The sequence below is a fragment of the Apium graveolens genome, chromosome 7 (assembly GCF_009905375.1).
Source record: "Apium graveolens cultivar Ventura chromosome 7, ASM990537v1, whole genome shotgun sequence".
NCBI lineage: Eukaryota > Viridiplantae > Streptophyta > Magnoliopsida > Apiales > Apiaceae > Apium > Apium graveolens.
In genome coordinates, this window is record NC_133653.1 from 10,607,213 (window position 1) to 10,679,301 (window position 72,089).

The 72,089-nt window shown below is 34.0% G+C and overlaps 3 protein-coding genes across 5 annotated transcripts; 1 reads left to right on the forward strand and 2 right to left on the reverse strand.

Moving 5' to 3' along the window:
* The first annotated feature begins 31,020 nt into the window (after positions 1 to 31,020).
* Positions 31,021 to 37,781, forward strand: LOC141672584 (ATP-dependent 6-phosphofructokinase 3-like). The gene is made up of 13 exons (XM_074479222.1): positions 31,021 to 31,398; positions 31,882 to 31,928; positions 32,036 to 32,075; positions 32,638 to 32,700; positions 32,778 to 32,915; positions 33,419 to 33,577; positions 33,700 to 33,753; positions 34,452 to 34,520; positions 34,813 to 34,942; positions 35,692 to 35,957; positions 36,864 to 36,909; positions 37,006 to 37,160; positions 37,408 to 37,781. The coding sequence occupies exons 1-13, from the start codon at positions 31,279 to 31,281 to the stop codon at positions 37,600 to 37,602; spliced, it is 1,482 nt and encodes a 493-aa protein (XP_074335323.1). The 5' UTR covers positions 31,021 to 31,278; the 3' UTR covers positions 37,603 to 37,781.
* Positions 37,782 to 37,839: 58 nt separating this feature from the next.
* Positions 37,840 to 41,763, reverse strand: LOC141672583 (RNA polymerase sigma factor sigC). The gene is made up of 7 exons (XM_074479219.1): positions 41,526 to 41,763; positions 40,611 to 40,765; positions 39,942 to 40,505; positions 39,631 to 39,861; positions 38,871 to 39,011; positions 38,585 to 38,785; positions 37,840 to 38,291 (listed from the first exon to the last, which is right to left on the reverse strand). Exons 1-7 carry the CDS (start codon positions 41,620 to 41,622, stop codon positions 38,001 to 38,003), a joined length of 1,680 nt encoding a protein of 559 aa, XP_074335320.1. The 5' UTR covers positions 41,623 to 41,763; the 3' UTR covers positions 37,840 to 38,000.
* A 455-nt stretch (positions 41,764 to 42,218) lies between these two features.
* On the reverse strand, positions 42,219 to 57,997 carry LOC141671753 (phospholipid-transporting ATPase 2-like). Of its 3 annotated transcripts, XM_074478087.1 has the most exons (25): positions 57,846 to 57,996; positions 57,186 to 57,408; positions 56,408 to 56,621; positions 55,514 to 55,630; positions 54,039 to 54,131; positions 53,784 to 53,958; positions 53,264 to 53,430; positions 52,677 to 52,781; positions 51,426 to 51,523; positions 51,194 to 51,336; positions 49,775 to 49,871; positions 49,541 to 49,650; positions 49,165 to 49,329; positions 48,495 to 48,649; positions 48,259 to 48,339; positions 48,009 to 48,129; positions 47,514 to 47,620; positions 46,578 to 46,709; positions 45,700 to 45,853; positions 44,765 to 44,882; positions 44,488 to 44,661; positions 44,285 to 44,336; positions 43,647 to 43,774; positions 43,137 to 43,287; positions 42,219 to 42,803 (listed from the first exon to the last, which is right to left on the reverse strand). In XM_074478087.1, exons 2-25 carry the CDS (start codon positions 57,311 to 57,313, stop codon positions 42,471 to 42,473), a joined length of 3,318 nt encoding a protein of 1,105 aa, XP_074334188.1. In that variant the 5' UTR covers positions 57,314 to 57,408; positions 57,846 to 57,996; the 3' UTR covers positions 42,219 to 42,470. The 3 variants fall into 3 exon arrangements, with proteins under 3 accessions (XP_074334188.1, XP_074334190.1, XP_074334191.1); XM_074478089.1 differs by lacking the exon at positions 57,846 to 57,996 and having other exon boundaries at positions 57,186 to 57,786; XM_074478090.1 differs by lacking the exon at positions 42,219 to 42,803 and having other exon boundaries at positions 43,195 to 43,333; positions 57,846 to 57,997.
* Positions 57,998 to 72,089: the final 14,092 nt, after the last annotated feature.

A 72,089-nucleotide genomic window follows, 5' to 3' on the forward strand; every position in this document is an offset into this window, starting at 1 on the left:
TTCTTCTCCCAGAATCAGAACTTGTTCCTTGACTTGTAATTCTAGCTTTACTTGATGAAAGTCCTTTGCCTTGACCTTGACCTCTACCCTTATTAGAGTTTCCCTGGTCATCATTTCCATCATCCTTTCCTTTCAGTGTCTGAATAGATTTACATTTGGACTTAATCACTTTCTCCCTCTTTTTGGCATCAGCAGGTAATAGAAGAGAGACAAGCAATTCCACTGAGGATTAGATCTCATTGAGTTGACTTTGGTGAGAAGCTTGATTCTTCAGAATTTCTTCAATTTGAGCTTGTTGTTTCTCCTGAGTTTTCTCAATGTAGGCAATTCTGTCAAAGGCTGGCTTGAAAAATCTGTTCTTTTCAAGTTTCACATTCATATCTTGATGGATTAGGGCTTCCTGAATTTTGTTCACCTTGTCATGAGTTATAGTGTGTTGACCTTGAAGGTGCCTTGTACTCAATGCAGTAACTCTCAGTTGTGCCTTGAAATTATCATTTATCGGCATTTCATCAGCTTTTGCAAAATGCTCAGCAAGAATCTTTTCAGAAGGAACAAAACTAACTGAGTTCCATTCTTTAGTCCACTCCTTTCCTCTAGGAGTTTCACTCCAAGGTACTGGTGCTTCCCCTGTAACAAACTTCTTGACTAAATCAGCTTTATGAACAGTTTGTTGAGGTGCATGTCCTGATGGACCAGCTGCATCAACATCTAAATTATCAGCAGCTTCACCAGTAGTTTCTTCATTAGCAACATCAGAACTTGTAGATCCTGCAGTATCAGCATCTTCTGATAAAATAGCAGTATGTGAGGCTATAGAGGATTCAATATTTTCCTCTAAATTCTGATCGGCAGCCAGGTTCTGATCAACATTCAAAAGTGATGTTTTTGGTGAAATGAGTTGAATTGGTGGAGCTTCCAAGTACGAAACCTCAGGCACAATCAGGTTATGAATATCAATTTCAGCACTTGTACCTGGTTCTTAAGTATGTACTCTATAGGTGACATAGGAGGTGTAGGTATTTTAGCTTGAGCAGTTTCATGTTGTACAGAAGGATGTAATTCAATAACAACTGGTTTTGTTGAGATCAGAGATTCCTGATCCCCTTCCTTAGCTGCTTCCACTACATCTTCTGAATCTGACTCAACTATGTCCCTATGAGCTCTCTGTTTCTTTAATTTTCTCAAAGGTGGAGACACTGTAGGAGCGTTATCACCAGAATTTAATTTTCTAAGCCTTTTGAGGGGCCTAGAACTCCCAGTTACAGTATCTTTCTGAGAAGAAACCTTCTCAGCTTCTACAATAACAGGTTCTGATATTGGAACCTGTTCCTCAGTTGTTTTCTCAAATCAACAGAATTTAATCAAAACATTCATCACAAAATAAAATTAAAAGTCGATGAAGTAAAGATTAATAAATTGCAATTCAACATGCACAGTCACATAATTTGAGAAACAAAGAACAAATCTTGTAATTTAAAGAAAATTTCATTGATATATCAGATGATTACATTCGATGAAATTTATCAATTACATGCAAAAATTACAAGATAGTCCTATTCTACGATTCCTAACATCAACAGCCTTAGTCCTAAGTTAAGAAGCCTGACAAAGCTGATGGTGAAGAGAAACGGATGAATAACAATTAATTCTTCTTCCTGCTTTCAACAAAGAGAACAGCGAGACGAATGATTTGCTCTTGATGTTTAAGAATACGAAGATGAGCTTCTCTTTGAAAAGACAACAGATCATTTTTAATGTTCTCTGGAAGTTGAATCCAGATGACAAATGGAATGTTTTTGATAGGATATGGAGTCAGAATTCCATTTCGAAAAATGGTCACAGTTTTTGTGCCATAAGAGTAAAACCAACTGAAATGTGCCATTGTTTGAGAGAAATGAATAGATGTGGTTTTACTGATGAATGATCAGTCATTTATATAGGCAATGGAATACTAAGGGACGTGAGGACTGGTTAAACTTGACAAGTAACAAATAATGATCCCTCAACTCCCTAGACTAATGTGTAATAATAACAGTCAGTAAAAGATCTAAAGCCAGAGTTAATGGGCGCGGGATATAATAATAATTACTGTGCGCATGCAGTTTTTCAAGACATACACGTTAACCACTAACCCACAATGATTATGACTGTTTTATCTCACATTAACCAATATTCTGTAAAAATATTATCGTTCAAGTAATGACCAAAAATAAACCAATTAAATAAATACTGTCACGTCAGCATCAAAACTTGATTATTATCAAGATTCAAAAGTCATCAGAATATGGCTCCTTAACTCGAAAAGTGAATGTGTATTCCTATAATTCTTCACACAAATACTGATATGGTTTCATCAGAACTTAATCATCAGAACTTGTCCTCAGAATTTATGCAATTCGACACATAAACTGTTCTTCTAAAATAACATTGATCACCGCAGTAATTTTCATCATTCATATGGAGTGTATGTGTGTGCATTAAGCTAAATATCATATAAGGAGTAAAGTCTGATTCACTTCAGTACATCTTAGAAATAAGGCATAACTAAGAACTTTACTTAAAATCTGTCATTATTCTGAAGTCTACTTTAGAATGAGTTCATGCATGAGTCCACCTCAACTATTTTGTGCTCATTTTATGCATCTTTTGAAATTCTATTTTACAGTGGATTCTCAGTGTAAGTGAGTCACGACTGCTTATCAGAATTTATGTTGTTATCAGAGTATTTCTCCAGTAATCACAGAGTATGAAAAGTCACCAAGAAAATTTTATTTTGCTTTTCTAATGCATATTACTTAATACCAGCAATACACTTGGGTCTTCCCTTCCACATTTTTACTTTAGATCTCAAAGGAGTACCTGATTTTTATTTCTTTTCTTTTTCTTTTGATTAGTGAGGCTTATCAGCACTTAGTACATTCACCAAATTTACTAACATCAGAACTTAACAGATAAGAAGCATTATTCTAGTTTTTGACTTAGTTATAAGATACACAAAGTAAACTTAACTAAGCTCAATATCAGAATTTGCTTGTGTTAAAAGATTTCTACATAGATAATTACTTCAAACATGGGATCTTTAGTATATTAAAGATTACTAGGTCAGCATCTAGCACAGTTATCCTCATTGGATTGAATAATCACAGAAATATTCATATCACTATCAGAGTTTAGAAATTCACATCAGACAACAATCAGCACTTAAGTAATTTTCAATTTAAGCACAGAATACACAAAGATAGTAATATCTGTAAATACTGATCATAAAGTCTGATGTATCAGAACATAAACTAAGCAGATTTAGAGAAAGAACCTGAAACCATTCCAAGTTCATTTACCAATCTTGTAAAAGTAGCTTCACACAGTGGTTTTGTGAAGATATCTGCTAGTTGTTGATCTGTGGGAACAAAATGCAATTTCACTGTACCTTCATCCACATGTTCCCTTGTGAAGTGGTACCTAATGCTGATGTGCTTTGTCACTTTGATTATCACAGTAAATAGGGATTTTAGAAAATTCTAACCCATAATCTAGTAACTGATTCTTCATCCAAAGAATCTGTGCACAACAGCTTCCTGCAGCAATGTATTCAGGTTCTGCAGTTGATGTGGAAATTGACTTATGTTTCTTGCTAAACCAAGAAACCAATCTGCCTCCAAGAAATTGGCAGCTTCCACTAGTGTTTTTCCTGTCAATTTTGCATCCTGCAAAATCTGCATCTGAATAACCTATTAGCTTAAAGTCTGATTCCCTAGGATACCACAATCCCAGATCAGCTGTACCCTTAAGGTACTTGAAAATTCTTTTCACAGCTGTTAAGTGAGGTTCTCTTGGATCTGCTTGAAATCTTGCACAAAGACAGGTAGCATACATGATATCAGGTCTACTTGCAGTTAGATAGAGTAGAGAGCCAATCATACCTCTGTAATCAGTAATATCTACTGATTTACCAGTATCCTTATCCAACTTAGTTGCAGTGGCCATAGGAGTGGATGCACTTGAACAATCCTGCATTCCAAATTTCTTCAATAAATTTCTGGTGTACTTAGATTGACAAATAAAAGTTCCTTCTTCATTCTGCTTGACTTGAAGGCCCAGAAAATAGTTAAATTCTCCCATCATACTCATTTGATATCTTGACTGCATCAGTTTGGCAAACTTCTTACAAAGTCTGTCATTTGTAGAACCAAAAATGATATCATCAACATATATTTGCACCAAAAGTAAGTCATTTCCATGGTTGAGGTAGAACAGTGTTTTGTCAATAGTTCCTCCGTTAAATCCACTTTCCAGAAGAAACTGAGCTAATGTTTCATACCATGCTCTTGGAGCTTGCTTAAGGCCATAAAGTACTTTATCAAGCCTGTAGACATGATTGGGAAATTTGGGATCTACAAAGCCTGGAGGTTGTTCAACATATACTTCCTCTCCCAATTCTTCATTAAGAAAAGTACTTTTCACATCCATTTGAAAGACTTTAAACTTCTTGTGAGCAGCATAAGCCAAAAATATTCTTATGGCTTCCAATCTAGCAACTGGTGCAAATGTTTCATCATAATCAATTCCCTCCTGTTAAGAGTATCCTTTTGCAACCAGCCTTACTTTGTTCCTTGTAGTTATGCCATCACTGTCAGTTTTGTTTTTGAACACCCATTTTGTACCAACAACTGATCTATTCCTTGGTCTTGGCACTAGGGTCCAGACTTTATTTCTTTCAAATTCAATTAACTCTTCTTGCATTGCTTGCACCCAATCAGCATCTTGAAGAGCTTCTTCCACTTTCTTTGGTTCAGTCTGAGAAAGAAAAGAATGATAAAGACATTCATTTGATGTAGCTGTTCTAGTTCTGTCACCTGCATCAGGATTTCCAATAATTAAGTCAGGTGTATGTGCTTTAGTCCACTTCCTTGCAGATGGAAGGTTTTCTCTAGAACTGGATGCTCCCTCATGACCATGCTGTCTCCATTAATATTTTCTGATGCTCCCCCTGAAATTATGCTCTCTGAGTTGGATCCTTCATTATTTGAGTTTCCAGAAATATCAGAACATGAGTTTCCAGAATTATCAGAACTTGGCCCATCAAAACTTGAAGAGCCTGTTGTAGGTTCTAATGCTTCTTGAGATGTGGTTGGATCTTCAGTATGCTCCCCCTGCATAGGTGCATTTTCCTTAGGCATAGTCACCACTGTTTCAATAACATCAGAGTTTAATCCATCAGAGTTTGCAGTATCAGGATTTATAGAATTAGAGTTTCAAACTTCATTCTCGAATCTCAGCTGATCATGATCATTGAAATTTTCAAGTCTAGTAATCTTCTTATCATCAAAAGAGACATTGATAGATTCCATAACAACCCTTGTTCTTAAATTATAGACTCTGGAGGCTTTTGTAGAAAGTGGATATCCAACAAAAATTCTTTCATCAGCTTTTAGATCAAATTTGGATAGCTGTTCGGGATGAGTCTTAAGAACAAAACACTTGCATCTAAATACATGAAAATACTTCAGATTTGGCTTCTTTTTCTTCACCATCTCATATGGTGTTTTTCCATGCTTGTTAATGAGTGTTGCATTCTGAGTAAAACAAGCAATCTGCACAGCTTCAGCCAAAAAGTAGGTTGGCAACTTTGCTTCATCAAGCATAGTTCGTGCACCTTCAATAAGAGTTCTATTCTTTCTTTCAACAACTCCATTTTGTTGTGGAGTTCCAGGAGCAAAAAATTCCTGCTTTATTCCATGGTCTTTGCAGAACTCTTCCATGATCAAATTCTTGAACTCAGTGCCATTATCACTTCTTATGATCTTCACAGAATCTTTGACCAATTTATCCAGTTGTTTGACATGATCAATCAAGATAGATGCATTTTCACTTTTTGTGTGCAAGAAATACACCCATATATATCTGGTGAACTCACCCACTATGACCATAGCATATTTCTTCTTTGCAATAGACATGACATTAGCTGGACCAAATAGATCAACATGTAGTAGATGATAAGGCTCAAGAATTGATGATTCAGTCTTGCTATTGAATGAAGATTTTCTTTGTTTTGCCTTCTGACATGAATCACAAAGGCCATCAGGAGCAAATACTGATTTTGGCAATCCTCTCACAAGATCTTTCTTGACTAGTTCATTTATATTGTTGAAATTTAAATGAGAGAGTTTCTTGTGCCAATCCCAGCTTTCTTCAATTGATGCTCTACTCAACAGACAGATTGTAGAACCATCAGTACTTGTTAAAAACTTGGCTTTATAAATGTTACCATGCCTGTATCCTTTCTGAACAACTTTGCATGTAGATTTGCTTACAACTTCACAGTGTTCTTCAAAGAAATCCACATGATAACCTCTGTCACAGATTTGACTCACACTCAGCATATTGTGTTTAAGTCATGAGACCAGAGCTACTTTTTCAATGATGACATTCCCAAGATTGATATTGCTATATCCCAGAGTTTTTCCAATGTTGCCATCTCCATAAGAAACACCTGGGCCAGCTTTCTCCACAAAGTCTGATAGCAGGGCTTTATTTCCAGTCATATGTCCTGAACATCCACTGTCCAGAACTAGGATGTTCTTCCTGTTGCCCTGCAATCACAAAGACCACTAATGATTAGTTTTAAGGACCCAGACTTTCTTGGATCCTTTGGCCTTTTTAAGTTTGTTAACATTTGCAGCGGATTTAGCATCAGAGTTTATGTTAACAGTTTTCTTATCAGAATTTGCAATATCAGACTTTGCATCAGAACTTATACTAGAAGGAATAATGCTAACTTTCTTTACAGAAGGTTTTATTTGATAATAATCATAGTACAAACTATGATATTCCTTACAAGTATAAATGGAATGCCATAAACTACCACAATGAAAACAAGGATTTTTTGGCTTATATCTAACAGACTGACTCTTAACTCCTGATTTTGAAGGTAAGGAGTTTATATTCTTATTCTTCCTGCAAAAAGAAGCCAGATGGTTAGAATTTCCACAGTTATGACATGTTTTTCTAGGAGCATTAGGAACAGGCTTATAATTATTACTTTTTTTCACACCTTCCTTTCCATTCATATTTTTCCTAGGTGGCTTTACCTTGTTACATTCTTAACATCTTTCAGCTTATGCTTAAGCTGCTTCTTTGTCATTAAGCATATGTTAACTTCAGTTGGCTTATCTTGTTTAGGTTTGTCAGAAGTTACTTTCTTCTTAACTTCTGATTTATCAATATCAGACTTTACAGTAAAAAACTTAACAGGATTTACCTTTGATTTTTGTTTAACAACTATAGGCTCAGTTTCTACAGTTCCCTTACTGTTCTTACCATCTCCATAACCTAAGCCCTCTTTCCAGTTTCCACTACTAAGAATATCCTGAGTTGCTTTACCAGAGTTAGTCCAAGTCCTAATAATCTCTCTTTCCTTTTCTAACTCAGCTTTTAGAGATTCATTCATTTTTAACACTTCATCTCTAACATAAAATGCATCATCTCTATCTTTCTGAGTTTGATGGAACATGACTAACTCTTTTTCTAAATAATCATTTCTCTTTTTATAAGCAAGATTTTCAGAAGTTAATCTTTCACATGTTAAAGTTTGATCTTTATAACTAATGAACATAGTTTTAAGATATCTTCTCAACTCAGTAATATCATCAATATGAAAGGCATAAGTAGTTTGAGGTACCTTTAAGTCAGCAGTATCAGACCTGCTATCAGCATTTGCCATCAAGGCATAGTTTTCCTCATTCTCAGAATCTGAAGCATCTGACCAGCTTTTCTTCTTTGTGACAAGAGCCTTGCCTTTGTTACTTTTCCCTTTTCTGCAATATGGAGATATGTGGCCTTTCTCACCACAGTTGTAGCATTTAACATTTGAGTAATCTCCTATGTCAGACTTTCCTCCTTTGCCTTCAGATTTCCTGAAACCTTTCTTTTCAGAACTTGCACCTTTCCTGGAAAACTTCTTTCCTCTTCTGAATTTCCTGTATGCAATCTTTGTGATTCCTTTCACCATAAGAGCACATAGCTTCATCATCTCCTCATCATGGTCCATCTCAGGTATACTTTCAGTTTCTGAGTCATCATCACTATCAGAACTTGATGACTCAGTATCAGACTTTGTGATGAGAGCTTTTTCCTTGCCTTTTCTTGAGGCAGCTACTTTGGAACTTTCCTCCTCAGTCACAAAGGCAACTGTTCTTGACTTTCTTCCATTCCTCTTGCTTCTTTGTTACATTTCAAGTTCATGAGTCTTGAGCATCCCATAAATTTTATCAATAGTTGTTTCATCAAGATTATAGTTCTCTCTTATTATTGTGGCCTTCAAATCCCATCTTTCAGGAAGAGCTAACAGGAACTTAAGATTTGAATCTTCAATATCATACTCTTTGTCAACTAGTGACAAATCATTCAAGAGTTTGACAAATCTGTCATATAAATCAGTTAATGACTCATCAGGATTTGAGTCAAAGTGCTCATACTCTTGAGTGAGTATTGTCTTCCTGTTCTTCTTGATTGAATCAGTTCCCTGACACCTTATTTCCAAAGCATCCCATATCTCTTTTGCAGTCTTGCAGTTAATTACCCTGTTTGACATGACATTATCAATGGCACTATGCACAAGTGTCTTACCTTTGCATCCTTTGCAATCGATGAGATATCTTCAGCAGTGTAATCACTTTTCTCTTTTGGTACAGACTTTACTGGCTGACCTGCAACTTCCACAGAGAGTTTGTTTGGCATATGTGGTCCTTCATAAATCCTGTCGAGATATTCTGGATCTGTAGCTTCCAGAAACATAGCCATCTTTACTTTCCATATGGAATACTCAGAAGGTTTCAATATGGGAACTCTTATAGTCTCATATCGACTATGAGTTACAGTTTTTGGAGGTTCTTCAGTTTTGGTGGGCTTGGTTGGAGTTTCTTCTTCATACATGATTGATTTTGGATCTTAAACTGTTTGTGTGTTAATAGAAGGCTCTGATACCACTTGTTAGGTCACATACACTGTAGAAGGGGGTTGAATACAGTGTTTAGCACAATCAAATCGAATATAAGAACTTAAGTAACAGAAAACAGATTTTATTCAACACAATAAACTCTATTACAATATAGAATTGTCCTCTCTCAGTGATGAACAAATTATCACGAGATCTTCTAGAGTTACAAAGAATAATAACTTCGATAATCGTAACACTTATAGTGTAAACTCTATGCCTGTATTTATATACTACACAGTTACAAGATAATCTTCTAATTGATATGGAATATAATTCTGCTTCCTAAAATATATCAACTAGTTATCTTTTCTTCCAAGTATTCTATTCTTCATAGAATTCCTTCTTCATGCACAATTCAATCTGTCTTAGTCTCGATCTTCTTTCCTTTCAATCAGCCGTCTGCCTTATCTGAAAGTCATCTTAAGTCCTGATATTATCTCCTGATAAATATCTTCTGAACCTTAAGTTTTGATAACTTAAGTTCTGATATCTTAAGTTTTTTCTTCAGTATAAGTGATGATTTCCAGTTAAGTACTGATTTTCCTGTTAGGTAAGATCTGAAAACTAAACACAAATCATATTACACGTGACATTATCAAATATATCTAACATCATTTCCCAGTATACCTACTATGCATGTGAATGTTATGCCTGCACATAATTTGAATGCACAGTTTGCTAATATGCCATTTGCATAAAATCCTTACTATGCTGCATTTAGTATGCCACAATACCATTTAGCATGCCATACTGGAATAACATGTTTGCACAGAATATGTCTTTCCATGTTAACCAGCCTGTGCATGATAATTCTGCAATGATGAATGGTTTTAAGGGTTCTACTCAATTGATTAAGGATGAATTTCAAATGCCTAACCAAATGAGGACAAGCCTAAGAAACCTAAGAAAAAGGCTAACAAAACAGGACCCAAGGAAACTTGGGTACCAAAATCAACTTGATTTGATTTTTTTGTGCAGGGAAACAGAAAGAATCTTTAGTATTTGGATAGTGGGTGCTCAAGGCACATGACTGGAGATTTTACCTTGCTCACTGAGTTCAAGGAGAGAGTTGGCCCAAATATTACTTTTAGAGATAACAACAAGGGTTATACTGTGGGATATGGCTTGATTTCAAAAGATAATGTCATCATTGAGGAAGTTGCCCTGATGGATGGACTCAAGCACAATTTGTTGAGTATCAGTCAGCTTTGTGATAAGGGCGACTCAGTAACATTTAATTTTGAAGCATGTGTTGTGACCAACAAGAAAAACAACAAAGTGGTTCTCACTGGAGTGAGAAAAGGGAATGTGTATTTAGCTGACTTCAACTCATTAAATGCAGAATATGTTACTTGTCTATTTAGCAAGGCAAGTCAAAATGAAAGTTGGCTATGGCACAAGAAGTTGTCCCGCCTTAACTTCAAGACTATGAATGAGTTAGCCAGGAAAGATTTGGTAAAAGGTATTCCTCAAGTGGAATTCTGAAAGGATGGACTGTGTGATGCTTGTCAGAAAGGAAAGCAGGTCAAAACATCATTCAAAAAGAAGCTTGATTCAAGAATTAAAGAACCTTTGCAACTACTACAAATGGATTTATTTGGACCAGTCAATGTTGTCTATCTCAAGGAAAATGTACTGCCTAGTAATTGTGGATGATTTCTCAAAGTTCTCTAGGACATATTTTTCTCAAATCCAAAGATGAAGCTAGTGAAATTATCATCAATCACATAAGGCAAGTCAACAATCATCCTGATTTCAAAGTTAGAAGAATCATGAGTGATAATAGAACTGAGTTCAAGAATTCTGTGATGAGATCATTTTTTGAAGAGAATGGGATCATGCATGAGTTTTCAGCAGTAATAAACCCGTAACAAAATGAAATGGTGGAAAGGAAGAACATATCTCTCATTGAAACTGTAAGAACAATGTTAGAAGAATTAAAGTTACCTACATACTTCTGGGCTGAAGCTGTAAACACTGCATGCTACACTCAAAATATTTCTTTGGTTAATCAAACAAAGTGCATGACTCCCTACCAATTGTTCAAGAACAGGAAGCCAACATTAAACTTTCTTCATGTCTTTGGCTGCAAATGTTATATCTTAAGGAATCAAACTAATCAGAATGGAAAGTTTGATGCCAAAGCAGATGAAGGCATTTTTGTTGGATATGCAGTTGGAAAAGCATACAAAGTCTACAATCTCAGAACCAACATTGTTATGGAATCTGTACATGTTGTGTTTGATGATAAAAAGATTGAAGGACTGCAAGATGGAGATTTCCATGAAAGCCTCAAATTTGACAATGTTGAGATGATTTGTGATGATAATTATGACGAAAGTGATCAAGAACCAATGTCTAAGGACAATGTAAAAAAGTCTACAACTAATGAAGCACATAATTCAACATTTGTCGAAAGACCAAGTGCATCATCCATTGAAAGACAATCTGCATCATCCGTCGAAAGGCAAAGAACAACATATGTTGATCCATCAATAGGAGTTGAAAGCCAAGGTCATAATCAAAAAAACCCCAACTTCAAGTCAAAGATCCACAAACTCAGGGGGAGTTTCTTCTAATCAAACTTAGTCACACATCAAGACAACTATGAGGCATCTTCATCTAGAGCTAATCTACCTCAACAGAGAAAATGGACTAGAGATTACCCCTTTGAACTAATTATTGGTGATGTATCTTCAAGAGTGCAAACAAGGAAAGCAACTCAAGAGGAATGTCTATATAGCAACTTTCTATCACAGGAAGAACCTAAAAAGATAGAGGAAGCTCTGTTGGATCCTGATTGGATTTTAGCAATGCAGGAGTAGCTAAACCAATTTGAAAGGAATAAAGTATGGAAGCTGGTACCCAAGCCTAAAAGAAAGAATCATATTGATACCAAGTGGGTATTCAGAAATAAGATGGATGAAAATGGCATAGTGGTCAGGAACAAAGCTAGATTTGTTGTTAAGGGCTACTATCAACAAGAAGGAATAGATTTTGATGAAACTTTTGCTCCTGTTGCAAGACTTGAAGCCATCAGAATTTTTTTAGCCTATGCAGCCCATGCCAATTTCAAGGTCTATCAAATGGATGTCAAAAGTACCTTTCTGAACGGAGATTTGGAGGAGGAAGTCTATATCAGTCAACCTCCTGGTTTTGAAGACCCAAATTTTCCAGAATATATCTACTATCTTTTGAAAGCACTTTATGGATTGAAGCAAGCACCTAGACCCTGGTATGATACTTTGTCAAAGTTTCTCTTAGAAAATCACTTCACAAGAGGTACTATTGACAAAACTTTATTCTTTAGAAATGTTAATGGCTCTAGTATACTTGTTCAAATTTATGTATATGATATTATATTTGGCTCTACAGATGAAAAACTTTGCAAAAAGTTTTTCAAATTGATGCAAAGTAAATATGAAATGAACATGATGGGAGAACTAACATACTTTCTTGGTTTACAAGTTAAGCAAGTTAGTGATGGAATATTCATTAGTCAAACCAAATATATTTACGATCTGTTAAAGAAGTTTGACTTAATGGATTGCACATCTACAAAAACTCCCATGGCCACTGCAACTAAGCTTGAATTAAACACTACTGAAATGTCTGTGGACATTTCAAGTTATAGAGGCATGGTTGGCTAACTTTTATATTTAACAGCCAGTAGGCCAGATATAATGTTTGCTACTTGTCTCTATGTTAGATTTCAGGCTGATCCTAGAGAATCTCATTTAGTAGCTATTAAGAGAATTTTCAGAAATCTCAAGGGAACACCAAAGCTTGGCATTTGGTATCCTAGAGATTCTAGTTTTGATCTAACAGGTTATTCAGATGCAGATTATGCAGGTTTTAAAATTGATAGAAAAAGTACAACAGGAACCCGTCAATTTCTAGGAAATAAGCTAGTGTCCTAGTTCAGTAAAAATTAAAATTTAGTCTCTACTTCTACAGATGAAGCTGAATATATTGCTGCTGGTAGTTGTTGTGCACATATTTATGGATGAAAAATCAACTGTTGGACTATGGTCTACAGGTGAATAAGATTCCTATTTTCTGTGATAACACAAGTGTCATTGCAATCACTGAAAATCCAGTACAGCATTCAAGGACCAAGCACATTGATATCAAGTACCATTTTATTAGAGAGCATGTTATGAATGGTACTGTAGAACTTCATTTTGTTCCAAGTGAAATACAACTTGCAGACATCTTTACTAAGCCACGTGATGAATCCACCTTCACTAGGTTGGTAAGTGAGTTAGGTATGCTTAATTATTCTTAATTCATTTTGATGTCTAAGCAAATTGATATGCAGCCAGAGTAAAAGTTGATGTTTCCTGTCAAAGATAAAATTTTGGCTAAGTCAAAATTTATATCTCGACGAATGTTCATTATCCGTTGAAAATGAATATCCGTTGAATTTTATCATCCATCTAAGTATCAATTATTATTCTGGGTACTTTTATCATTATCCGTCGAATTGCATTCAATCTTAGCCGTTAATTTTAAGCATTATCCGTCGAATTTACTTACAACCTGTATGTATATTTCAACAGATAATCTTAGAATTTTGACAGTTTTCTTTGTTTTTAAACGGCTACTTTTGGCCTAATTTGATTGGTTACTTTATTTTACTTTTTAATTTTTGACAGTTTATTTCTGAGAAAGTATAAAAGCTAATTTCATTTATGTTCTTTACTTTTATCTTTCTCAAAGCAATTTCTCTAACTCTCTTCTTATCCAAAAGTAAAAACTCTCTTTCTGCAACTAATTCCAATCACAACTATGGCACCAATAGTCAAAATCATGTCCTCAACTGGGTACGTTTATGCGAAGGAAAATTTTGTGGCTCTGGTAAATAAGCAAATTTCGGCATCTAAAGAATATCACAAAATGATGGACTTCATCCTAAACTGCAAACTGAGTTATGCCATGCTTGAGTCTCCAACCATCTACTGTGAAGTTGTTGAGGAAATTTGGACTACAAAGGTGTTCAATTCAAAGGACAAAACCATTGTCTTCACTCTCAAAGGTAAATAACATTGTATTAACTGTGATACAATTGAAAAATGCTTCAAATTGCCTGAGAATAACATACTTGCTCCATACACAGACACATATGTGAGTAACATGCTAACTTCTATGGGATATGCTCTTGATGCCCCTAAATTAGGTGATGTTAGGAGAATAGGTCTTAGAAAATAATGGAGCTTTTTATGTGATTCTTTTATTAAGGTGTTCTTTGGCAAAATCAGTAATTTTGATGTTGTTACTTACTCACTAGTTAACATGCTTTATATGCTTCTTAGTGATAAGTACTTTAATTTCAGTATATCAGCCATGTATGAATTAGGGAGTAAACTAGGAGATATTAAGAAGAGGTCCAAAAACATATATTATGCTAGATTTCTCATGTTAATAGCTAATTTTGTGTCTGAGGATCTCTCAATCTTGAACCCAACAAACAAGTTAGATTGTTGGGTCCAAGAGATAAGATTTATTGCTGACCTGAACAGGGCAAATCACTACAAGGATGTTCCCCATGTTTACATGCCAATCATGGAACAGCCTCAGGTAAGTGAGGTAAATATTTATGTCCCTACTACTTCTCAACCACTTATTTCTTTGCAATAAACTGTGGCAATGGCACCTGTGACAGTGACCAAACAGGTGCCCATCCAAACCACAAGACCAAAAATCTCAAAATCCAAGTCAAGGAAAGCCCCCTCTAGTTTCTCTCAAAAAAAGCTAGTTGTAAAATCCACTAAAAACCAAGAGGGGAGTGTGAAGGGAAGTGAGTCTGGTGAGGGACAGGGTGAACATCAAAGAATCCCTCAGAATAAGGATGGAGAGGTGTGTGTAACCAAACCTAGCCACACTCCAGTTTACCAACAAACTGTAGTGATTAATAAGGATATAAGCTCATTACTAGTTTCATCCTCTCAAAAGGATGTTACTATTGAAACAAACTCCCAACCAAAATCACATACCAAGAGGGTTAGGGACACAAGCTCACCCCAGACTTATGCTAGAAAGAAGAAATCTAAAACTCTTGGGGATACACAGGGTGCACACACTGTGCAAACTATAGTCAAAGACTCAGTTAAAGCACCTTCTCAAAGTCAGATTGATGTGGCTCCTGTAAATGTAAAGTCACAGCCAAAATCTTTAGTAATAGAAGCACCTAACACACCAAACTCACTCATAAATTCTCTGGATGTGGATATGATTCACACATCAATTCCTGATTCTCCATCTCTAACTCTCATGGAGAAGCCAAAATCTACAGCAAGTGAGCATCATCTTTTAGATGATTTGTTGGCTCACTTGCCATTTCTTTCTGATTCTACTGAGAATACTGTGCAAAATCTCCAATCAATCACCACAGTTTTTACAGTAGTTTCTACTCCAAACTCTGTCATTTCTACTGTCTCGTCGTATATTGTTCATCCGTTGACTAGTAATTGTATCTCGATGGATGTGCTTAACAGCAATCATCCGTTGACACTTTCAACTACTACTTCGACGGATGTTACTCATCCGTTGAATATCACTACACCACTTTAAATTTCAACTAGTGTTACAAGTGCAGATGATTTAGTGGTTGTACAATCACTCTTAGAATTGAGGGAAGGGAGTGTACAGAGTGAGAGGATGAGTTGCTCTCAGGCAAAAGCAGAGAAAAAAATGAAAATATGCAAGCTATTTCTTCCATCTTGGAAAAAGTGAGTGAGTGGAGTCCCACCTTAGTTGGTGAAGGTGAGGGTGTGAGGGTGGGAATCTAAGGGGAGCCCTTGATACAAGAAAAGAATTGCTAAGATCTACAGGAATGGCAAACTAATCTGTGTGGTGGCTGGATATCCATAATTTGTAGAGGCTAAGAAAGAAGAAAAGGTGAGGCTTAAACAACAACAAAAGCAAGCTGATTTAATATCCAAGAACCTAGCCAAGAAGCCTGAAACCACAGAAGTTACATTGCCTACTATGACAACTGAGAATCTGAATGAAGGAAAGCAAGAAAAACCAAAGCAGACTAAGAAAATAAGGTATAAACTCCCAGCAAAGAGGAAGCTAGATTTCAAAGAAGATAAGGAAGACTACATGACAACCCAATCTACAACTTCAAGTCAACCAGCCATACCTATAGTGAAGGAGGCTGAATTTAAGGTTGATCCCAACATAACCTTTCATGGTGAACCTGTAATTCCTAAGGATGCAGAAACATAAATAATAAAAGATTAGACGTTGGGGTAATAGATTGGGACAGCCTGCCTCATCCTGATCTAAACATTTCAATCTATGCCAATCCAAGAAAGACAAAGAAAAGAGCAGTCAAAATGGTCAAGCCTGTCAGACTTCAGTCTAAAGCATCAACCAAACCCAAGCCAACTGTCAACAAGGGAGATCAAATCTTTATTTGTGACATCAAAGAATTCACATACATAAATCTTTATCTGGAAGAAATAGATGAAGTTGGAGTTATTGATGCTTACATACATCTTCCAGAAAGATTAGTCTTCAGGTACAAGGGTGGAAGAGAGATGACATGGCCCATTCACAGAATTCTCAATGAAGGCTATTCTACTTTAGTAAATGTCTTCTCCTCAATCAATAAGAACTTTGGATTCAATATAGTTGCCAAAAAAATGGTACTAAATAATATTGAGGAGATAAGAAATAGCTGGAGAGGACCAAATACACTCCCAAGAGTATTGACAATTTATTTTACTGGAGATAGGGTGCATTTGAGACCATACTGGATAATGGGGTTCAAAGATGAAAAATGCATCAGAAGATTATTCAGATTGGAAGATCAGCTAAAGATTTCAAGCAATGAAACTTTCATGGTGATGCAAAAGAAGCTGGATCAGACAATTGGAGATGAACTTGAGTTCTACAAGCAACTCCAATATCAAATTGAGGAAAATTATGTAAAGCTGGGAAAGAAGTCAAGACAATCAAAAAAGTAATCTAAATTTGCTCAGTCTAGAGAAGCACCTTAAAAATGATCTGTAAGATTCTCTACAAATCTTCCTCTGTAAGAATTTTCAATAAATTGCAGCACTAGTAAATTTTATCTACTTTATTTCATTCTGTATTCATAGAATATTTTGTTATCATCAAGTTTCTCTTAATTTATGGCTACAATTCCAGTACACATAAATTGAGGGACATTGTTAGGAATATATTGTTTACTTGATGATAACTTGAACAAAACACTTAGTAGATTTTATTTAACTGAATTTGTAGCTTTCAACGGATGATCATTTCAACATCCGTTGAAAGAGTAGCTTATGTAATAATGAGTCTAGTAGCACATTCATGCATATTATAAAGCCTTAGTGAACTAGATGTTGCAGAATGTTTAAGTCAGGTTGACGACTACTTTGATATGCAAGATAGGTTGGTTAATTGTCAATATTAGATGTCTTGTAATCTTCTATAAATGAAAAGGAGTTAACTGCCAAGAAAATAGTCTCAACGGATGATTCAAAAAGCTTCAAAGGATGATCAACTAAAGCTTCAACGGATAATTCACATAGTCTCAACGGATGATCATCCAAAGTTTCAACGGATGATCAACCACAGTTTCAACGGATGACTCAATGAAGCTTCAACGGATATTCAAATTCAAAGAGCAGTTGATAGTGACTTGACTCAATGAAGCTTCAACGGATATTCAAATTCAAAGAGCAGTTGATAGTGACTTGACAGTCACATTTGTTGATTATATGCATATGGAATGTGACAGCCTAATTGCAGGGTTTAGAGAACAAGGAAGTATTTTCATTTCCATAGTAAACTGAAGATATTCAAAGATACTGGATAGAGAAATAAAGGAGCATGAAATTAGACTAGAAACATTTTTGTCTTATTTGTTTGTCTTTTTATCATGTAACTTGGTGATATATAAACCAAGTGTAGCAAGTAGAACCTTAAGATTTTTAAGAATTCAAGAAAGCAAAAACCAGAGAAATAGATAAGGCAAAATCCGTAAAGAATTTCTCTATTCTTGTAGTTCAACTTGTAAGCAGTTGTGTACAACATTGTAACACAGAGTTCTCTACTTAATATATATATATATGTGGTGGAAAAGTTCAATCCACCAGAAAGTTTTTAAATACTTGTATTTGATTACTTTGTGATTTGATTTCTTTACTACTTTAATTCCGCACCATTGCTAAATCAAACACATTTATATATTTATAGTAGAACTGTTCTTAAAATTGAAAAAGAAGTAAGAATTACATTCAACCCCCCCCCCCCCCCTCTATAATTCTTGTTTAGATTATTTGGGAATAACAAAAATAGGGGGTGATACCATAAAATAAATTATAGAGATTTTGTTAAATAAAAAAAAGTAAGAACATATAGTTAAACCTCGATAAATTAATACTCGATAAATTAATAACCTCGTTAAATTAATAATTTCTTGTAACCCCCGAGCCGGGCCCTTAATGCTAAATTAATAATTCGCTAAATTTATAAGATAATATTTTTTTATTAATACATATCAGTCTCATATAATATATAAATTAATAATTATATATTACATCAAAATTATAGATTTCTAAGATGCACTTTTATAGTAAGCCTCAATTGTAACCTGCTTCTTTTTAAAATTGATATCGCCTTCTACTTCGTCTTGAATCTTTCTTAATGCATTATGGAGCTCCGGAGTACTATAGTCATGTTACAAGAGAAAATTACGTAATGTAATTGTTGCTTTAAGGACATCTTTTCGTGAGATTGGCTCCAACTGTGTACTTAGTTAAATAAAGTCTCTTTTATTGTTGTGGTAAATAGGACCAATGATGGTCTAGAAAAGATAGGGTTCTCGCTTGAACCATTTTGAGAACTTCAGGATATTATGTAATCTAATTAAATAAGTAAATCCTTTCAATTTACTTAAATTCATAAATATTTCTTAATGTTATTTTAAGTATTCAATAGATGAAAATAAATTATTATTCTGAGAATTGTATACATTATATAATTTTAAATAATATATCTCGATAAATTAATAAATTATTAATATATCGATAAATTAATAAATTATTAATTTATCGATATATTAATATTTCAATTAATTAATAATTTTTCATGGTCCCAAAAGTATTAATTTATCGAGGTTTTATTGTACTTGTTGTTTAATCCATACAAACATGTAACTAAACGTCCCATCATCTGTTGTCATATTAAAATAAAATATCATATTTGTAACAACTTGAAATAATAATATATTATTATTTTGAAAATATAGTCAATCATTATAGTCAACTACATTGAAGGAAAACCCATTACAGGTTCAATAAATTTTAGATAAATATTATTTTACACTATTTATCCAATCATTTTTTTATCGTAGGGAACCCGCACCCGCTATCTTTTGAATGCGTACTGGGTAAATTCTACAGACTCACGCAATAGCATGCAAACCAGGTGAACCGAGATAATCTGCATTTAAACGACAAACTCTAATCATTTTTTTTATCATAGTTTAGACAACAAGTACCGGAGATGTTCTAAGAGTTATTTGGCTATAATTTTAACATTGTTTTTTATAATTTAAGTTTAAAGCTCTTTTGAAAATTTTGTTGAAAATGCTCTAATCAATTTTCGTTGCATGTTAAATAGGTTGCACGGGTTAAATTAGAACACACCTTAAATAAAATCACAAATAATTTTAGTTGTTTTCAAGAAAACTAAAAAAAGTCGTGTTTGGTCTCGAACCGTCATTTTACAAATAAATTCAGAAAATAGTGAAATAGTAAGAATGGTATTTTTATTATAATTTCTCATTTTATATTAAATAAATTGAATCTTTTAAACATGAAATTAATGTTGGTAACTACCCTAATTTAAAAAAAATATTTGATCCTCTAGAAGCAAACACAATAAATTTTAGATGTTCAAAGATATATATAAAAAACACACAACCTTTGTATAATATTAAAATATTACATAAAAATATTAAAAAACATAATATTCTACCAATATGATTATATTATTAAAAATCTTATATATATTATGCATTAAAAAAATGTATTATTATATAAATATGTTCAATTTGCAGAATATATGAAACACCCAATACTACTTCAACAAGATTTGAGACTTCTATTCAATGTATAAGGCAATGAGAAAAGTAGTTTAAAACTTGTTAGACAATGGCTTGTAATAAAGAGAGTTTATGAGACTTTAAATTTGGTTTGTAATAATGTTAGATGGTGGTTCTTGTTTTCATACTTCAACCTAAAAAGATCCTGGTTAGTGTTAAAGGGGTTATATATATATTTGCTTAATTATCGTATAGGTTGTACAGGTATAGAGATTAGCTAGTAAACCCCAGACTTATACCCTGGGTCTGGAGGGAGTTACAGATATCTTCAATTTGGCTTGTCGATATCTCTGAGTTATTTAGTAGCTTTCCTGACTTCTCTATAAGTCATTCTGGAGTTCTCGAATGACTTCTCTATAACATTAAATCTATCTTCTTCCAGATAGAATTTTTAGACTTGATACTGTTTACAGAAAAAGACTTCAGTCTGCTCTTTGACATTTTTACAGACTTTAAATGTTACAATACAAAATGCAAACTAAGATTACAATACAACTTACTTAGGATTGTCAATTTGACTTAGTTTTGTTATAGTACAGGCATGTCTTGCACAACAGTAACTACCCTAATTTAAAAAAATATATGATCCTCTAGAAGCAAACGAAATAGATTTTAGATGTTCAAAGATATATATCAAAAATACACAACCTTTGTGGAATATTAAAATATTAAATAAAAAATATTACAAAACATAATATTCTACCAATATGATTATATTATTAAAAATCTTATATATATTATGCATTACAAAAACGTATTATTATATAAATATGTTCAATTTGCAGAATATATGAAACACCCGGTACTACTTCAACAAGATTTGAGACTTCTATTCAATCTATAAGGCATAGGCAAACTACTATTACTCATTTACATTATGTTGAGAAACTCACTAACAAGTATAGCAACATAGAGGCAAGTGTATAAAGAATTTAACAAGTTTAGGCCAAGACCACAGTTAACAAAACAAAACATGCAGGTAAACAAAATCAGTAACTGAAATAACGTAGAGAGAAAGAAAGATGTACCCGAAACCATAGCTTTCAACAGTGACTGAAATAAAGGTTTACAGATACAAAACGCCAAGAAAATGATTACAGCTGAGTCACCAGGCCTTGCTCGAAGTCCTGGCTGCTCTTGAAGAGATTATTGCCCCCTACCTGCTGCGTTTGGGATGTGCGCAATATCTCCACCAGGATAAAACAGCTCGGAGTTTATGTTAACAGCAGCAACAAAACCTCCACTTCGACCAGCACCTCAGTCGCCGGAAAATATCAGCACTTCAGTTCTTGTGGGAGAGAAATGCAGAGAGGTTGAAGAGAAGAGATGAAAATATAGTGTGTTGTATATTTATTCATTCAGTTTAGCCTCTATTTATAGGAGAGGAAAAATGAAACTGTCAACACACTTAATGTCTGAATTAAACTGCTTCATTAATAAAAAAATAAAAACTGATCAGATTTTGAATTCATTAATGAAAAAATCAAAACTGATCAGCTTTTGAATTTAAATTATTTGTAACAGCTTTTCACATTAACACCCACATTATTATCAGAACTTAAGTTAAGTTCTGATTTAACTCATCAGTACTTAAGTTCTGATTCGACTCATCAGTACTTAAGTTCTGATTCTGATATCAGAACTTGTTAAGTTCTGATTTTATTCATCAGTTCTTAAGTTCTGATTCTAATATCAGAACTTGTTACAGATCAGATTATTTGCAGGTTCAATATATTTAGACTACTTAGCCTATTTCAGAACCCAGCCCAATAATCCAATCACCGATAAATAAATTCGAATTAAAATAATTCTCAAATAAATAAAATCCTCGCCCAGTTCGCCTCGCGTACGCGAGACGCCGAGACATTCGCCCAAATCGCCCTTCGACCCGACCCGGTCCGGTCCGGTGCGGTGCGTGGCAGGGCGCGCGCGCGCGTGGGTGTGTGTGTGTGCGCGTGAAGCACACAACAACACAATGGACCATCACACACCTTAGTAGTTGTATACTACTCATGTGGGTAATACCATATAAAGCACACAACCCCCTTTATTTATTTCAATGTGGGACAAACATTCTCAAATTTTCCAAGCTTTTCCAAGCTACTTTCAACTCTCATTTCATATGGATTTCATTAAGAAAATTCTTAAAACCATACATGAAAATTTAAGTTCAAATATCATTGAACAATTTCCAATCATTAGATTTTAGGATTAACATCAAGGACATAATTAAATTAAGCTCTAAAATCCTAATTTTCTAACAATCCCCCACAAATCCATACAGAAATGTGATCAATTTCCCATCATGACTTGTTTTTCAGAGTCGGTACCCTTCCGGGTTTGAACCCTCCTAATTCCTCTACTTCAATGGCTATCGGACTCAGATGGAATGTTTCACCTTGAATCTTAATCCGTTTAGTATAACCATATTCCATAGACGACGACAAGTCAAAGGTTATGGTGCCAATCTACGGCTTTGAGACATTAATGGTCATGTCTCGATCCTGTTCGTCGAATGCTTCAAGGATTAACCCTATCCTCTAATTGCGACCACACAATTACATTCGCTTAGCTGGGCATCTCCAGAGATATACAGCCTCTATCTCGTCAAATGACTTAATCCCATTCAGAGTTTTAACACTCTTGCTTTTCTGGCAGTGTCAGTACCTTCTAGGTTTACAGGGGATAGACTCAGATACTATAGTATCATCTATGAAGCAAAGGTACTACCAACTCATCCTTACAGCTTGTTATTACCCATTGAATACACTTCGAGGGATCTCCTCTCATGTGTATTGGGTTCCTACTGTTGATGAATTATGATGGGTTGACAATCCCATCCCCAACCTTGACTTAAGGACCACTGCAGGTTCCAGTCCTTTAGTAAGAGGATCAGCTATATTATTCTGAGTTCCTATGAACTCTATAGCTATGATCCTATCAGTCACTAAACCCCTTATAGACTTGAGTCTAACTTGGATGTGTCTCTTAGTTTTAGCATTATGCTTTTTACTGCTAATCTTGTCGATAGTTGTTTGACTATCACAGTGAATAGCAATAGCAGGGAGCGGTCTGCTTACTACAGGTATTGCAGACATAAGTCCGTGTAACCATTCAGCCTCCGTCCCTGTGGCATCAAGTGCACACAACTCAGCCTCAAAAGTAGACCGAGTAATAATAGTCTGTCTGCTTGACTTCCAGGATATTGCTCCACCAGCCAAGGTGAACATGTATCCAGTCACTCCATTGGAACCAGACTTCTTAGCTATCCAACTTGCATCACTGTACCCTTCAAGCACACCAGGAAATCTCCTGTAGTGTAAACTAAGGTACATTGTGCCTTTTAGATATCTAAGTACTCTATCAAGAGCATCCCAATGAGTTCTGTTTGGACAGCTTGTATATCTCGCCAATTTAGACACAGAATATGAAATATCTAGTCTAGTACAGTTAGCAAGATACTGCAAGCTCCCAATAATCTGAGAATACCTTAACTGAGACACAGGCACTCCTGAAGTATTCTTGACAAGGGCAACTTTCGAATCATAAGGTGTACTAGCGATTCTACACTGTGAATAACCATATTTCTCAAGTATAGATTTCTCTATATAATAAGATTGAGTCAAGGTTATTCCTTCAGTGGACTGAATCAATTTGATTCCAAGAATCACACTTGCCTCACCCATATCCTTCATTTCAAAATGCCTTTTCAAGAATTCTTTAGTCTCGTTAATAATCTCAATATTGGTTCCAAACAATAAAATATCATCCACATATAGGCACAAGATAACACACTCATTACCTTTAACTTTAGTGTAGACACACTTATCACTTTCATTAATCTTATAACTGAAAGGCAATATAGTTTCATCAAACTTTTTATGCCAATCTCTGGGAGCTTGTTTCAAGCCATAGATGGACTTGATCAACTTACATACTTTCCTTTCATTGCCTGATGCAACAAATCCATCAGGCTGATCCATATAAATCTCTTCCTCAAGTTCACCATGAAGAAAAGCCGTCTTTACATCCATCTGATGAATGATAAGACCATGGACTGAAGCCAATGCTATAAGCATTCGGATTGTTACCATTCTTGCAACCGGAGAGTATGTATCAAAATAATCAATTCCTTCCTTTTGCTTAAAACCCTTAGCTACCAGTCTAGCTTTGTACTTATCTATTGAGCCGTCAGGGTTCAACTTCCTTTTAAAGACCCATTTGCACCCAATAGTAGAACACCCAGGAGGGAGATCAACCAACTCCCATGTTCCATTGGAAACAATAGAGTCAATTTCACTCTTGACAGCGCCCTTCCAGTGCCTTGACTCAGAAGAATCCATAGCTTGCCGGAAAGTTAAAGGTTCGTCCTCGATATTGTAAGTGATGAAATCACCTCCAAAATCCTTGACTATTTTTGCACGCTTACTTCTCCTTGGTTCCTCTAATTCCTTAGGAATAGAGCTACTACTAGGTTCCGCCCCCACATTTGTCATCTTTTCCACATGATCAGGAATAGAACTTGATGTGTGAGTAGGATCTTCCTCAGAAGTCGTTTCAGGTATTCCAGTCTTCATAGGGTAGACATCCTCAAAGAATGTCGCATCTCGAAATTCAACTATCGTGTTTGCCACTATACCATCTATGTCAGATTTTAACACTAAAAATCTCATAGCTGTAGTGGTTTCAAGATAGCCCAGAAAGATACAGTCAACAGTCTTTGGACCTAGTTTCTTTCTCTTGTGTTCAGGAACAAGCACCTTAGCAAGGCACCCCCACACACGAAGATACTTAAGACTAGTCATCCTGCCTTTCCATAACTCCAAGGGTGTTTTATCCATGTGTTTCAGAGGGACTCTATTCAAAATATGGCAAGCCGTATTTAGAGCCTCTCCCCACATGTATTTAGGCAACCCAGAGTTAATAAGCATACTATTAATCATATCTTTAAATGTTCTGTTCTTTCGCTCAGCAACCCCATTAGACTCAGGTGTGTATGGTGGAGTAACTTCATGAACTATACCATTGTTTGCACAAAATTCATTAAAAGCATTACTCGTATACTCACCACCTCTATCAGATCTCAATCTTTTAAGTAACTTACTAGTTTGTTTTTCTACTTCAGTTTTATATATAATGAATTTACTAAGTGCTTCATCCTTATGTCTAAGTAAATAAACATAACAATATCTACTACTATCATCTATAAAAGTAATGAAGTATCTAAACTGGTCCTTGGTCAACACACCACCAAATTCACAAATATCAGTGTGTACTAAATCTAACAAGTCTGAATCCCTAACAACGTTATGAAAAGGTTTCCTTATCTGTTTAGCAGACACACATACTTGACATTTAGAATTCTTTTCTATGGTATATTTTGGAATCAACTCTAAGTTCATCATGTTCTTAAGAGCACCAAAGTTTAAATGACCTAGTCTAGCATGCCATATATTTGAGGATTCAATACAATTAACAGTAGGAATAACATTATTATTCAAACTTCCCAAAACGGGATCCGCATTAATAACAAATAAACCATTTGACAAGTAACCCTTACCAAAGAATGTACTAGTGTGAATAAGAACTACTTTATTACACTTGAACGAAATTTCAAAACCACTAGAAACTAAACAGCTTCCACTTATTATATTTCTACGCATGTCGGAAACATGATGCACTCTCGTCAGAGATAGAATACGTCCTGAAGGGAACTTCAGATCCACGTTTCCAACTCCATGTACTTGAGCAGCACTAGCATTCCCCATCTTCACAGTCAGGCTATGACTCTGTTGATAAGATACAAATAAACTAATATCAGCACAAATATGTACATTAGCTCCAGTATCTATCAACCATTCATTTGACAGATAGGTAGAAAATATCACAGGGTTGTAGGATACATACCGGTCAACGTTGGTTTCAGAAGCCGTAGCCTCACCAACAACCATGTTCACTACAGGCCCACTTGCGGTTCCAAGCACAACATTTGCTTGTGCTACCTCGGTTTTCTTCGCTTTCTTCGTAGGGCAGTCCTTACTCCAGTGCCCAACCTGCCCACAAGACCAGCATGGTTTGTTTGCCTTGGGTTTCTTGGCCTTGTCCTTGTCACTCTTAGGTTTATTACTATTAGCTTTCTTAGCAAAAGCCTTCCTCTTTTGTCCTACAGTTGCTATGTTTACCTTCGAGGTACCGTGTTCAGTTGGCATCACATGTCCCTGTTTGGACTTGTGTTGTTCTTGTACCGAGATGTCCAGCATAAGGTTGGTCCAGGTGATCTCTCATTTCTGTCTTTTCAGGGAGAGAGAGAACTCTTCCCAAGACTTCGGGAGTTTTTCAATCACACTCATCACCTTGAACTTCTCCGGGAGATTCATTTCAGACTCCTTCAAAGCATGCACTATCATCTCGAACTCATGCACCTGCTCAGTCATGGACTTATTGTCCACCAGCTTGAACTCGAGGAACCTTGCCACAGAATACTTTTCTAGACCTTGTGAGTCAGTATTATGTGTCTGGTCCAGCTTCTCCCATAATAGTTTTGCAGAGTAGGCATCAGAAGAATAGACATCAAACAAAGTGTTTGTTAGTGCCGAAAGAATGGCCGCTCTAGCCACTCCATCCTTCTCAGCCCACTTCGCAAAAGCCTTAACTGTGTCAGCCTTCTCTTGATCCACTAATGGTTTCTCATATTCCACAACCGGTCACAGACCCTTTATAGTCAACCACAGCTTCATCCTTTTCTGCCAGCGAGAAAAGCCAATGCCACCGTTGAATTTCTCCGGTAAACCGGTTAGTTCAACAGCCTGTGGGAAACTATAGGTGGTCCAATCAATGGCCCCAGCAGTTACACCCGAACTGCTACCACCACCAACGATAACCTCACTTTCGTTAACCATTATGCTAAATTCTAAATAACTAATAATCTCTTCAAGAATGTTGAGAAACTCACTAACAAGTATAGCAACATAGAGGCAAGTGTATAAAGAATTTAACAAGTTTAGGCCAAGACCACAGTTAACAAAACAAAACATGCAGGTAAACAAAATCAGTAACTGAAATAACGTAGAGAGAAAGAAAGATGTACCCGAAACCATAGCTTTCAACAGTGACTGAAATAAAGGTTTACAGATACAAAACGCCAAGAAAATGATTACAGCTGAGTCACCAGGCCTTGCTCGAAGTCCTGGCTGCTCTTGAAGAGATTATTGCCCCCTACCTGCTGCGTTTGGGATGTGCGCAATATCTCCACCAGGATAAAACAGCTCGGAGTTTATGTTAACAGCAGCAACAAAACCTCCACTTCGACCAGCACCTCAGTCGCCAGAAAATATCAGCACTTCAGTTCTTGTGGAAGAGAAATGCAGAGAGGTTGAAGAGAAGAGATGAGAATGTAGTGTGTTGTATATTTATTCATTCAGTTTAGCCTCTATTTATAGGAGAGGAAAAATGAAACTGTCAACACACTTAATGTCTGAATTAAACTGCTTCATTAATAAAAAAATAAAAACTGATCAGATTTTGAATTCATTAATGAAAAAATCAAAACTGATCAGCTTTTGAATTTAAATTATTTGTAACAGCTTTTCACATTAACACCCACATTATTATCAGAACTTGTTACAGATCAGATTATTTGCAGGTTCAATATATTTAGACTACTTAGCCTATTTCAGAACCCAGCCCAATAATCCAATCACCGATAAATAAATTCTTATTAAAATAATTCTCAAATAAATAAAATCCTCGCCCAGGTCACCTCGCGTACACGAGACGCCGAGACATTCGCCCAAATCGCCCTTCGACCCGGTCCGGTGCGTGGCGGGGCGGGCGCGCGCGTGTGTGTGTGCGCGCGCGTGAAGCACACAATAACACAATGGACCATCACACACCTTAGTAGTTGTATACTACTCATGTGGGTAATACCATATAAAGCACACAACCCCCTTTATTTATTTCAATGTGGGACAAACATTCTCAAATTTTCCAAGCTTTTCCAAGCTACTTTCAACTCTCATTTCATATGGATTTCATTAAGAAAATTCTTAAAACCATACATGAAAATTTAAGTTCAAATATCATTGAACAATTTCCAATCATTAGATTTTATGATTAACATCAAGGACATAATTAAATTAAACTCTAAAATCCTAATTTTCTAACACATTATTATACTAAAACAAAGTACATCTTACATCATTAAATCTTATGTGTCAAACTCTCATTTAAGAACTTACATCATCAAATCCATGTGTCAAACTCTCATCAATTTTGCTAATGTCATCTTTCACTAACAATTCCCTCCTCATTTAATTTACTTTCAACCTTTATCTTTAATTTATTACATCCACTAATTTTTTCTCTCATCCAATCTCATTTCTCTTTTACCTATTTCTCATTCTCTTTTTTCCTCATTTTTATATTCTTAAATTAATAATTTATAATAGTTTTATTTTCTTTACTAATTTTATCTTATTCAAAATTAATTTTATTTACACCAATATTCATTAATATATTTTAATATTTAATAAAAAGTTGATAATCAATATTTGTAGTTTGGATAATATTATTTTTTGAGTTTCCATATGTATAATTTTATTCTACTCTCATTATTATGTATTAAAAATATAATATTATTATATATAATTCAAATTAAGCTATTTCAAAATAATTTTTTAAAAAATAATTATAATATAACCGAGTATCGGACCGGGAACTAATCTAGTTGTACTAACAAATTATGATCTTTTGGGTGTTTGTGCTGAATTTGTAGATTACCCAAGTTGGTTGCATTTGGACTAGTAAAATTCGACTTATTTCGGATTCAAAATCGAGATTTGACCTAAATTTCGGAAATTGTAGTATGTGTAGAATTTTCATTTTTATTTTTTAAAGAAAATGTGATCATATTTTTAAAAATCCATATTGACTACATTTTTTCTTACATTAAAATTTTGGACTGTCTGTTGCTAACAGTTAAAGAAGACTTTTTCGTAAACTAGCATCATCATCCTAAGACGATGAGGTATGGTGGGGGGTGTGCGTGACTGAATAAGTTGACGGATACTTGGGGACTTTACGGTGGCTATGCTATGCCCATGGCCCATGGGCTCTGTTCCTAGAACCTTTCATTTCATAATTCACACTCATGTTCAATTACAACATAAAATAAATAAATATTCGTGTAGTATTTAGTTTAACGATATTTTTTATTACGTATTCATGTACACATGATAAATATGAAAATTTATATTTTATAATTTTAATATATTTTGATTGAATTATTTATTATAACAATGATAGACAAGGGCGTAGGCAATATATAGCCTGTAGGGGCGATTTACCCCACCGAACTTATAAATTTTTTAAAATATATGTATAAAAAATATTTCCGTAAAAAAATATAGGGTAAATTTTATTTTTGACCCCACTCAAAAATAAAAATTGTAATAGTGTATTTAATTTTGACCCCAGTGACCAAAACTCCTGACTACGCTCCGATGATATATCCAGGTATTCACATAAACTATATCAATAAATTGACCTAAATTATAAGTTTTCGCGGTTATTACGCACACGTATAATAAAGAAAACCTTTAGTTTAATTAGTCTGATACCAAACCCAGGTTGTGGTTTGGGTTCGAAGAAACGAGGTCCAATTATATTGGCAGCTGTTTTCATTGTCTCGTAAAACAAGTGGCGTTGTCCGTACCATCCCTTTTTTTCTTTGTTTCACGGTTTCAACTTCTGTGAACAATTTTTTCTTCTTCTAGACCTTTTCTTTTTGGTTGTCAAAGTTTGATCTTCCAATCAACAGTCGAGAACTTTTCAATTTTTCGTTATTTTTAATCTTTCACTTTTTAATGGTGAAAGTACATTGTTTTGTAGCAATGATTAATTTTGTATTCCTTATCCAATTTCTGGGAATTCTAGAGTATTGCACATTCATTTTAACATGGAGGCATATTATGTGTGGTCTTCATTATATTTTTATAATATATACTTATAATTTTTGAATAGATATTAGGGAGATGATTTTTTTTTTGAAACTAATATTAGGGAGATGATTAAAATTGATTTAGTTCGGTTCACATATTTAAATATTCATTCGAATGAATTTAATAACATTCATATTATACTTGTAACTGCATATTGAGGAGAATTGTACGGAAACACAACATGACTATGTGTAGTGATGTTAAAAATTGTTGTACTGTTAGAAAAGTGAAAAATGTGTTTTTGTAAAAATTGCAGAACTGTTTGATAATTTTTTTGATATGCATATTTTTTGATAAAAAAAATAAAAATAATAATATTTTTGTTAATATTTGATGTTGAAATCAGATTCTAGTTCCGCAAAAACTGAAAATTAGTTTTTCCCAAAATCATGAATGGCTTACTTTCTCTAGCAGCTTTTAGGGTAAAAACATTTTTCGGAAAAACAATTTTTAAATTTTATCAAATAATCTTTTAACTATTTTTCAACGAAAAATTGTTATTGCGATCTGCCATAGCAATACCACACATAATTTATTTCATAATTTTATCAAAACACACAAATCATGCATTTATATGAAAATAACTATCCGTATTTGTGTAAGTAATTTTTGATATTTCAATTAAATTTGGTGAATACGGACTTAGTAACTTTTTTTCACACAAACTTAATAATTTTAAGTGTTTTTTTAAAATATTTGGACTCTTACGGTGTGAACGATAATCGAACCAAACAAGCTATAAGTTCTTAATAACCTTAAATGCTTAATTTACTTGAATCACCAAAAATGAGACCAGATACAAGTCAAAATACGAAAAAAAGGAGACGTCGGCGAGCGTACATGTTTGTGAATTGTAAGCTTATAAATTCTTTCAGCAATAAGAGAAAGCGGTTATATACACGCCCTGTTTTACAATATTTTACTCACATTATTTCCTCCTTCCGGTTTTCATTTCTGTGTCTTAAATAATCATACACACAACAGAGTTTTATATTATATATATACTTGTTTAAGTTGACAGCAGATTCTCGCATGTTCCTTGACATCTTTTGGTGGAGAATTTTATTCATCTTTCTTACCCCCTCAAACTATTATTGCTTACTACTATATTAGTGATTTATTAGGAGACCTCTCAGAGAGAGAGAGAGAGAGAGATGGGCAGTGAACAAAACAATAGAGGTGTTGATAGTCAAATGATGAAGGTGGAAACTGGTGATTATGGTTATGTTCTTGAAGATGTTCCTCACTTGACTGATTACATAGATCATCTCCCTGTAAGCTCCTCCCCCCATCTTTTCACCATTTGTGTGTGTGTGAAGAGAGAGAGAGAGAGAGAGAGAGAGAGAGAGAGAGTTTTTAACTGGATTTGTGTAAGTTATCACTTGTGTTATTGATTTTAATCATTGAATTTGAAAGCTGATCTGGGTTACTATTAATCTTTCAAGATAATGATCTTTTGCTATAAAGATCATACCTTTATTTTTTTTTACATAGCAAAGAAAATAAAATTTTGTATTTTTTATATGAATTTAGCTAGTTCATGTGATCCAGTCACTCTGCTTACATGTAACACAGATATTGAATCAATTCAGATTCCTCTTTCTTTGGACACAGTTTAAAGAAAGTGAAGTTACTATGATGTTAGAATCTGGTTCTTTTCGGATTATAGCTGATAGTTACTTTTGTGGTGTGAAACTTCTCTATAATCATGTCTTCTATGATCTACTCGTTCTTAATTGTTGTATTTCTATGTGCAGACATATCCCAATCCGTTGCGATCTAATCCAGCATATTCAGTTGTAAAGTTAGTAAAAAATGCTTTTTTCTTGCCTCATTTTTATATTTTATTACATGAATTGCTTAATTTTGAGTTATCAGAATCTAAGCTGTTCGGGTGTCTTTGAATTTCAGGCAGTACTTTGTGAACGTCGATGATACTGTACCTCAAAAGGTTAATTTGCTTTTGACTCGCTCAATTATTTGAATACCATGCAATAAGCTTTAGAAATTAACAGTAGAATTATTTTCCATCTCCAGCTAGTTTTTATAATTTGGTGATATTTTTTTGCCTTGGTTCTCTTAGAATACTGGTTCCGCCCCCGGCTATAAGGCCAAAACACCCAATCACTCTCAAGTTCTCTCTATTTGCTTGTTTGGGAACAAACATTAGCAATATAATTTGTGACTTAACCAAAGACTCGGTAAAAAAAACTTAGGTATGCCACGAATTTGTGCGCACATGTTTTTTTTTTGTGCGGATGAGGACGATAAGTCCTTATGGCTTGTAATTTCAGGTTTTTCTTTTAAAATTTCGGAGTTTTATGTTACTAGGTAGGATGGCCATCTGGCATGCTGTCTTTAGTTCTCTGCATAAAACTTTAAATACTTTAGGTAACTTTGTTGCATCATCGGAGCCATCCTACTTCGTCATGGGAAAATCAATGATCATAGTTGCTTGACATGTATAGCATGGACCATTATTTTTTCCTAACCGTTAGAATCATTTACTGTAGGTTGTGGTTCACAAAGATAGTCCAAGGGGAACACATTTTCGACGTGCTGGACCTCGTCAGAGGGTATGTGATTTTCCAGTCCTACTAGATGTAATCCTCAGTACATATATTTTTGCTAACACAGTCCTTCAACGCGACAGGTGTATTTTAGCCCAGATGAGGTGCATGCTTGTATTGTAACATGTGGTGGGTTGTGCCCTGGGCTTAATACAGTGATCAGAGAAATTGTGTGTGCTCTCTTTCACATGTATGGCGTCACCAGAGTCTCTGGAATAGAGGTTCGTCGGGTGGAATTCTTGGAATGTTTTCAGCACACTTTATATTTGTAGGAATTAATATATTTAAGTTTTATTTCCGAACCTTTTGCTTTTTGTTTTCTCATCACATAATTCAAGCTGCTTTAGTTAACCTTCAACTTTCTTAGCAACACGGGGCCAAGTTTTAGGCCTATGTCTAAAATGTTTTGTGACAGAATAAGCTACTGCCTGTATAGATGCAAAATGTTGCAACATTTTTGACCATTTTCTAGGCAGGGCAGTTGATATATTTGTATGAAGCTAAGTTATCTTTGGCTCAGGGCTTATATTTGCTTGTTGTTAATGAGTCAAAAGACATGTATGTTTGTTGTCTGACTGCTTGCTGCTTTCGTCATGTTTATTGCTATAAAATGTCATTTAGTTGTTTTGGTTTTGGATCTTCGCAATCATTCCTGTAGGTTTGGTTGATACACAATTGGCTTTACTTTATTCATATCCCGACTTCTAATAATCGTACCAAACAGGGAGGATATAGGGGTTTTTATTCAAGAAATACCATTCCGTTGACACCAAAGATTGTAAATGATATTCACAAACGTGGTGGCACACTCCTTGGAACATCTCGTGGGGGGCATGATACCATGAAGATTGTTGACAGCATTCAAGATAGAGGAATTAATCAGGTAGTGGGAATACAGAATATTTACAATCATTCTGAACTTTGTCAAGGTTCAATATTGCACCCTTTTGTTACTTCTTTGCTTCACAAAAAAGGTTTTATAGCTGATATGCTATTCTGACTCAGGTTTATATTATTGGAGGGGATGGGACTCAGAAAGGGGCCGCTGTCATATTTGAGGTAATTTTCTTATAGAGAAAATTGACCAGCTTTCTTATATAATGTAGCATACATAAAAGGAGTGTGAAAGAAACTAGCTTATGTGGTATTTTGAAAAGCGATGCTTTGTAATTTGCTAACAGCCATCTATATAACTCTGTACGTCTATCTTGAGTACCACATCGTTCTGTTTCTAGCCTCTTCAATATCCTTGTCTTACTTTACATTGCTGCAAACTTATATAGAATATACTTTTCTAGTCAATTATCTTGTAATTTGTATCCTCAGGATCGAATATAACCAACATGCAGCAACATTTGAAACTAACCCATAGTTGACTATAGGAACACTTATTTGACTGTTGTTTTCAGCCTGATCAATACCGAATAAACAGTCTTCCTAATTTGGGTAAATCGCATTCAGATATCTTCATGTGCTAATCACCTCTGTGAAGTGACACAATTGTCGCAGTAGGACATTCCATGTTTTTCGTATAAGTATCATTAAGATTATTTAAACTACTCCAGCATATAGGCAAGGGGATCGTATATGAGATTTGAACTCGTTGTTGACTGTTCTTTAAGAATGGGCTCCTGGATCAATTTTGTCTGCCACCTTATCCTATTTCAAATTTGGCTACTACATGATTTGATATCTTTCTAGAATCTTACATGTATAAATATTCTACCTTTCTTCTGAAAGTGTGATACTCATTGCAGGAAGTTAGACGGCGTGGTCTGAAGGTTGCAATTGCAGGAATCCCGAAAACTATTGATAATGACATTCCGGTATTGTCATTCTCTAATTGCTATCAAATAATTTGCTTTGAGTTAGTTTAACATTCGCTTTTTTAACTGCAAGTCGAGGCATTTGTATCATTCACTCATTTATCCAGTATTACTGACACTTTGATATGGTTAAACTCACACATCATGCTCAAACGTTTTTCATATAAGATAGCTGTGGCTGATTTGATTTTATGTCCTCTTTCAAATCATCTTTTTAAGTTGACCCTGCTCCCATAAATATGTCTGGAAACAACCATATTTACTAACTATAATGGACCATGTTTTTGCTCAGGTCATTGATAAGTCATTTGGTTTTGATACTGCTGTTGAGGAGGCTCAACGCGCTATCAATGCTGCACATGTTGAAGCTGAAAGTGCCGAGAACGGTGTTGGGGTAGTGAAGCTCATGGGCCGTTACAGTGGTAAGTTAGCTTTGTATGACTGGGGATAATTTTGGCCAAGATTTTTGCTGGGTACTAGTATATATATACTTTTTTATCTTTTTATGCTAGAAATCATATTAATGACTATAAAGGGAAAGTGTAAAGACAATTTACAGCTATAAGTGTCATAATCAACTTTTTCTTTTCTCTAAAGCCATCTTAGGATCTGCAGACCTGATAACATGTAGAATCCCCTTTGAGTATGCCTCACTGTCACCCTCTACTAAGAAAGTACGGCATTCTATTTTTCGCCTTTTCATTGTCAGGGGTTTTACATTTAAAGCTGTTCATTTTGTGTATTGATGTGAAATTTTTCACATTCTACATTTTGAGAGTTTCGGGTATAAATTTTTTCATGCTGAAATCACACTTTAGTATACATTGAATTAGAAAGGGGTATACAAGCATAAAAAGTAAATAAAAGAAAGCTTACAAACCACTTAGGTATTTTATATGTAAGAACCTAGTATTATACTACTCTTTTGCTTATCTACCCTTGTATCAAAGTCGCATATGCTGAAAGCTTCATCTACTTGAACAATAGATTTAAAGCAGTAGACAGTAGAGCTATAGCTAACTGAGAAAGAATGGAGAACTTGGTAAGTGTTAAGCTCACAATATTGCCATTCTTTGACACCATAAGTATACATGCTCATCAAATAGTTTCATGTTGTATTTTTCCAACATCAGTATTTCTGTCATTCTAACTTACATGAATGTTATTGTAGGTTTTATTGCTATGTATGCTACTCTTGCCAGCCGAGATGTAGATCTGTGCTTGATTCCAGAGTCACCGTTCTATCTTGAAGGAGAAGGAGGACTTTTTGAATATGCGGAAAGACGACTTAAAGAAGATGGACACATGGTTATTGTTATAGCTGAAGGAGCGGGTCAGGATCTTCTTGATAAAGATATAAACCTAGGAAATGCGAAAGATGCTTCAGGGAACAAGCTACTCGCAGATAATGGATTGTGGATCTCTCAAAAGATTAAGGTATTTAAGTTAATCTTTTATAAAGTTTCTCTCAAAATTCTTTTGCACCAAATAATATATACTGTTCTGTTTTAACACATTTTTTTAATTTACTTTATCTTCTGCCGTAACTACTTTATGTTAGATGAAATAATTTATAAACAAATAAAGTAAATTATTGGCCAAAAATTTTTCAATCATAATGAACCAAGATCAACTTAACTTTTTCAAACCTATTATCCCTCATGAACTCTCTCCCTAATAATTTTATGTGTCAAATCTTTTCCCTCCCCTTTATTGCATACAAAATAGTTTCTCCCTGATCAAGGTAGTTTAAGAAAGTAAATAATAAGGGCAAATGAATTCATGGTTTTAGGTTTCTGTTCCCAAATTATTTCAAGCTTATATAATTGTTTAAATCGAAATGATTGTTGTGCATGATAAAACTTAAATCAGAAATAGGAAAGATATTTTATGACAGTATGAATGGAAGAAAAGGATGTTTAAGATGGGTCAGAGTGACATTCATTATCATTCTCTAAGCTTGGAGTGCTGCATTACATTTTTCCAACGTGTCAATGAGTTATTTTTTTGCATCACATTGATTTATTCAGTTTCTCAGTGCCATAAAGCCTGTTGAGCCTGCAGTGTTAATTATATTTTATTTTCGTAATATAAAATTATATTATGAATAGTGGTTTTGGAATAAAGAATGCCAGCCAACACCTCTGTATAGGCAATTTCTGTGTCAGCTACATTGCTCTATCTTATTGCTATATGTGAAAGATATGTTATTGCTGAGACTAGTGCATGATATTTGGTGTACTACACAAGAGTCTTCCACAACCAGAGATGCGATTTCTTCAGTAACCTTTTACTGTGTTTGATTCTGTTGACCTATGGATTTACTCTTTCCCTTTGTTGTAGGATCATTTTGCAAGGAATAAGTTGCCACTCACTCTCAAATATATAGGTCAGTAACTTCGTATTTACCTTTACCTAGTATCTACCACTACATGAACATCAGAGTTTGCAATAAACTTGGAGCTGAACCTTTTTATCTCGGCAGATCCTACCTACATGATCCGTGCTATTCCAAGTAATGCATCTGACAATGTGTATTGCACACTCCTTGCACAAAGTTGTGTTCATGGAGCAATGGCAGGCTACACAGGCTACACAAGCGGGCTTGTTAATGGGAGACAAACATATATCCCTTTCAATGTAAGTACCGGGTTGCATGTACGCCCATGACAGTACATCCTTACTTTTGATTTCAATTGATAGTAGATGCAATAATAGACCTTAGGTATCATCTAATCTTACAATTCATAAAGCATCTTATCTGTAAGGCTACCTATCAGAACCTATCCTCTTGCACAGAAGGTAGCAGGGTAATTAAATAAATAGGCCAAACTCATTTTTCCTTGGTAATGTAGTCAGACAGTTAACTGGATAATTTTTTGTGCAGCGCATAAATGAACAGAGGAACCACGTTGTGATTACTGATAGAATGTGGGCAAGGCTTCTTTCTTCAACTAATCAGCCCAGCTTCTTATGCAGAATTGCAATAGCCAAAGCAAAAGAAGAGGAACATCCTCCTACTCAATTGTTGGATGGAGAGAACTGTAATGATGAGAAGATAAGTAATGACGATAACAAATGAAAATTGAAAATTTGCTATCATATTTGTATTAGCATGTAAAAATGAATTGCCTAAGCTGCGATGAATTTGATTATTATTATCATTCTATCAAACATTTGATTGAGATGTATTTCTCTTCTAGACCGAGTTTTTGTTATGTAATATTGTCAATATGGTAATAAAGGTATGTTTTTGTGTTATGCAATTTTATGCCCATAACTTCAGCAACATCCTTTTCATTGTAACATTATCTGCAAATTGCAAGAATCAACTCTTTGTGGTACTAAATATGTGTGTAAAATCATTCAAAATCTCATGAAATAATACATCTTGTAGTTTCTACCAATGTGTCTGGATATACATAGAGGATTATCTACATTTCTACAAGTAAAAGGTGTCTAAAACTAACAATATAAGGCTTACTGATTTATATTATACAGATAATGGTTTAGACTATGAAGAGTTTCCTGGTCTCGTAGTTTTTTAAAAGCTGTTCTCTCTATCTTTCTTATCCATTCCTTGCTAACAGAGTAGAGCCTTCCTATCTCTTGAAGTGACATGCAGTGATGGTCCTCGAGCCCGAGTCTTAGTAGCAGAACTTGTCTTTCTCTTGGATTTAACTCGTCTAAAAGATCGTACATGTCTTTTGACAAGTGCTGCCTCGTGATAGTTTCTTCAGGACCCTTTATTGAGGTATCGGGCATAAGTTCCTGCGGAAAGAATACCAAGCCAGTGCAATATGCTCAATGAAATGCATCTCATACAATATACTTGGGCTGGTAATGAAAGAAATCTGCAGATTATATATGATGTGTCCATTTGGTTCAATTAGACCTCCATAAATAGCTTACTTAAAGTTACCTACTGTCTCTGGGAACTAGTTTGAGGTTTAGTGGACTTCAACATTTCAACAATCTTTTATGGTACTTGCATGTATAAGAGTAACAGAAGTTACAATGCACAAAATTGTCAACAAAGCAAAGTGCAGAAGGATAATTCATACCAAATATTTCACACTGGTGAAATCCCCAACTGTCTGATCAAGAGAACCGACGACTCTGAGGCAATTACTAGCTGATGTGATTTTAGACAAAGACAGGCCTGTAGACTTTGCTATTTCATAATCGTCTGGATATGTCCCAAGGCTGTTTGACAGGGTCTTTCTAGCTTTCTGTATCTTTTTCATCGTTTTGCTTAATGCGTACTACATGTAGCCCATGCAGAGTATTAGCTTCACAAGGGAGATAATTCTTCAAGCAATTACATTAAAGAAGAGATAACTTGCTTACAGGAATCCGGACTCCTCTACAGTTCCGCTCAACGAGCATTAATATTGACTTCCTTATCCAATACTGGATGTATGTAGAAAATCTACACCCCCTGGCGTGGTCAAATCTTTCTGCACCTTGCAAGACACCAATGCTTCCTGCCTGCAAGATTGAAAATTGCAATCGAATTAAAATCTAGATAGCTGTTGCTTGAATGTAATATGAATCACACTCGGTCATCTCCGTAACTGCAGGAACCTTTTTATTCATTAGAAAGAAATGTGGCAGGGAAGGAGAGATTTGGTGTAAGCCTGAACAAAATGCGGTGTTGTCAAAATTTAGCTGAAGATATTTGGTGACTGAAAATAGCAAATTTGGTCATTATGACCCTTTTCAACTGATTACCATGCCAGGAACAATGCTACACTGCAATATGAGCTTCAGTTCTACAATGCATCGCCTAAGGGAGCAACCAAATTATAACGCATGACCATGCTAATAATTATGCTAGAATAGGAAATGATATTTAAAAAACAATAATTAATTTCGGGCATTTCAATTTGGAACAGAAACTATATGGATTTTAATCCCACAAAATTAAGCTCATTCAAGAAAGTTCACTGTAGTCCTACTCGGTTCAGAAATCTGTAACCCTAGCAATGCACTTGTTTGTTAGCAGTAATGTCAGTGACACTAAATTGCGAATTTAGATGATGATTATATATATTTAAATTTGCGATTCATATTATTGCAGTGAAATATTCAAGATTCAGTGTCCGACCTGAATTAAATCTTCAAACGCTACTCCAAGGCCCCTATAATTTCTTGCAATGTAAACAATTAAAGACCTTGTGCTTCTCAGGAGCTCAGCCTTGCAATAACAACCAAAGTGCAGATTCTGCTGCAAGGTCTTCTTGTCAACTTGAGCAGCTTCCGCCCAGCTACCCAAGCCAGCTGTTTCCCCTGTTTCTTTTTCCAACAGCGTTTTGATCTTTTCCAAATCTGCAAGTAACTGTCAATATATTGCAAGTAAAAGTAAGAGTCCATGAGATAGTCATTAAGCAAGCAAGACAGTAACAGATGCGAACATACCTTCACGCCTGCTGTCAATTCAGCCTCGCTCCTTGTGATTTTAGGCCTTGAACCACTATATTTAGATGATTTTCTTGTAAAAGACACGTTTTGATTTTGACGATGTACATGCTTAGTTCTAGAAGGCGAAGGCAGTAGATGAACATCGTGTTCTTTCTCCGATGCTTTAACTCTTTTTGCTTTTCTTTTTTCCTTCTTTCCTGAGCGAACAACAATCTTAGCCAATTTATCATTCACAAGGCTTTCCGTCTGATGCTCTTGAATGTACTCAGTCATTGACGAGTTAATAGGTGGTGATCCCGTCCTTGAGAGGCAAGTGTGGAACAACTTGAGAGCTCCAAGCCTATCCAATTGTGATAATATATCGTTTTCCAGCCTCAGCATGTCAGAATCAGCAAATGTCTTCTCCAACATATTAAGAGTATTCATTAATACTCCAAAATGTGATACTTTGCTAGACTGTACGCTTGTTGTAGAAGTAAATTCACCGGCTTCAGCAGGTCTGTGGAAACTACTATTTATAATGCAACTTATGTCGCTGCAAGAACTCTTTCTGATATTTATCTGGTTGATCAAAAACATACAGTCATTACCGAATGAAAAACCATATAAAATGAAACAAAAATGTGTATTCAAGAGCATATTCAGTGTACACATGAGGGACTTTACATGTTCTGTTTCTAAGTAATCATTCGATAAGGTGTGTGCAGCAGGCGGACAACTGTGTGCTCTCAGATGATCATTGTGCATAGTTTCAGTCTCTCCCAAAACAACATACGGAAAGGATACCCTTGCTGTGTCATAGGAAGTCTCCATTCCTCTAACTGCATCATGATCAATCAGGTAAATAATACAACTGTATAGCTTAGTTAATACACATAACATTAAAGAAACAAGAACAAGTCAAAAATCAGAAGTAATGAACCACAAAAGGTGTGCAAATTTGAGCACTTATTTATAGTACTTTGATTTCGTAGCTACTGCGTAGAACTTAATATTGCAAATTATACTAGACAATGAGGTTGCAGCTATATTTGTTTTGCGGATTATAATCTATGGACTACAGCTTACTAAAATTTTGAAGAACTGCCAAGTAGAAAGTAAATCATAAATAGAAGAGGGACTGTAGTCCTTGCATACAAACATAGCCTTGATGTGTTAAAACAGGGTTTAATATGAATTTCATGCTTGTGTCTATACACCCTAGGCCTCCTCAGTTGCAATGAACAGCCTCCGATAACATGTTAAATTAACAAAATCTCCCAAACCCTAAAGGTGTTATATAATAAATGAATATGAATATGATGCCATGCTTGTGTGTTAATGGATACTTTGTCTAAGTTTTGCAACACCAAGCCTTTAAATTTAATAGATCAATCCAACTATATGAACCATGTCACCCAACACATTCATTTACGAGATGTCGAGAGATCAAACATTATGAAAGACAAGTTGGGTGTGCAAGTGCGTGCAACTAGCAAAAAAAAATGAAACAGGTACTAAACAACGCCTTAATGTCATGATCAAAAACAAGAAGCATGCATGTTAGTGAGGGTGAAAATATACAACAATGAGTTGACATACATGAATAAGATGAAGGCCAAGATGAAGAGTTGGTGGAATAGTAAGGATATTTAAGTGAAGAAGCCCATCTGAAATTGAGCCTAAAACCAATGCCCATTGTTGAGATGGAAGCAAAGAAAGCATAAAAGAGGTGCCCATCAATAAGAAACAAGAAAAAGAGGTGAGAAAGAAAAACAAGTTAGAATTTGAGAGTGTTTTGAAGCCATCACCTCCCAACCACTGGTTCCCCATCTCTACTTGTAGACCACAATACAAGATCAACAAAATATCTAACTGCATGTAAGCCTTTTAAGTTTTGACTTGTGTGCAAGCAACCCATTGGTCCCTCTTTTCTTCATACTAAATGAATATTCTATAAATTCATAACTTCAAATCTTGTATAATCTAATAATAAAAAGAAAATTCCTTGAGTGTTGTTTCAGTAGGGTACATAAATTACAATAAATAGTTTGTCAGAATGATTTGACGTAATTTTTTTCTTAAATAAAAAAGGTAAAAAAAAATAGAAATTCACACTGATAGGATGACCTGATTCAAGACTCTCAACAAAGTAAAATCCTTGAATTTTATATTAATACATATGATGTGGCAAAACTGAATAAAACTACAGCATTAATATTCTGAGACTTTCTTGAAAATCAAAACAAAAATGAACCACCCAAAACTCAAAAGAACAGCTATTTACGGCATACATTTAGAAAATAGAAATGGAAGATCTTTAATTAATGAGCTATATTATATTCCAAGTAGAAAATTAGCTGTATGAAATTACATTGCATAACATAATACACAAACTCTCAAAACTTTGCTGCTCAATCCCTAGTATATACTTAACTATTATACTCAGCTAGAGAAAAATGATTCCACTATAACAGAGGAAAATTTGCAGAGTCTAATTGTATGCTACTGTTGTGTGTTGATTAATGTCAGGTAGCTTTAAAAATTTCAGTTGTCCTTGTAATTTCTTGTACGAAAATCTGTGCCCCCGAATGATCTTCTTGTGGCATTTGGGGAATCTAACTGAGTTGATCGTCTTGTGGCATTTGGGGAATCCGAGAGAAGGGGATCATGTACTGGACTTCTGCTCTTTGGTTGAGATGTTAATAATGCAGAAACTTCTTTCTCTAGAGATTTTTGTTGATTCTCTATACTACCCAATGACAAGATAGGCCCTCCCACACGTTCCGCTTGTTGAAGTATGTTAATTTTACTTGATCTGTATGTATACCTGAAGTACTTTAGTGCTAGAACTGGACCCATCCCTGCGACAATGATAAGCTGCAAAAACATAACAGTCATTCATCAGCATACATATAAAAACAATTAGGGTTCAGCTCTTTTTGGATGACTTCCAGAAAATCATTCCATAAAATGTTTTCAAGATAGAAAGATTATTAAACCCACAGATTAGTCACGTACTGGCAGACATTATGATAGATGCTATCACAAATTATACTTGGAAAAATATAGAGGTAAAAGGAAGCATCACTGCCGAAAGAAATCAGTGTAAATGAAACTTTTCAGATTTAGTAGGTCCTGAAAAGATACTCCTTGAGAGTTTGCTACTTGAAAGAAAAATGCAAGAAATTTGTTTACAGTAGGAATACTTACAAACATAGTAATCCAGTAAGATGGCTGACCACATAGGCGGAACATAATCGTGTACATCCCTGCTGATGGCACGGCACTAATGATCCAGTTGATAATATAGAATCCAAGCAAGTTTCCCCATATAGCAAGATGTTGCAATACAGTGAAGGAACTATTTGCATCAGACAGAAAACTCGTGGTAAGAGGAGAAGTAATTTCTGATTCACATATGAAAACAATAATTATAATTATTAATCAGAAACAACTTTCATTTCAATGCATACAAGTCAAAGATTCGACAATCAACAGGAAGTCATTATAATCAGAACTTTGTGTATGATCATCATCTGAATAATTTCATACAACCTTCAAGTGTGGTCAAGAATATTGGGTAAATTTCAATTTTGACTTCTCCTAGTTTGTGAATTTAAACTTATATACAGGTAAATACACTTGCTACTAGGAACTAAGAGAAAGAAAGATCAGACATTCGGACTTAAAGCCACAATGCAAACGACGAGGGTAACTTACTTGGTCTCTATTGTGACAACAAAAGCCTGCAACCAAATACATCCAGAGAGTGCCACCATGGAGACTTCCTCGATCTCACTTTTCTCGTTAGCATATGCATGGATAGTGATTAAAAATACAACAATTGCCTGGAATTCCTCGAGTATTAGTACTTGAACTTTAAAGCAAAGAGAAAATATATCAAATCCAAAGCAACATGTAACAGGACAGGAAGTAAAATGTTGGATTTACACAAATGTTTTCCACAAAATAAAGGGGCTATGAAGCAACTTGTAATCTAGAAAAATTTATTTTGGCATTTAAAATATAGCATTGAGAGATCTTGCAAAACTGAGTGACAACGGTATACACAAAATTTGATGCATGTGTACATATGAGGGAGCAACACTAGTGTATGTGCATCATTAAACTTTTTTTAACTTTGAAGGTTAAATCTCTTTAATGGCCCTAGCAAACTAGCATACAACAAAAACTTGACCTTTATCTTCAACATGATTAAAATTTTAGAATCTTGTAATTGTAATAGTTGATATCATAAAATTCTATCTGCTCTCAATTATCTAAATAGTGTTCTTAGCTTATAAGATCTCGGCAATAAGACCTCAGCAGTAGTAAAAGATATACCGTAGAGTACTCACATGAAAGAGTGACCGACCAAACCATCCAGCAAAAGTACTAGGATTCAAAAGCCTGTTTCACAAAATTTTCATATAGTTATACAACTAGTTGGAAACAAACAGGCTACAACAGTAAATGATCCATTCCCTTAAACATTGTAACAATATCTTAAATTCAATCAAAGAAAAAAAATGGTGACTGATAATAACATGGTAAAACAAACCTTCCCGCTTGGCAATAAAATAATATTTGAGGATGTTGCATCACAGTTTTTTCACTAAGATCTTTGTCAAGCACACTAACTAGAACAGGAATGCTTGTATAAAAAACATTATAAGCCATTAAACTGACAGAATTGAACAGGCTACTCCCAGATACACCTGAAACAAAAGAGAAACTGAACGCCCCATGTTAGCATATTTATATAAAAAAAATTATTGCCAAACGAACAAAAACAGATAAAATTAAAAAAATCATAGAAATAATCCATAAGAACTCACAAGATCTGAATAAAGCATATCAGTAGAGATTTGTAGAAGCAATACTGGGACAGGAAAGCTGTACGATTATAAGAGTATCGTCCATGGACAAGTATTAATCTTTTAAGAAACCTGAACCCTGCAACAGGCAAAATCATTCATCTTACAGTGTGAACATAAGTTTAAGGCCACAAACTCGATAAGAATAAAATGGTGCATGCAAATAAGCATATGAAAACAAGTACACCAGACCATAATGCTAAAGCAGTGAGGCAACAACACATCAATAAATGTGATCATGCAGGTCAAGTAGAGGTGTAACCTAGAAACTTTAATTCTATATATACACAACAAAAGTACCAGCAATCATTCTGAATCGGAAGCATTATAAGAATCCTAAACAACAATGATAAGAGATTCTAAGAAGTCGGTGTTTGTACGAGCAAGTTACCTATGAGGCACCATTAATTTTTGGAATCACATCCTAGAATTTCAAAACACAAGCCAATATAATTAACATACAATATCAAAACACAAGCCAATATAATTAACATACCATGAGGTGGCAAGTTCAACCATATGCAGTGCAAGTCCAGTACCAACAAAGACCTTGTACAAAAATACTTATGCATCCTTTTATTGAAAAATATGATGGAACAAGACAAGAAACGAAACTTCAAACTTGTAACGACATTTATGCACTGATTTCATTCATTCCACACTCATATCCATGATATATATTGCGCACTCCTTTTCTGCACTCTCAAGTCTACTTATCCTTACCACCTCTAGCTATCATCATATCTTTCATTTCAATGCCCAAATCCATTACACCAGACTAGATGTACAGATAAAGTTTATTGCTTATAACATTAGACATATAAAAAGGAAGAGAAGGCGCATATATACATGGAATACACATATACATAATAAATATTAAATTTTGGAGAACTTACTTCCAATGCTATAATCAGCTGCCCTTGCTGCTTGCAATCCCTCTCTTCCACTTATGCCAACCCCAATATCAGCTTGTTGTATCATCCTTACATCATTTCCACCATCTCCGATAGCAAGTGTTCTGTAGTCGCATGATTTTAGGAGCCCAACGAGCTGAATACAAAACGTAATATCAGCATTGCGACCAAGGGAAGTTTAAAAGGCAAGCATATACAAATGTTCTGGGAAAACAAAACAATATTGCAGAGCGGTACAGAGAATGAGCTTATCACCACTGTTGTCACTACTAGAACAATAATTTTTTTTGAACAAATTAGAATTCTTTAAACTAAATATTATAATCTAATAAGGAATGTTATCATAATTAAATAAAATAAAGGAAGTTGGGTGGCATGCATTGTGTGCAGGCCTGCGTTTCAATGAGTAATTTTAACAATAAGATCATTATATTTTATGGTAATTAGTATTTTAATACTAAATCTATGTAATGTGCCACGATTATTTGTTTTTTTATGCCCAATCAGTAACTACACTAGGGAAACACATAAACAGGTGAACTGCACGAGGCTTTTCCAGATAAAGTTTCCTAACTAATTTATGATTCCCGAATGAAGATCAAACAATAACAAGAAATATATCCACTATTTTGGTGGCATATTGAAACCGAGTATCATTCTGTATGCGGATATTGCTACAGAAAACAGAGTACCTTACCTAGAGGATATTTTTACATGGAAATTGCAACACAGAGAACGAATATTTTAAAAAGTAAAATTTAACATAACATCATGGAAACCCTGGTGTATCGTAGGTCAATATGCACGTATACAATATTTTTTTTGAACCAATAAATCAGTGACTTCTTATAATTGCGCACCTGTGCCTTCTGAGATGGTGTAACGCGACAGCATATAGCAGTCTTTGACAATATTGACAATTCCGTGAATTCGTTCCGATGATACTTTAGTGCAATTTCAAGAGCCCAGCCATCGATAACAAAAGCCACATCCTGTTATAAAAAATAGAATTTAAGTACACAAAAGAAAGAAAGCAATTTAACAGCAAATATAGTTGCCATCAAGCACCATAATCTTAGTAGAATGTATTTTTAAAAATACAATAGGAGATCAAAATCACCATAACCAAGATTTTATCAAACATGTCAAGGATATTGCAAACTAAATGTAGCAGAGCCCTCAGTCATTTCCTCCCATGGCAAACATGCAGTTGGTGAAAGTTTTTCATCTTCACTAATTTCGCGTCCATTGAAAGCTTGATAAGACATTTCATGCAGTTCATGTTTTATTTGTTTACTGTGAAGCTGTGCCCATTTGTGGTCTCTTCTAAGGGTAATTATGTAATGCTGAGGGTACATCCATAAGAGCATTTAAAGGACACTGGTAAAAATTAACTTGGGCTGAGAATATTAAAAAAATGTCTTGAATTAGAGTCCAGACAACCATGGAGTTTTTACTGGCCCACCCTGCTAATAAAGGAGATATGACCTATTCGGGGAAACATTCCAGAGGGGCTATGAAGACAATCAACAAAGCATCAAAAGACCAAAGACTATTAAAATAGGACTAATTCCTAACGATTTAAATGAAAAAATCAATGAAGAAAAACTTTCCACTATTCCAAGTTAACGCATCTATTTAGCAGAATGAAACGGCTGATAGCATTTTTGTCCAGAAATTTGATCATTCACTTCACTAAACAGTTCAACCTAAATTAAACATCGCTGTTTTTCTAGTGTAACAAGCGATCAGCTACAGCTTTGGCAGAAACCTGAACGCTAGTGCTAAACTCTCACCTTAGGTTCTGAATTTGTTATTCGCATTGTTAGGAGAACTCTCTCTAGATTTCTACACACTTCATCTTCTGTTTTTCCATTGATAAGCAGGAGCTGGCCTTTGGGTTCTGTCAACAAGTATGCAAAATTATCAATTACTAAGTATGAATTTCAACATACAACAGGATAGCTTCAAGATATTCAGTACATTACAATTTTAGAAGTCACGGTCCACATGTACTAACAGTTGGTTTACACTCAATATACAACTAAAAAGAAACAAACCAGAAGTCAAATGTCAAACATAGTTTATGCTTTTATCCAATAAAACTTTTAGCGCTGTATTAAATTTTATGAACTATGTCTTTCACTACCATTGCAAGTCCGCAACAAGATTAAGCGCAAAAACAGGATGAAGAAAATTTCATATAACTATACAACTCTCTGCATTAAATGGATCAAATCACAGAAGAAAATACAAGATTAATAAAGGTTGAAAAATGTATTTCTATCTACCAGGAGAAACAAAATTGCATGATAGAGCAATTTGTATGGCTGTATTCTGCTTGTCTCCCGTTAGCATCCAAAAGTTTATCCCTGCTTTTCGAAGTGTTTCAATGGTCTCAGGCACACCATCCTGTATAATTGTACAAAGACAGAAAGAAAGTCTCAAGTTTCTATAAACAGATAAAAAATGAAATAAGTATATACAAGCATTGTCGCTGATTCAAATTCAAAAACATGAAAAATAAATAGAAAAACTTACCTGAAGACGATCCTCTATAGCAGCAACCCCAAGAATTTCCAGGTCAACCTCTAATCTCTGGCAAACCTCGGACACTTTCCACTATAAACATAGTAATAAAAGGGAGAGGCCAAGATCAGATAAACTTACATGCTCATACAGGTAGTATCATACCCATTCCAGTCACACCCAAAATCCGATTAATAGAAAGAGAGTGAAGATAGTTACTAAAAAAATATTACAGTACTATATTTTACCTCTCTATCAACCAATGTGCTATTAGCCTCTTTAAATACCAATGACCACTCCTGATATTTATCCTCCGGTAATTCACGCCAAGCCAGGCATAATGTCCTCAAACCCAATTGAGCATATTGTTCTACAGCTTCAGAGAAGGTTCTGATTTGTTCTCCTGAAAATTTTCAGGACCAATGTCAAGATGTAGGTGTTAAAATGTTGACTTTAGAAAATCATCATTCGAACTTGGGAACAGAAAACAGTTTTAAGCAAGCATCAAGCAATCAGCATTTTAAAGAAAGATAGAACTAAGTAGGTTGCTTAATTCCAGTCTCCCACAAAGCCCATTTAACAAAACCATCTCTAGTGGCATCTGAATCCTGAAGCTTGTACTATTCTAGGACATAATACTCAACTCAATTACAGGACTTTCTGAACTACCAACTTAAACTTGCAGCCTGCCATTTTATTACATCTAATATCTTCCACAAAGTTGTTCGTAGCAAGTAGTTGGCCTCGAAAGCTTACATCCATTCCCAAAAAAGACAATAATAGAACGACTACTTTGCTGAAAAAATAACTTAAAAATAGATTATTGGTTGTACCTAATTGATCGGGCAAGAAACAAAAAACAAATTTCTATTAGAAGGGAACTTTACAAGATAATAATTACTTTAAACTGTGAATTACCGGTGCATGCACAAGGAAGAATAGCTTCATCTGCTCCTTTGGACAAAAGGAAAATTTTCCCACTTTGACGGTCTCTAACCACTATAGACATCTTTTTCCTATCAGAAGTAAATTCCAGGGTGTCCAACAATTCATATTGTAGTAAGGAAGCATTGAAATTAATTTCTGCAAAACAACAGGAGACCATTCAAGTCTCATCAACATAAATTAATTAGATCTACAAACCATTTGTAGTAAGGAAGCATTGAAATTAACTTTTGCAAAAACGAGGCCATTCAGGACTCATCGACATAAATTAATTAGATCTACACACACGTAAAAAACATTTCGATGTAACACATAGAAATATAAGCATATTTTCTGCATTAATGCTTACCAAGAATATTGGCATTCTTCTTGGAAAAAATCATATGCAGCTGGGCAGCAGCACGAACAAGAGCTTCCTCGTCCTGTGACTGAGCCTTGTATGACAGGCCTCCATTTTTACTATGAGAAAATGCACAATTTATAAATAAATAACATGGCATTACTACAGATGAGAATAGGAAGTGAAAGCAGGAAGTCCTATTCCTGCTTCCACAATATCTTATAATACTTTTATTTATATCACCTCTTCAAGGGTATTACGGTGTTACAGATTGACATAACCGTGAGGAATCGGATGACATCAGGGGAACCACTAGAAACAGCGTTGAGCAGCTTAACATCTGCAACAGTACAACATGTAGAATTATTGAAATTATCCTTTTGGCAATATATGTTGTTTAACAAAAGGAACAAGACATACACAAAACAGAGCAAAAAAAACACATGACAAAGCAACTAAAGGCAATATAATAAAAGTTGTTAGTTTCGATCAAATTATAGCAACAACAAACTGGATGAAATCAATACGACAAATTCAAGCCCATTTTGTGTGCATCTGGTATCTTAATGAGTTGCAAGAGATCAAATTATGTTCCATCCCCAGAAAGTAACAGTTTTCATGCAGCTGGTCTAGTTCAATCTCTCACGCAACATATAGGCCACAATGAAGAATGGAATCAAATTTGAATATATATTCAACTAACAAATTTGGTATCACACAGCAGCCCTAGCATAAAACAGCTCTGCAGCTTTAGGAAATATATTATAAGCAAGCCGCATAGTGCTTAGCTACAATCTCAGAACAATATATATACAAATACTTAACAGCCCTATATAATTTTTGAACCCCACTTCCACGCAATATTGTGGGACAGCTTAAACTTGGACCCAAGTACAAAAGCTGCCTACATGTTTATTGGCCAACTTCATGTTTAAAGAATGTTGTTGCTTACACAATTACGCATTAGGATATTGCTCTTCCAGTAACAGTTTTAAAGTATAGGGTTGAATAGGGGTGTAATGGGGTGGCGGCATGGCGCCAAATATATGCACCATATTTTCAGAAAAATAAGGGAGGAGCGGCCATTATGGACTTGTATTTAGGATTGTGTTAATGTGGGTGATAGCTAGCACTTTGTTTGCCTAATTTTATTGTACCTGTGATGGGCTATTTCAATGCATGCCTTCCTTGTCGAAACACACTTTTATTCTGCTATTCTCAATATCTTTGCCTTTAAGTTTTTTTTTTGCGGCAACTCAAAAGATACAAAAAGCTTCAAATTTTCAGAAAAAAACAAGTTAATCTAAAAAAACCTTTAATATCTATTAAGAAACATATAGCAGGTCTGGTATTTTCAACAAATAAACAGTCCCTCTTGTAGGAGTAGAGGTAAGGTTTGTGTTAATCTCGTCCTCTCCGAGTACTACTGACTACTGAGAGTGGGACATCAGTATTGTTGTTTTGGTTATTAATTAAAGAGCAATAAACAGCAGGGTGAACGGCATTCTCCTATTACCCTAAAATATTTATTCATTGGTTAGGTTCCACATATGACCAGCATGAATTAATATTTAGATATTTTAATGCTTTTAATTAGCTGATGGCTATATATCAAATCATATATGCAACTATAAGAGTTTCCACAAAGATAAATAAACAAACCTTTTAAAGCATCACCATTCTCATTCCCATAGAAAGTTCCACTAATACAACATCTTTTAAAAATCATTTGGTTTTCAGTAAGTGTTCCAGTTTTATCAGTCAATATATACTCAACTTGCCCCAGGTCCTCACTAATTGCTGTACTGCCACATACAAGGAAAAAAAAATCTTACATAAACAATCAAATTGCGTCTACACGAAACAAGATAATCAAGGCCTTTGCATTCCTTACTTGGCAGCAAGAGATGGAGTGCCAGTTTGAATGTCAATCATCTCATGGTCCCAATCTATAAATTTAGCATATATACTTTTTACAAGATCCAAGGACACCTGAGATAAAAGCAGAACACTATATTAAAGAACTTAATATTCTCGGTAATGAATGATTAGGTTCAAAGAAAAGAAAAAACGTCAAAGAAAAAATTTGGCAATATCACGACACTTGTTCATTTTCAACACATCACACTTGTACAAGTTTCTACACATATTTGGTCCATTGGAAAAGTAAATAACTACACATACATATGTTACTCTTTATTAAAATCCGAAAGGCCTTTTCAGTGGTAGTGGTAACTGGTACACCATGGTACCATATGTTACCGTCTATCTACAAAAAATTATATATATGTAATGTTAAAATTGCAAACATATTATCTTATAATCATTTTATACAAAGATCACTATTTCATTGAAAAACTTAAAATCTTATATATACCCTGCAAGTATAACATTACAAAACGTATTAATCTATTAAACATGTTCAACTTGCTGAACATAAAAGATATCAACATTTTCAATGAAATAGTGATCTTTAGAGAACATACTTCATAAAATAATATGTTTTGCAATGTTTTTATTGTAGACCAAACTCGGTCTCCAAGGTCTCCAATGATATAGCGGTCTCCATAGAACTTTTCTCAAGATATTGATTCGTTTTAAATTTTCCCATTAGAATACTAATAACACAAATTGAACTAAAATCCTACTAAAATTACAGGGTCAGTTATATCCATACTCTATAGTCATTCACGTAAGGCTCCAGATTAATTGTTTAACATAAACCTATAATCAAATTGTTTTTAAATTTTTTTACCTGGAGTATTATAATTCTATGATATAGTTATCAACGAAATTATTCTGAGCATCTATATACAAATATACATCTAACATCTAATATGTTTATATGACTTATTTCTAAAATATTAGTTATGAATTATGATGTCATTTATATAACATTTTCCTGATTGTTACCAATAATATCAAATTTAAATTGAAATATTGTGATTCTATAATTGAGTTGAAATCTTGACCTTAATATATATTATTTATGGCATAACTACAATCGTTACATTTCTGTACTAGCAATTTACTCGTTTTTCCCATCATTTCTTGTTCATATTTACTTTTACATCAGACATTAATGTGAATAATGTGACTGATGGAAGTAGATATATAAAAGTAACAGCCTAAAAGGCATAATTACCTTTATGGATATAGGTATCATAATGGAACAAAGCAATTCAAACCGTAGAGGGATAACCAAGAGTTCATACCACGGACCGGCATTTGGATATTGAACATACCATTGCTGCACAATTAAAAAACAAGAGGTGATTGAAGAAATATACCATTTACGGTCTTAAATAAAGTCAAAGACAATAATTCCAGTGAATTGTTAAATACAAACTTCAACAAAACATAAATAGATACTTTTTAGGATAGAAACACGGGTTCACATTCATCACTATACAAAAATCCTAAAAACATAACAAAATAGCATACAAACAAACCTTTTAGGTTTGCTGCACAATTAAAAAACAAGAGGTGATTGAAGGATACAGTACAGGAGAGAGTAAGCTATTGCTGAGGTTAAGAAATATATTATTTTTGGTCTTAAACAAAGTCAAAGACAATAATTCCAGTGAATCATTGAACACAAACTTCAACAAAACATAAATAGATGCCTTTTAGGATAGAAACAACTCAAAATTAACTAGAATAGATGGTGAGGTTCAAATTCATCACTATACAACAATCCTTAAAATATAACAAAATAGCATACAAACAAACCTTTCTAGCTTCTGTTTCCTTCAAGAAATTCCCAGCTATGCCCAGAACAATTACAACAACTATTTGAAAAACAAAAATCGCTCCAGTCAACTTGTCAATCATCGCATCCATAGCTGTAAGCTTTGGTTCTGGAACACCCCTACTCATTCCCAATTTCGTTTCATTGCCTAAAGAAGATCGTGTCCATGTCATTATCTACAAGCTAGTGACACCAAAAAGTGTAGAATAAATTCATGTAAAAGGCACATGGGACTTCCTATTCACTAGTTTAACGATGTCTGAATTAAGGAGAATAAGGGAGTAGAGACTTCATGTCACGACTGACATCAGCATTTGTCACAAAGAAAGCAGTGGTGAACGTAGGAATTTTCGTCTTGCTTGGCCAACAAACATAATCCTCAGAGTAATACTATTGACGAACTACAAAGTCTTGCATTTCCAGATCCAACTATGTTCATCGCATCATCTATTTCATAATCTAAGTAAATATTTTATTTTAACTTTAGAATTAAAAACTTGCCTGCATAGACAGCAACCCCGCAGACCCACTCGGTATTTCGCAAGTAACATGATTGCAGGATAGTGTTTTTTATGGTTAGAGGACACACGTCATTATCAATAAATGGAGGGAATAGCCGCATATTTGCATCAAATCTTCTAATGTCTTTATCTGGTTGAGGGCACTCGATCACACCCTGTGGAGAGAGATGGACATCAATAGCTATTTGAAGGAAATATTAAGCCTTCTGTAAATTGAGAGTAAATGAAATCTTGCCTTGATTTTGTGCAACAATTCAAGCTCTATTCCTGCGCAAGCAGAAGGTATTACTCTTGTTTTAAGATCAGTTTCACCGTCTAAAGCAGATGTCTGCAAGAAACGTGATATAAATAAAACGTATATGTTGCATTAAGAAACATATATACGTATATATATGGTCCTGATTGGCAGATAGCGGTTAGTTGTTGGTTGTAGCGGTTTGAATTAGCTTTTTTGACTAGTTAATTGAGTAAGCTGTTTTGACTAGTGGTTGGAATTTAGTTGTTTTGAACAAAACTGTTTGGAAAATTGATATTTCAATTAGCTTTTGTATATATAAGTTGAAAAAGCTCCTCCAAGTAACTTTTTCAAAAATAGTTTTTTGAGACAAAGTTATTTTACAAATCTAACTAACAAACAATAATATTAAAGTTTTCATTTGGTCAAATATCTAATTTGTTTCAAAAAAGTGAACTTCCAAACACGGCATACATACACATATATATATATGTATATATATATATATTACAGAGAGAGAGAGAGAGTAAGGTTCTAGAGAGAAGCCTCTTATAAAGGGAACGAGAAAATCTTAGATTTAAAACGAGATTCTAAATTTATCTTAGCTTATTTAAAAAAAATAATTATTTATTAACATTATAATAGTGATTGCATAGTTTTTAAAATTCAATATTTGAATCACATTTATGAGATTCGAAAACTGATTCTTAAAAATTATGAGATTCAAAACTTTTTTCATTATTTTTTAAAAAAATTCAAATAAATTGTTGTTTGTAATTAATTTTATAGCACTATGAAAATAAAAAAACATTTACACTTGTTTTCAAGAGAGTTCTCTCGGTTCCCTTATATATATAATAAAATAATAACTAATAATCGTGCACCTAAAGGATCTTGCCACATATTAAACTATTGTAAACGAAGCTTAAATGCCGAATGTTAAAACACAGCATAGGTTACAAAAGGCGAGAAATATATTTTATTTTCCGATTTTTCAAAACCATATAAATTGCAAGATAATACAAGAGTTTGAGGCCTCCAACATGTACTAAATGTGTACATACTACTAATTCAAAACCTTTAACATGTAACAGCAGAACTGTTGTGCACCTAGGAGTTATAAGCAGTTCAAACTGATAGTTTCATGAAAAAAACATATAAAACTTGTAAAGCATACATCACTGAGAGTCTAAATTCGATGAACCATTTACAACTTCTTAAGAAAACTGAGATTGTGTTCAAATTAATCCTTTACAAATCAGTCACATCCTTAAAACTCGGAATGCTCTTTCCTTTATACTATTTTCTTATTTTCAATTTTAATCCTTTGCTATTTACAGTTTTAGGAATGATTAAGAAAACTGAGGGAAATTAATCAAATACAAGTGGAACTCATCCTACAACTTCAACAACGATAATATTGGATTAAATTTTATACATAAAAATTTATAGCATAGCATGAATTGAGAATTTACCTCTACATGGCATTGACCTTGCGGTTCAGAAGTACCAATCAGCACAAGATCACACGGCACTTCATCATTTTCACGAAGCCACACTAGGTTACCAACATGAATGTCCTGTGCTTGAATCTGCAAATGGAAGTAATCAGTTACCAGTTGGAACATTTTCCTACGACACAATGGCCCACTGAACAAAGTAAATCATAAGATGATCTATATCAAGTGAACAAGTAACAAGGGCGTGTAATGTTAACTTTCCTGCAAGTAAAATCTTCTTCCATGATAATTAAAATTTAAAGTATCTAAAAGTTTCAAGTGAAATATCCAAACTTGGCCAGCTTAATTAATCTGGACCATAAACATCCAGAATCTTATTACCAAATAGCTAACCCTCTGTAAATGTTTTCATAATGTTGCACACAATGTCAACGTTAGGCTTATATCACCACATACAAGTCTAACAAACAGCTGTTTTAGAAAGTTCGGTATGATATTCATTTGTTCAGCATAATTCTAATACCATAGACATGTTGATACCTTGACGTTTTCTTGTCTGGTATTAGTTGTTCAAATTTATTTCTCGAAGTAGAAAAAATTACTTTAGGTGATCAAACTTTTGCTTTTATTTATAACTACCTAAATCGTGAAATGGACATACTATCACGGTCTTCGGAATAACTTTTTCTTAGTAGTAGTTCTATATTTACTCCATATTTGACTGGCACAATCAGCATTACTGCAAGCATATGCACTCCTACGCCACTTGATGCAGAGCAAAAAGACATGCTTCATAGATATTAACCTTCGGTGCCAGTGAAACTTGCAATGTTCCAATTCCAAAAAAAATTAAAATAAATAACACATGAGACAATATTATAATAATTTATAACATATAGACTAACGTACATGCGTTTTGACTCCCTTCTTTACAACCCACACTTGCTTCTCATTAGCTTTCTTGTCTGACAGATATCTATAATAATCATCCCAAGCCTCTTTTGATGCTGAGACGGCAAATATAAATAAGAGTGGCCCCCATGTACTTGCAGGATTTACTGGCGTTATAAGTGGCCAGAGTTGAAGGCATGCAATCAACAGAAAGTATTGGTTCATAAATCGGCTGAAGAAGAACAATGTATATAGTTATTTGGGATAAAACCATGAACACACAAAAATCATCCAAATACATGCACTTGTAAAGTTATAATAAATGGAATACATGTCATAAGGCATACTCAAAGCCCAGGACACCGATAATCAACTAGAATGTAATCTACTCCCTAGTTCTTCAAATTTAATTAGCGTGAACATCAGCTAAAGTAAAGTTTGCATGATCCGCAATTGCTTGACATACTAAAATCTAAAACGACTGCATGTACACTTATATACGGCATAACAAAATCATTTCATGCTTATCTCTTCTTTTTTTCTTGTGAGGGCTTATCTGTTTTTTAGCTAAATTTCTACAATTCACAAGACATTTTTCTAAGAATCCGATTGAATGTTGTACATTATTATCTAGTAAAATGGACCAAGATAGTAAACCAATCTTTATTTCTCTCTGCATACGGAAATTCTAGAATTATCTATTACAATCTCAAATGAGAAAACAAAACAATAAAAATCCATAGTTAGTTTCAAGAGACACAACTCGCAATGCAGATCAAAAAAATTAAAAATATACCTGAATTGTTCCCATAGATTTTTTGGTAGAAAATTCAACAGTGTATACTTAGTATTCGATATGCGATTATCACAATAAAGATCATGTGATAAGTCCTCGTCATCATTGATATAAACACAACGTTTCATCGTAGACTTAATCTCTTCTAATTCCCCACTTGCCTCACTCCAAATAATAATCTGGAGCTGCCAAGCAATTCAAGCTCAACTCAGTCTCTCATTTCCTGCAAACAACAACAAAATCGACTCACACAAACTTCTCAACACCTCAAATGGCACACAACTAACCCAATTTCCCAATCACCCTTCCGGGCTTTCAAGATTTCAAGCATTTCACAAAATTCCAACATACCATCCACTCCACCACAAGGAAATTAACCACTAACAATCCCACCAAGTACGATAAATCACTATTCAAATCCTAACCCAAAACACAACAAAAGGTTATGAACTCAACCCGATCATCATAACAACGTAAAAACTCGATCACAAGACACATATCGAGCTAATACACTATACTTTTTCTCTGGGGCATTTGATCAAACAGTTAACATACAATGTGAAATTAACACAAGATCAACATAAAATGAGAACCCCAACAAGCAAATTACATGTATAATCCAAATAGTAGTGAAAAATACATTATTATTTACATTACTACCTGAGAAAAATAAAATATGGATCAGAAATTAAAGAAAAGCTGATGCGATATATACATATATACGCAGAGTTGATCGGCGATGTGCGGAGATGCCGTCTTGATCAACTGTACCTACTAAATTCTTTTTTGTTTTATTATTTTGAATTTTATTTATTTTATTTAACTGTCTTTTTCCACAAATCAGTTTGATGTAGTCTGTTCTGGAAACGCGTATGAGCTTTTACGACTTCAAAACGTACTTTCGATTAGTCTCGATTTTTCAAAAAAAAAATTGTTATAAGTGTACTAGAAAAAATAATCAAAATGAAATAATTTTTCAGTCAAAATGTCATTTAACAGTAAGTTCCGTCCAAAATATCTACTAAGTTATTTGAATACATATTTTAAAAATTCATGCTCATTTTTTTTAAATAAAAAAAGAACACACGTAAGAAGAAGAAAGAACATTATAAAACGCTATACAAACTTTAAAAAACAAAAATAAAATTTAAATGCGCAGCTCCCATGTTTCAAATTCGACAATTTCGAATTCTGTTAACTTTAAAAAAAACCAATGTATCATTTTGGATATAATAATTTCTTATATTTTCTGCATAAAAGCAATGTATAACTATTATGATAACAATTTCGAATTCTATTAACTTTTAAAAAAAATCGATATCATATGCTTTTAAATATGAAGTTGTTTGATTAAGTCATCGTAATACTTCATAATAAGGAAGTATCATTTAATTTATCGTACACACATTTAACTTAATAAATTATTGTTACTTTGTTATATATCATTAATCAAAGTATGTTAAATTGATAAAAGTTTATAAAGATGAAGGTAATTTTTATTAATTAGTAAGAGAGTCACTTTAATCGAAGAATTTTTTTTAAACAAGTTAAACGGACCCTAAAAAATAGTTTTAATACGCATGCATAACATTCTTTTACCTACCATTTTAGAAATATTATATTCCTTAAACAAATATTTTTGTAGGACCTATTTTAGAATATTCAATGGGATAATTCCCTCAATACTATATTTATATAGAAAAATCAAATTTTATGTACCGTTCTATTATTAAGAGAAAAAGAAATGCACAAGTGTTCTAGCATTAGATTGAGAGTCTATTGTGACTCTGTTGTGAGGCGTGAATATCCCTTCGGATATCCAATGTGAACAGTGGCCCGAAAGTACTCCTCTCGGATTTCAAAGATCAAATCAGTCGGATATTTTGTAAGGAATTAATCGGGAATTTTTTAAAAAATTGGGAATTTTTAGTACACTGACCTATATTGACATACCAATACATCCTCCAAATTAAAAAAAACCAATTATTCTGTTCTCTGGGATATTTTCCCCTTCTCAACTTTATGTTCTCCTTCCCCGCCTAAATTTTGATCTCGTCTCAATCTTTATTATATTATAGTTTACACGCAATACATATAATTGTATCAACAAATTGAGACTTCAAATTCAAGATGTTATCAAAAAATTGCAGCTTTAAACTCGGGGTTTTATCAAGAAGTGAAAGGGGGTATGTAAGCGGGTGTTTGAAGATACTGTTCAATTAGGTTATGTTTTTGATATGGTTGTAATTTTATCGTGTTTAAAAATATTTTTGTCCTCATAAATGTCCATCTCTCTGGTATATCAAAAAATATATATTTAACCATATGTCAATTGGGTCCATCCGTTAAATTGTACAACTTTTAAGCCCGCAAGGTTTAATTCAGTTGGTTAAAGAGTGGAGGACTATTCTCTTGGTCACATGTTTGAATCCCACGAGAGGATTTTAATGATTAAGTCTCATTAACCAGAGCATGTCGCTTAAATGCAGTTTACCTTGGTTCACGTGATTTGCAGGCTATTGCGTGAGCCAGTAGGGTTTATGTAGTGCGCATCCAAAGGGTAGCGACTGCGGGTTACCTACGATAAAAAAAACTAATTGTTGTTAGTATAATTAAAAATATTCAAAAAAAATTATTTTTTTGAGTTTTAACGAGTCGATCTCGAGTCGAATATACTAAAAATCGGGTCGAGTTTGTTTTGGTTAACGAACACATTTTAGTATTCGAGTTCGAGCTCGAGTTTACAAACTAGTCGAGCTCGAACTTGTTCGCGAGCAGCTCAGTTCGTGAACAGCCCTACTTGCATTTGCTTTTTCAAATTTAAACTAACATAATAATCCGTGCGAGGCACGGTTCATTTTTTAGATTTGTTTTGTACACCATAGAATTATATTAGTAAAATTCTTGATTGTTTTCTTATTGATAAATATTTTATAACGTCTAAAGCATATCAAATACAAGTTGAGTATCTATCAATGTGTATGGCTTTCATCTAAAATATTAATAACGGTCATAACGTTTTTAATATATCCCATTAATCATAATACACATTTTCTTGTTTGTATCGTGTAATTTATATTTATTAAATGAATACAAGCAGGGTAGCCACTATACGTATAAAAGAAAAATATTGAAGTTAATCCATCAAATATTGTCAATATGTTTATAAAAAGAAACTAAAAATTAACATATATGTATATTACAGAGTCGAGTAAATTTTTTGAGTTTTGGTCAAATAAACCCGAAGTAATGAGATATTTTATTACTAAAGTCATAACTAATTTACAATTTCCTTGCTTAATTTAAAAGGATTAGTAATGCATAATTAAAGTGGTCAAGACCTACTTCAACAAAGTAGAATTTACACTACAATTAATATAAGTTAATTTTTTAAGAAAAATATTATTTTTTTAATTCAATGTTAATGTTGATTTAATATCATTGCTAATGTCTTAATTCATTAACTAAAGTTGATATCGGCTGTGTACTTAGCTTTTAATCATCTCCATTATACAGGTTAATTTTATAAGATGTTAGATAATTGTCAATTAATAAATTAAAATTGACATAATCTATTTAGTTTTTAACACATTGAAAAAAAACTTAAATTTAATTGATCTTTCTTATTTTCAGAACATAAAAGACTTTTGTTATTTTCCTATAGCATATATATCAATAACTCCGAAATAAAACCTGTAAGGGTTGACTCAGTTGGTTAAAGAGGGGATTACTATCCTTTTGGTCACAAGTTCGAATCTCATGGGAGGAGAATTTATGATTATACCTCCTGAGTCAGAGCATGTCGCTTAAATGCGGTTTACCTTGGTTTACGTGGTTTGCAGGCTATTGCGTGAGCCCGTGGGGTTTACCATGTGCGTTCTCGAATGTTAGCGACTGCGGGTTCCTTACGATAAAAAAACTCTGAAATACACCGTTAAAATTGAATTTTTTAATATTGGTAAAGATAAAGTCACATGTGTGTGTATGTAAAATATTATTTATTATATTTTTGAGTAAATTATATTGGTCTCGTTTATTTATATGCTAGATATATTGGTCATGTATATAATCCTTTCAAAATATCGACTAATTTTTTTTAGATAGCATAACATTCATTAAATCAAATAGCACAATACATTATAGTTTTGACCTTTTTTCAAATAATTGAAAATAGTTGTACAATATTTTTCAACAGTAAATATTTTTTTGTAAATTTATTATGGCTAATTTTAAATATTTTTTTTCAAAATATTGAATTCTATAATTTTTCAAGTTTCATATATATATATATATATATATATATATATATATACACACACATATATGAGTTAAGTTATGTTGAGTCCTTGTTTTTAGTTGAGTACGGGAGTCCATATATGTTCTGCAAGTGTTGTGCAAGACATGCCTGTACTTTAAAAAGACTAAGTCAAATTGACAACCCTAAGTAAGTTGTATTGTAATCTTAGTTTGTACTTGTACTTGTAACATTTAAAGTCTATACAAATGTAAAAGAGTAGACTAAGTCTTTTTATTTAAACAGTATCAAGCATAGGAATTCTATCTGGAAGAAGATCAAGAAGATTGTGCCTCAGAAGAATTATGAAAAAGCTTGGAGTTGAATAAATTTGTTTGGATAATAATATTCTAAGTCAAAGATCTCTACAAGTCACAGATTTAGTGTTATAGAGAAGTCACTCGAGAACACAAAATGACTTATCGAGAAGTCAGGAAAGCTACTAGAGAACTCAGAGAGATATCGACAAGCCAAATTGAAGACATGAAGATTGGAGATATCGACAAGTCATTTCTTCACTAGAGAACTTAGAGTTATCGACAAGTCAACATTCATTAGAGAACTCTGAGTTATCAATAAGTCAAATTCGACTAGAGAACTCAGAGATATCGATAAGCCAAAATTCACTAGAGAACTCTGAGTTATCGACAAGTCAAATTTGACTAGAGAACTCTGAGTTATCGATAAGTCAATAAGCCACTAGAGAACTCAGAGATATCGATAAGTCAAAGTAAAGATATGAAGACTTGAGATCTCTGTAAGCCAAATTCTCTTATAGAGAACTCAGATACCTCTACAAGTCAAATTTACAATGGACTATTAAAGATCTCGATAAGCCAATATACTTATCGAGATGTCAAGTTCTCTATAAACCAATTGGAAATCTCGAGGTAAAATCTCAAAGTACAAAATTACAGACCACTTAAATATTGTCATTGATGATGTAGTACTGGTAGCTGGTCTTGAAGTGAATCTTCCCAGTGCTAGTCAATTTGCAGACAAAGCTTTTGAAGTCTTATTTAACAAAGAAGAATGCACTTTTATCAGCAAGAAAACTGGTGAAGTTGCTCTGAAAGGAGCAAGAAAAGGAAGCTTGTTTGTTGCATACCTGGACTCAACAAATAAGGATGGAATTTGTTACTTCTACACCAAGGCATTAGAAGAACAAAGCAAGATTTGGCATAAGAAGCTGTCTCACTTGAATTTCAAGGCAATTAACACCTTGGTCAAAAAGGAGTTATTAAGAGACATGCCTAAACTGGAGATTGCTCAAGTTGAAGTTTGTGAAGCTTGTTAAAAAGGAAAAATGAAAAGATCAAGTCACAAGTCAAAAACTGTGAATTCTATAAGTGCATCATTGCAAATTATCCACATGGAATTGTTTGGACCAATAAATGTCTTATCTATTTCAAGAAACAAATATGCACTTGTGATGGTGGATGATTTCTCAAGATAGTCTTGGGTAGAGTTCATATACTCTAAAGATGAAACTCCACACATCATAATTGAGCATATCAAGAAGATGAAAAATCAGGCTGAAGATTATAATTGTGTAAAAAGATTGAGAAGTGATAATGGAACAGAATTCAGAAATGCAATATTGAGTGGATTCTGTAAAAGCAAGGATATTGTTCAAGGATTCTCAGCTTCTAGAACACCTCAGCAAAATGGAGTAGTTGAAAGAAAGAACAGAACATTAGTTGAAGTTGCTAGAACAATGTTGCAAGATGTCAGGCTGCCAACAAATTTTTGGGAAGAGGCTGTTAACACTGCATGCTACACTCAGAACATATATCTCATTAACAAGGCACATGGAAAATAACCATACTCAATCATGTCTAAGAGAAAGTCTATTGTAAAGCACCTTCATGTGTTTGGAAGCAAGTGTTATATTTTGAAAGACAACTCTGAATATATGAAAAAAATTGAAAGACAAGGTCTATCTGATAGATCAAAAGAAGATTATGGAATGCGCAAATGTGACTTTTAATGATGACAAGTGTCTAGGCTTGGAGTGCCTTGATGAAAATGAAGCTGAAGCCCTTGCATTTGAAAACCTCAACATTGATAGTGATTCTGATGGAGAAGAGGTAGTTGATGCACAACAAATAATAATTGAAGAGACTACTGAACAGGAAAATCATGGGAATGGAAGCTCATCTCAAACACCTGAATTTATCAACACAAACTCAGAGGGAAAAGGAGGAATGATCTATCAACCATACCAATGATGAAGAAAATGATGAAGGCACAAGTCAACTAACTCACATAAGAAATGGGGATAGAAGTCACACTAGATAAGCAATTATTGGTGATCATATTGTTTGTGTGAGAACTAGAAGTGCAACTGCTAATGAGTGCCTACATGCATGCTTTTTGTCTCAAGTAGAGCCTAAGAAAATTGAAGAAGCTCTAATGGATCCTGATTGGATATCTACCATACAGGAAGATCTGAATCAGTTTGAAAGGAATAAAGTTTGGGAGTTAGTTCCTGCACCAAAGAATAGAAGTATAATTGGAACAAAATGGGTGTTCAGGAATAAGATGGATGAAAATGGAATAGTTACCAGAAACAAGGCAAGGTTGGTTGCAAAAGAATACTCACAAGAAGAAGGAATTGATTATGATGAAACTTTTGCTCCAATTGCAAGACTTGAAGCAATAAGGATTTTCCTAGCATTTGTTGCACATTCAAATTTCAAAGTATATCAGATGGATGTCAAAAGTGCCTTCCTAAATGGCGAGCTAGAAGAAGAGGTTTATGTGCAACAACCACCTGGTTTTGAAGATCCAGAATTTCCAGATTTTGTGTATAAGTTACTCAAGCCTCTATATGGACTAAAGTAGGCACCTAGAGCTTGGTATGATACATTGTCAGAATTCCTACTTAAACATGGTTTTACTAGACATACAATAAACAAGACTCTCTTCTACAAAAAAATATGGTGATGATATGATCCTAGTTCAAATTTATGTGGATGATATCATCTTTGGTTCTACAAATGAAAAGTTTTGCCAAAGATTCTCCAAGCTTATGTAGAGTGAATATGAAATGAGTATGATGGAGGAATTAATTTACTTTCTTGGACTACATGCCAGTCAAAGAAGTGATGGAATCTTCATCAGCCAAACTAAGTATGTCAAGGACTTATTGAAAAAGTTTGGTATGGTTGATTGTTCACCTGCTTCAACACATATGTCTACAACAACAAAGTTGGATGAAGATAGAAAAGGCAAAAGTGTAGATATATCAAGCTATAGAGGACTAATTGGATCATTGATCTACTTAACTGCATGTGATATCCCGTATTTTCAGAATTATTATTATTGTTATTTGAATATGTTTATGTGTTTTTCTGATTTAGAAGGAATAAAATGGTGGATATTTTATTCATGTTTCGGGGGTTCGTGTCTTTAATTGGATTAATGTGCTAATTGATAGCAAGTTTCATCTCGAAAATATTCAAAAAAATAAATAAATAATATTTGTCGACTGTTTTATTACGTGTTTATTATTATAATAAAATATATGGTTATTTGGAAAAATAGGAGTTAGAAGATTCTTGGATATAAAATTATGTGTTATGGTGATTACATAATTATGTGGCTTGTACGTGTTTCTATATTGTTGGTTCATGTTAAAATGATTTTTTATGTTAAAAATTGAGATTTTGTGCTTCTAAATATTTTTATAAAATTATTGGGTTACGCTAAAATTAAGGAAATTATTTTATAATCTCTAAAATACTTTTGTGGAATATTTGAAAATTATAGTTAAATTTATTTTGAGGAGCATTTATTTTAGAATGATTTTTATATTATTATTCCATTTACTAGCATTTATTTTGTAAATTCCGTATAAAATAATATGTACAGTCAAGATTATTTTTAAATGTTTGGGGAGAAATACAATTTCACTCTTTATATTCTAAAAATAAAATTTAAAATTTTTAGAATTATTCCCCAATCATTTTATATTTTAGAATAGTAGGTTTATTGATTTTTGCCAAAATGAAAAAGAAAGAAAACAAAATAAAACAGATTTTTTTTTCCACCGCCTCTCGCGGCTACACTGTACAGACCTGGTCTCTCTCTCTCTCTCTCTCTCTCTCTCTCTCTCTCTCTCTCTCTCTCTCTCTCTCTCTCTCTTATTCTTTAATCTTTACATAATCAAACTCAAATTTGATTATGATTCCGGTGTCGGAATTTGACCTACGAGTAGTCAAATCGAAGTTTGAAACAAGCTCTATCATTTTCCTGAATCAGTTTTTATATTGGGTAAATTTTCGATTTATTTCGAATTTTATTAATTTTGACGAATTTGGATGGGGGGCTTGATTACTTGATTCTTTACTTGTTTTGATGTCATGGATAGATATATTGTTGAATATGGAGTATGTACTTGTTTGTTTCATTAAGTTTGGTATCCGATTTGAGCCTCGCCGGAAAACGTGACCCCGATTCTTGTTCTTGATTTTCCGGCTTCGTTTGTTGTTATTTGTTGATGTAAAATAGTTGAGTAGGTTCATATGATGATAAAGATGAGTTTTTGTTTGAGTTTTATCAAGTTATTGCTGCGTTTTTATTGTCAGATAATTCAAGTCCCCGGATTTGTGCGAGTTTGGACGGAATCGATGAAATTTTGGGTTGATTGTTGTGGTTATTAATTGTAATTAGTTGCTAGGCTGTTGTGCAACAAAAAAGGGATTGAACGAAACCTAATAGGGAGGTTTGGTCACGTCTGAACATTGCCGGAAAACGGCTGCTTCGCCGGATTCTGGGGAAGTTCCGGCCGGACCTTCAACCCGACCCGGTTCGTTCTACAACCCGGCTTTGACCCATTCCCCCACCCGTTTCTTTTAATTCCGACCAAGATTCAATCTTAAAAACCCTAAAACCCCAAATCCAATTCTGTTTATGCAGAATTTATTTTAAAAATAATTCAAAATTCATTTTTTTTTCCAAATATCATTTATTTTATTTCCAAAAATCATTTATTTATTACTTTAAATTCTAAAAATTATTTTTATAATTGTTTTAAATCCCAAAAAGTATTTCTTTTATTATTTTCAAAAATGCATATTTGTTTTAGTTATTTATAATTCATTTTAATTAATTATTTATAGATTTAGTTAGTTGATTAATTCATTTAATCAATTAATTTTATTTATAAATAGTTAAATAAAATACAATTATTTATAATTAATTCAAATAATTCTTAAAAAAAATTAATCTTTTAAAAATTATATTTTGGTATTTAAAAATCAATTAATATTATAATTAATTGATTTATTCCTAATTATTCGTATTTTTTCGTAGAAAATAAACCGTCCGTCCGTTTAATACGAAACAAACGCGTATAGACTTAGAAAAACATTTATCTTCCAATAAAAATACTTTTGAGACCTAATTTCTTTTGTATTGAAAGGCCGTTTGATTTTTGAATCTTTCTGAGTCGATTTTTGATCGAAAAATCATATTTTGACCCGATTTCAGTTTTAAACGTACCTAGTCTAACCTTTTGACGAACCGAGTCATATGTGATATGAATTATGTGACATATGAGTTATGTGCGTATGTGCTATATGAATTACGTGTGTACGTGGGTCAATAATCTTGTATTTGACTGTCTTCTTTATGTGTGGGGTATCGTATGGGTAGACGATAGGGTTTTGACGCGCAGTTCGTCGGGTAATTATCGTTTAAGCGATTAAGATGTGTCTTTTAATTATAGATGCGGATCGCTCGAGTTGATCAGAACCAGACGTAGGATAAAGAGTGAAATGGAATAGTGATGGTTATCTGGCTTCAAGCAATCGCAAGAACAACACATCAACGAATTATCGAGATAAAGAGACGGTGATGTTTTGAGACAGAATATCGGAATAGATGCGTCATTGCGAGTGTGACTAACTACTAAATCTCAAAGGCAAGTATCTCTATCAACACTTATCGTTCAAGTGATATTTATTTTAAATCTTCTTATGGAAGTATTGTTTTCCCTATTCTCAGTTCGGAATATATAAATATTTTACATATCGCTGAATTAAATGATTCTGTTTATGCAAGCACTATTCCGCTATTCTATGTTCAGAATAGCTAAGTGATTTTACTTATCAAATTACTGGATTTATAAATATTTTGGATTTTGAGAAAAGTGATTTGGTTGCGAATATTACTACCCCAGTAAATGGGGGAATAAAAATATTTTGGGTGTCAATTATTATGACCCCTTTTTCAAAAAAAGGTTTTAAGATTGTATCATAATTGCATAAGTGACCTGGACGGACGGTCCAGCGGAGGGTTATTTCTAAGTCTCATATGAAATATTATGACACAATTTTTGCCACAGGCATGTATATTGCCTTTTTATTTGAGTACTCGTGTTTTTGGGGTCATGTTTCTACGAATCATGACCCAGTGCTATCACACGGGCTGATCAGCATGTGATAGTATGTCTGTCGGAGAATGATCCCAATCTAAATTATTATATTATTTTTGATAATCATAGAATAAATGATTTATCAACTGTTTCTGTTTTGGTTTAATGGTGAAATATAGTTTTGATTCAGATTCTGATTTATGATGTTACTTACTTTGTTTATCAAAGGTGGTATTATTATAGATGATTGATGTTGACTTCGGTATGGGATGTTGTGAGCATCAAAGTTCGAATTGATATCTAATTTGATATGACAACAAAATGAGTATTAATATCAAGAGTTCGGTTTTGAATAAAGTTTATGATTCAATCCATTATCATTGCTTCTTGTTATTGTTGTTTACGATATTTTCGTAAACACAGTTTTACGAGTTTTATTCTCGTCAATATTCAAAGTATTGCTGAAGCGTTTCGCTCAAAAATATCGAAAGAGTTTTGAATACAATGAGAAATAATTATCCGATTCTTTAATAAATTTTCTATTTCAGCAATTATGATTTTAAAATGTTCCGCGCGATTGCAGATGTCAGTTTTACATCAACACGACCCTACATTTGCTATAATAATCTTGCTGAGCATTTCTTTCGCTCATACTTGTCTGTTTTTAAATTTAACCTCCAGTGAGGATTAGCTTGCGCTGTTTAGCCTCGTAATTCGAGAAAGCAAAAAAGAAGCTCTTGGAAGGTGGTTGGTCCAGGGTTTGCGGGCTAGTGTAAGTTTTGTTATGAAAATTTGTTTATATTATATTATAATTTTCTATTTTATAGTTGGGCCTAGTATACTTCTTTTCGAAGCTATACTAGGGGGTTTAGCTTTGAGTTTGGATTTGTTGAAAAGAGTTTTAAAAAAAAGTGAAAAAAAATTATTGGTGAAATTTGGAATTCTTGTTTCTAGAACTGTAACCTTAAAAGATCTTGGATTAGTTTGGGGTCATAGATATTAAATATCTTCCGCTGGCATTTGTATATTGATTAAACATGTTATTTTGGATTGAGGTTTTATAGTGACGACCAAATCCCTTGACCCCGGATTTGGGGGGTTACACTGCAAGTAGACCAGACATCATGTTTGCAACATGTCTATGTGCAAGATTTTAAGCCAATCCAAAAGAATCACATTTGATGGCTGTAAAGAGGATTTTCAGATATTTAAAGGGGACTCCAAACTTGGGATTGTGGTATCCTAAGGGAACTGGTTTTAAAGCTGTTGGCTACACAGATGCAGATTTTGCTAGATGCAGGATTGACAGAAAGAGTACTAGTGGAAGCTGTCAATTTCTTGGTCAAAGACTTGTATCCTGGTATAGCAAAAAACAACAATCTGTATCAACTTCTACAGCAGAGGCTGAATACATAGCTGTAGGAAGTTGTTGTGCTCAAGTACTTTGGATTAGAAATCAACTAATGGATTATGGCCTAGTGTTACACAAAATTCCTATCATGTGTGACAATACTGGTGCTATATCTATAGTGGTTAATTCAGTTAATCATTCTAGAATAAAGCACATTGATGTATGGTACCATTTTATTAGAAAACATGCTGCAAATGGTACCATTGAGCTCATTTTTGTTCCAACAGAAAAATAATTAGCTGACATTTTTACTAAACCTTTGGATGAAGCAACTTTCACTAGACTTGTAGGTGAAATTGTAATGCTTAATTCTTCATCCTAAGACAAGAACTCAGCTAATGTTTTGTAACTGATTAATTTCTAATAAATCAACTTTTGTTTGATTTGATTGGAAATTAACTGAAATATAAATTATAAATATTTCAGAGATCTCTGCATATTTATTTTTCAAAAGAAAAAATTCAGCTTGGAACTTTTCAAATTCTAAGAAAACTGCTCAGTTGTTAATTTACATCCTTAATATGTAAAATTAAGTCAAGGCATAATTAAGATGATCAAAAGTATATAGAGAACTGAGTTCTTGATAAGTCTAAATGACTTATCGACAAGTTATTTTAAAACTTCTCGAGTGAGTTCTCGATAAGTCAATTCACTGACTTCTGGAGTGACTTCTCGATAATCTTTATTATGACTTATCGATAAGTCCTTGTAGAGTTCTCTAGTAGTGTTAATTCACAGAGTTCTCTACAAGTATAAATTTTAGACTTCTCAATAACTCATAACTGAAATAATTTTAACTTAATAAATTATTTTGGTAAAATACTTTTGAAAAATTTATTCTAATTTTATTTTGAATTTATTAAAATAAAAGTTGGAATTAATTCAGTCCATTTTTGGACAAACTGGTTATTTATTTGACATCTCGATAAGTCAATTTTTAGTTCTCTATAAGAGTAATTTAAAATGACTTCTCTATATGTAATTTCATTCTTAATATGACTTCTCGATAGAATAATTCCAAACATCTATTTTTGAGTTCTCGACAAGTCAATTTCTTTTACTATAAATACCCAGACATCTCGATACACATACATACTTACAACTTTCAAGATCTCAAGTGACCTAGCCTTTCAATCCAAAAACCGATTTCTCTCTCGTTTTCACTACTTTCTCACAAATTTCTTTTACCCACTAAACTTCATACTCATATCAGTGGCAGCCAACAATCTTGTAACCTTCATCCCCAGGGAGACCAACTTTCTTGCATTTCTGGATGCAAACCAAGCACCTGAAGCTTTTCGATGCTTTGTCAAGTTCTTTTCCGAGACCTACTTTATAGGTGCTCTTACTGCTAATCTTGTGTTGTATTTGGATGTGTTAAGGGATTTCTGGAACACAACAACAACAAGGATAGTTGTGCATGAGAATCAAGCTGCAACCATAGTGATAAATTGCACAATCAAGGGACAACATATGGGGATACTTGAGGATGATGTCAATAAGGCTTTGGGCATTTGTTAGGTATGAATACAACACAGAGGGGGGGTGAATGTGTTTTGGCTTAAATGTTTGATTTTCGATCGACTTAGGCTTTAGCAGTTGGTTGTTGTTAATGATTTAGTAGAATGGATGTTAAACATAAATAGCTGAGCAAATATGTAAAACAAAGATCTTCAAAACTCACTTAATTTTATATTAAAAATCAAGCAGTGTTTTGCTACAAAATCTCTAAGTTCTTGTTTTAGAACTTAGCTTCTTTCTTGATTGAGAACACACAATTTTTCTAATCTGGTTGTTCTCTTTTTTTAACTAGAGGAGCAGTGTTAACTTTATAACTCAGTTAACTGCTGGTTTACACGGTGGATAATAAACATACTATTAGCTTTTCTAAACTGTCACTTGTCATTTCTATTTATAGAAAAGCAAATCTTCCATTTCTGGCTCAGCATATCTTTAGCTTCCCGTGATTACTTTAATCTCCTCTGTCAGTTAATCTTTGTCGTTGATCTTGCACATCTATCAAGCTGCTTTTTGTAGACTTGTCAATCCAGCTGTGTGAATTGTTTGTTGATTTGCAACCTTGGATATTGAACTATTCTGCAATTCTGTACTTAGAGAAATTTCTTCACTTCGAGATCTCCAATTAAGCCGTAGAGAACTCGACATCTCGATAGGCATGTTGGCTTGTCGATATCTCTGAAACTTCATTGTTGCCTAGACTTATCGACAACTCTGAGTTCTCTAGTGAATTTTGGTTTATCGATAACTCAGAGTTCTCTAATGGACTTTGGCTTATCGATAACTCAGAGTTCTCTAATGAATGTATACTTGTCGATATCTCTGAGTTCTCGACAGACAATTCCTGAGTTCTCTACACCCAGTGGATGTTGCTTATCCGTCGAGTAGTGATGGTTTATCCGCCGAGTAGACATTCCTCATCCGTCGAGTAGATATTGCTCATCCTTCGGGTAGATGTTACTCATCCGTCGGTACTCTCTGGAGTTTAAATGACTTCTCGATAAGTCATTCTGGAGTTCTTGAATGATTTCTCTATAACACTAATTTTGTGACTTGTAGAGATCTTGAGTTAGAATGTTTTACACCAAACATATTTATTCAACTCCGAGCTTCTTCATAATTCTTCTGAGGCATGATCTTCTTGATCTTCTTCTAGATAGAATTCTTAGGCTTGACACTGTTCAGAGAAAAATGCTCCAGTCTGCTCCATTTATATTTTACAGACATTAAGTGTTACAGGTATGAATTACAGATTAAGGTTACAATACAACTAATCTTAGGGTTGTCAGTATGACTTAG

What these genes read in the sequence shown, in the direction of transcription:
- LOC141672584 (XM_074479222.1), top strand. Translation starts at nt 31,279, where the DNA reads ATGGGCAGTGAACAAAACAATAGAGGTGTTGATAGTCAAATGATGAAG. An exon ending in GGGCCGCTGTCATATTTGAG is followed by an intron (nt 33,754 to 34,451) that starts GTAATTTTCTTA and finishes TACTCATTGCAG; the next exon opens with GAAGTTAGACGGCGTGGTCT. An exon ending in ACTCACTCTCAAATATATAG is followed by an intron (nt 36,910 to 37,005) that starts GTCAGTAACTTC and finishes TTATCTCGGCAG; the next exon opens with ATCCTACCTACATGATCCGT.
- LOC141672583 (XM_074479219.1), bottom strand. Translation starts at nt 41,622, where the DNA reads ATGGGCATTGGTTTTAGGCTCAATTTCAGATGGGCTTCTTCACTTAAA. An exon ending in ATTACTTAGAAACAGAACAT is followed by an intron (nt 40,506 to 40,610) that starts GTAAAGTCCCTC and finishes TTGATCAACCAG; the next exon opens with ATAAATATCAGAAAGAGTTC. An exon ending in AATTGACAGCAGGCGTGAAG is followed by an intron (nt 39,862 to 39,941) that starts GTATGTTCGCAT and finishes ATATATTGACAG; the next exon opens with TTACTTGCAGATTTGGAAAA.
- LOC141671753 (XM_074478087.1), bottom strand. Translation starts at nt 57,313, where the DNA reads ATGAAACGTTGTGTTTATATCAATGATGACGAGGACTTATCACATGAT. An exon ending in CGGGGTTGCTGTCTATGCAG is followed by an intron (nt 53,431 to 53,783) that starts GCAAGTTTTTAA and finishes GATCTTCTTTAG; the next exon opens with GCAATGAAACGAAATTGGGA. An exon ending in ACTCCATCTCTTGCTGCCAA is followed by an intron (nt 51,337 to 51,425) that starts GTAAGGAATGCA and finishes TGTATGTGGCAG; the next exon opens with TACAGCAATTAGTGAGGACC.